Below are 72,089 nucleotides of genomic sequence, written 5' to 3' on the forward strand. Positions count from 1 at the left end.
CTTGATTATACATCTCTTATACGGCTAATCCACAACTTCGTTGGGGACTTCTCGAGACACCAGTTCAGCCGAGATATGGGGAGATTAAGGTCTTTATGGTAGAGGCTAGAACCAAGGCGCAGCATCATGGTGCACGAAATTGCAATTACACTTTTGCAATCCGCACAACTAACCAGCAAGTGCACTGGGTCGTCCAAGTAATACCTTACGTGAATAACGGTCGATCCCACGGAGATTCTTAGTATGAAGCAAGCTATGGTTATCTTATTAATCTTAGTCAGGATGCCAATAAGGTTCTTTGAATTTAATTGTAAAAAGTGAAAGTGTTTGGAATAAGTAATTGTTACTCAATAATGGAGAACATGTTGGAGTTTTGGAGATGCTTTGTCTTCTGAATTCTTGTAACATAATGCTTCGTCACTTTCAAACATGCAAGGCTCCTTCCATGGCAAGCTGTATGTAGGGCGTCACTGTTGTCAATGGCTACCTCCCATCCTCTTAGTGAAAATGGTCCAAATGCTCTAACACAGCACGGCTAATCATCTGTTGGTTCTCGATCATGTCAGAACAGGATCCATTGATCCTTTTGCATCTGTCACTACACCCAACACTCGCGAGTTTGAAGCTCATCACAGTCATCCAATCCCAGAATCCTACTCGGAATACCACAGACAAGGTTTAGACTTTCCAAATTCTCAAGGATGCTGCCATCAATTCTAGCTTATACCACGAAGATTCTGATTAAGGAATCTAAGAGATACTCATTAAATCTAATATAGAACGAAGGTGGTTGTCAGGCACACGTTCATGGATTGAGGAAGGTGATGAGTGTCACGGATTATCACCTTCTTCATAGTGAAGCGCGAATGAACATCTTAGATAGGAACAAGCGTGTTTGAATGGAAAACAGAAATAATTGCATTAATTCATCGAGACGCTGCAGAGCTCCTCACCCCCAACAATGGAGTTTAGAGATTCATGCCGTCACAAGGTATATAATTCAGATCTAAAATGTCATGAGATACAAAATAAGTCTCTAAAAGTTGTTTTTATATTAAACTAGTAGCCTAGGTTTACAGAAAATGAGTAAACTAAGATGGATAGTGCAGAAATCCATTTCTGGAGCCCACTTGGTATGTGCTGGGGCTGAGACTTAAGCTTCTCACGTGCCTGGGCTGTTTCTGGAGTTGAACGCCAGGTTGTAACATGTTTCTGGCGTTGAACTCTAACTTGCAACCTGTTTCTGGCGCTGGACGCCAAACTGCAACATGGAACTGGCATTAAACGCCAGTTTACATCGTCTATCTTCGTGCAAAGTATGGACTATTATATATTGCTGGAAAGCCCTGGATGTCTACTTTCTAACCCAATTGAGAGCGCGCCAATTGAACTCCTGTAGCTCCAAAAAATCTATTCCGAGTGCAGGGAGGTTAGAATCCAACAGCATTAGCAGTCCTTTTTTAGCCTAAATCAGATTTTTGCTCAGCTCCATCAATTTCAGCCAGAAAATATCTAAAATCATAGAAAAACACAAAAACTCATAGTAAAGTCCAGAAATATGAATTTTGCTTAAAAACTAATAAAAATATACTGAAAACTAACTACAACACACGAAAATCTACATGAAATTATCCCCAAAAAGCATATAAAATATACACTCATCACATCATCTGATCTGGAAGATTCGACCTTGTCTATGGAATTTTGAGTAGAATCACCAAAGAGAATGAACTGCAGGAGCTTCACCCTCAATTAGAATGAATCCGCACTAACCTTGGGGTTCTGATCTAGAGGAGTATTAGCGGCTGCTCAAATTAGCGTCAATCATATACAGCCTACCATAGAAGAAATCATTCACAATTGAAGAAGACAGTAATATCAGAGTTAAGCCAAAAGCAGTCCTAGAACTTCACACCGATACAGATATTCAAGCTTAAATCAAAAATAATAACTTAAACCAAACAACATAAAAATGGTTATCTAAACTTAGTGAATTTCTAACTAATATCAAATCACACCCCTATATCCCACAACCTTCACCAACCTAACCTCCATGCGATCCCATCGCCACCACCTACCGAGCCTCCTCAATCCCAAAAGAAAACACAAGTAATGCAGACAAGTTAAGTACAAGTAAAGTACATGTACAACAATTAGATCAATTAGCAAGTAAACATGTGTTTCATTTAGACATAACAGAAATTAAGCACAGCAAACAAACAAGTAGAAGATGCATATGATGAATTCATATCCTATTGGCTCGTGATATCACTTGTCGGTCTATAAATGCCAACCTGACACATCCTTTCGGATGTAGTCTTCCTGCCACGCCCAGAGATATAGGCTCTGCACACTCATGCAGCAGAGAAATCTACCATGCCAGGGATATAGGCTCCGCACACTCATGTAGCAAGGAGTCTGCTACGCTAGAGATATAGGCTTTGCGCACTCATGTAACAAAAAAGGAATCAACAACAACTGTCTCATCATAAATCATTCCAAAGATATAGTGTTGGGCACACTCTTACAGTAGAAAAATTGCAACGCCAGAGATATAGGCTCTGCACACTCTTACAGCAGAAAAACTGTCACGCCAGAGATATAGGCTCTACACACTCCCATATAATATAATAATTTCATCATTCCTTTCCAAGTTCTCAACTCATCATAACCATCACCGGTTTTCAACTTCTCAAATTCATCATAAGCATTCCCATTTCTCAAAAAGCTCTTCAACCATATACTTCACAACTCAGCATTTACCAATTCATGCTAGGATTTACACCAACCTTCCAAAAACCTATGTCACCAGCTCTAAACTTATAACTAAAAAAACAATACCCTTTTTATTCCTTTATTATTTTCTACCTTGATTCAAGACCCTAAAACTGGATAAAAACTTTTAAACAAGTGTTACGGAAGTTTGTAAGCTTGCTGGGAAAGTAAAGCGGTTCAAATAAGGTTTTTATTGAAAAATAGGGCAGTGTGCGTATGCATAGAGTTGTGCGTACGCAATCCCAGAAGAGTTTTTCACAGCTTGTGCATACGCATGATGTTGTGCGTACGCACAACTTACAAATTTTATAGAATGTGTTTGTGCACCAGAGTGTGTGAACGCTTTGAACAGTAGGCATAACCCTGTGTGTGCGTGCGCACCAGAGTATGCGTACGCACGTTTTCTTAAAAATTACAGGGTGTGCGTGTGCACACTTGTGCACACACACAAGTAAAAATGTGGCCCCTTTTCAGAGCACGTGCACAGCAGTGCGCGTGCGAACACAAACCAAAACTCGCAATTTCTGCAACATCACAGAAATTAGATTTTTGACACCAACTTCCAACGATAATATCTTTGTCTAAAAAATTCATATTTCTACAAAATCTATACCGTTTTAAAGCTTTTTGAATTATCTTTGATTTGATACAAAATTCAATCAATTTCAAAAACTGTAGCTCAAGATATGATCCGCCATAGTTGGCCTAAAATCCATTTTTACAAAAACACTAAAAACTCAACTTTACCAAAACTCTTAATTTAAAACCAAACTACTCACAACAGAAACAATACCAAAACAACACAAAAGTTTATACCGTTCATTCCTCAAACTCAACCATCAATAACCTCCCAATTATACTATTCCACACCATCAAAATCATTATTCATCAACATTTAAATTCAACCTAAATCACATCAAAGCTCCTAAATTCCATCATTATTCCACTATACAACATCCAAACCTTAATATCCCAATTTATCAACTCCTTTAACACTTATCAATCCAAGCATCCATTTATCATCATCAAAATTCCTAATCCACATCATTTATCAACAAAATCAACTCTCCTCATTAACAACAACAAATTCTCAACACTCATCATTAACCACAATAATCAATAACAATCAATAATTAACATTAGTTCAATCCTATCCTAAGGTCTACTAGTCTAAGTTTCCAAAAACATTACATATTATATAAAGAAAATCGAAACCATACTTTGGCCGATTCTCATTCAACTCAAAACACCAAGCAAAGCCATCAAGCTCAAAACTATCAAGCATCACTCCAACAAACTCCAAAACTCAATTTAACATCATACAACATGTCACATCAAACCTAGGGTTTACAAAAATAACTAAACACAAAGGTTTAGTGAAACCTTATCTTACCCAATGGCATTAAGGGCAAAACCTAACAATATCCCAATACTAAGTCACCCATAAACAAACAAAATCACAAAACTTACTTAAAAACCAAATCCAAAAATGTAGAATTGGTAGGGCTGGAAACTGGAGTTTAAGTTTCGATTTTTTACCAAAAAATCTTAGATATCAATGAAGAGCTCGATAAGAGCTTCGCGTGGCCACAAATCGCTCATCAATCGGAGATTCATAGCTCAAGTTATGGCTCCCGAAAGGTGACAATGAATAGTGACACCCCTTTTCTTCTCTCTTCTCTCTCAATCCGCGTTTCTCTCTCTCTCTCTCTCTCTCTCTCTCTCTCTCTCTCTCTCTCTCTCTCTCTCTCTCTCTCTCTGGTGGTAAAAATAAGCTGAAAGCTCATTTAATGAGTTTATATATGTTGGACCTTGGGTCCAGTTTGAGCCCAATCCAATCTGTTAGTGTTTTTGGTCTGTTTGGCCCACTTTAGGCCAAAACTTTTAAGATTAGCTCCCGATTTTAAATTCTAAATTATTTTTGTCCTCTAAAAATAATAAATCAAATTTCCAAAATCTTATTTTCCAAAAATACGCGGTACTGGACAGACTAGAGTCGGTACTGCCGGCTTAAGCATCGATACGTATTTTTACAAAAATCTTTCGCAAAAGATACATTTTCCAACTTAGAAAAATTCATTGAATTCAAATTTCACCTTTATATTTTAAAAAGAATATTTTTATATTTTTGAACCTATTTCAGGCAATTAAAATTATTATTTGATTAAAACAATTTTACATGAAAAACTTCGGTTCTTACACTTGGCGGCAGCCTCCTTCAGTCGCGACGGAAACCACTGTGGGAGCATCTCTATCATTGCCATCTCACGATCTTCATCCCATAGAGTCATGACAGAGCTTGGAGAATGTGGTTGCAGCAGTAGCGACATAGGGAGGAGAGCATCTCGGTAGTGGCCTCCTTCAGCCGCGACGAAAACCACTTCGGGAGTGATAAACTCCATTTGTAGGGTTTATCTTGTGTTGATTATAGGAGATTTTAATACCTTTTACCCACATTTATTTAATGAAATAGCATGGTTTTGTGATTCTCTCTTAATTTGTGCTTAAGTGTGAAAACATGCTTCTTAGGCCTTTAACTTGATGATTTTAATCTCCCTTTGATTCCACTAGATGCCTTGATATTTTTGTTAGTGATTTCAGATTGAAAAGGCTAGGAATGGATCAAAGGAGTGAAGAGGAAAGCATGTAAGGTGGAGAAGATCATGAAAAGCCAAAGAGTTGAAATCGCCAATGGACGCACGCGCACCTGGTGCCTACGCGCACCTTGCGAATTACTCCATGGACACGTACGCGTGCTGTGCACATACGTGTCGGTGCTGGAATATGATTTTTTAATAAAAACGTGGCCAGCGAATTCAGAAGGGTTGTGGGGTCCAATCCCAACCAACTTTGGCACCAAAGATGCTATTTAAAGCCAAGGATTGAAGAGAAAATGGGACTTTTTTTGGCTTTTGATCATTCACACTCATTAGGATTAGTTTAGAGATAGTTTTAAAGAGAGAAGCTCTCACTTCTCTCTAGGATTAGGATTAGGATTAGGTTTAGTTCTTAGATCTAGGTTTTCATTCATGCTTTCTTCTACTTCTACCTTTTAATTCTTTGTTGTTGCAATCTTTCATTCTTTTTCCATTCTTTTGTTGTAATCTCTTTTATGTTTTTTTTGTATTTTGTTGTAGATCTACTATTGTTCCTTCCATTTTCTTTCAATTCAATTAGAGGTAATTCATAATAATTGTGTTCTTTTTTATTGCTGTTGTTAATTCCTTTCAATAATTGTTGTTAGATCTCATTCTTGTTGTTGATTTACTATGCTTTCCTTTTGTGCCTTCCAAGTGTTTGATAAAATGCTTGGTTGGATTTTAGAGTAGAATTTTATGCTCTTGGCTTGGAAAGGTAACTTAGGAACTCTTGAGTTACTAATGTCCAAGTAATTGATGATTGGAAGCCATTGACTCTAGTTCTCACTAATTGAATTAGTGGAGAGTTAGGACTTATGGACTAGGATTGATATAGCTCATTTGACTTTTCTTTACTAGTTAGAGGATGACTTAATGAGATTAATCCTTGCCAATTCTCATATTGTGGTTAGCAATTAGGATAGAGATTCTTGACCACCAACCCTTGCCAAGGCCTTTTTAGCCATTAGTTTACTTTCTTGCCATTTATCTTTCATGTTTCTTATCAAAACCCCAAAACTAACTCACAACCAATAACAAGACACTTCATTACAATTCCTAGGGAGAATGACCCGAGGTTCCAATACTTCGGTTTATAAATTTAGGGGTTTGTTACTTGTGACAAACAATCTTTTGTATGAAAGGATTATTGCTTGGTTTAGAAACTATACTTTACAACGAGATTTCATTAGTGAAATTCTAAACCATAAAAAATCTAATCATCAAAATGGCGCCGTTGTCGGAGAATTGCAATGGTGTTGTGTTATTGGTTATTGTATATATGTGAATATTGTGAATATGTTTGCTTTTTGCTTCTTTGTTAGTTTTTAGTTTGTTCTCTTTATTTGTTACTAACTTTTTTGTTTTTGCCTTCTCTTGCTATCATGAATTCTCACTTTGGCTATGAGTGTAGTTACAACTATGTATTAGGTAATGGGAACTTTAATGAGAATGTGTATCAATGATGAGACGATCAAAGGTAGGAGGAGCCATATGCATATGACCAATCCTCATGGCAACAACCTCCACCAATGCACTATGAAGAAGAGCTATTCTATGATGCATACTAATCAAATGGCTATGGTGAATCTCCTTGTGATTTTCAAGAACCACCACCATATGCCTATGAGCCATATCCTCAACTTGAACCTCAACCACATTCACAAGCCTACTTTCACCAAACACCTCCATATGACCATAATCCATATCCTTTATACCAACCACCTTTTGAGCCATATGAGCCACATATTGAACCACTACCATTCCAACCTCAATACTTCCAAGAGCCACCTTCTCCATATTATGACCAAGATAAACCACCTCCAATGTGTGAAAACTTTCAACCACAAGATGAATTCTACATTCCACCATAACCCTCCTCAAGCAACCGTCTATGAAAAGTTAGATGCATGGGACTCATACCATATGTCCAATGATGATTGTGAAGAAGCAACCGAAGAGAGAAACATGAAAGGGATTGTAGAATCTCAACTTGAGAACAATAGATTGGCGTGTGTTGAGCAACAAATGGAACAAATGGAGTACATAGAACCACCACATCATTACTATGATGAACCACCTTCCTATTATGAACCCTTCTCCCAAAATGATGAACCCTCCCATCCACCCCAACCTCCAATGAATGACATCCTTGATGTTCTTGTGCAAGGATAAGAGGAGATGACAAGGGATGTTGATGAGCGGATAATTTATACGCTTTTTGGCATTGTTTTTAGTATGTTTTTAGTATATTTTAGTTAGTTTTTAGTATACTTTTATTAGTTTTTAGTTAAAATTCACTTTTCTGGACTTTACTATGAGTTTGTGTGTTTTTCTATGATTTCAGGTATTTTCTGGCTGAAATTGAGGGTCTTGAGCAAAAATCTGATTCAGAGGCTGAAAAGGACTGCAGATGCTGTTGGATTCTGACCTCCCTGCACTCAAAGTGGATTTTCTGGAGCTACAGAAACCCAATTGGCGCGCTCTCAATGGCGTTGGAAAGTAGACATCCTGGGCTTTACAGCAATGTATAATAGTCCATACTTTGCCTGAGATTTGATGGCTCAAACCGGCGTTGCAAATCAGCTTCAGAATTCCCAGCGTTTAACGCTGGAACTGGCATAAAAATTGGAGTTAAACGCCCAAACTGGCATAAAAGCTGGCGTTTAACTCCAGAAAAAGTCTCTACACATGAAAGCTTCAATGCTCAGCCCAAGCACACACTAAGTGGACCCAGAAGTGGATTTTTACGTCATTTACTCATTTCTGTATACCCTAGGTTACTAGTTCACTATTAATAGGATCTTTTGACATTGTATCTGTACCTCATGACACTTTACACGTTTCTCATTGTATCTTCTACGGCATGAGTCTCTAAACCCCATGGTTGGGGGTGAGGAGCTCTGCTGTGTCTTGATGGATTAATGCAATTACTACTGTTTTTCATTCAAGCATGCTTGCTTCCATTCTAAGATATCACTTGTTCCTAAACCTGATGAATGTGATGATCCATGACACTCATCATCATTCTCAACTATGAACGCGTGCCTGACAACCACCTCCGTTCTACCTTAGATTGAGTAGATATCTCTTGGATTCTTTAATCAGAATCTTCGTGGTATAAGCTAGAATTGATGGTGGCATTCAAGAGAATCCGGAAGGTCTAAACCTTGTCTGTGGTATTCTGAGTAGGATTCAAGGATTGAATGACTGTGACGAGCTTCAAACTCCTGAGGGCTGGGCGTTAGTGACAGACGCAAAAGAATCACTGGATTCTATTCCAACCCGATTGAGAACCGACAGATGATTAGCCGTGCTGTGACAGAGCACGTCGAACATTTTCACTGAGAGGATGGGAGGTAGCCATTGACAACGGTGACACCCTACATACAGCTTGCCATGGAAGGAGCCTTGCGTGCTTGAAGAAGAAGACAGTAGGAAAGCAGAGATTCAGAAGATAGAGCATCTCCAAAACCTCAACCTGTTCTCCATTACTGCAAAACAAGTATTTATTTCATGTTCTTTTACTTTTCACGATCAACCCTGATAATTATTGATATCCTGACTAAGAGTTACAAGATAACCATAGCTTGCTTCACGCCGACAATCTCCGTGGGATCGACCCTTACTCACGTAAGGTATTACTTGGACGACCCAGTGCACTTGCTAGTTAGTTGTGCGGAATTGCAAAAGTGTGATTGCAATTTCGTGCACCAGATGTGCAACAATTTATGACCGCCTTGGATGAGGTGGTACACCGGCTAACATCCCAACTTTTGGACACTTAAGGAACTCCCATGGCTACATGTGGAGAATCAAAAGAAGAGCATAGCATGAAGGAGAGATTGGAAACTCCGGTGGAAAAGGAGGAATGCCATTTTGTGTTAGAACAATTGGAGGAACCTATGACTATTGAAGAAAAGGAGGAAGTGGTTGAAGACTTAGGAGATGCGAAACCTCCATGGGAACCTAGAGTTATAGAAAACTCCTCCAAGAAGATTGAAGTTGATGTTGAGGAGGGATGTGCACAACCTCCAAGACATATTCCATATGAAGACTTGGAAGGAGTAGAGCAATAATTGAATTCCCTTGGTGATGAAGATCAAGTATTAAATCCTAATGGTGGTGAATCCTTTGAAATTAAAGAACCTTCTCCCGATGAAGAAGAAAGCGATGTGGAGGTAGATTTCTCTCAACCTCCTATTTATGATTTAAGTGATGGAGAAGAGTTAGATGAAATTGACGAACAAAGGATTGGATTTGAAAAATCTTGTGAAGAGGTGGAAGTCCTTAGAAAAAGAAGAACGGAAGTTGAGTGCGCTTTGTCAAGATCTCTGGAAGCTTATTTGCCTAGGTTGTCATCTATTCCTTCACTTGAGTGGGTAAAACTCATTTCTATTAACTTTATTGTCCCACTTGAGTATGGTTTACTTGAAACAGATGGTCAACTTAGTATGATTTGTGGGATAAAGCTTAAGAGAAGAATGTTTAGTGGATGGTGTTGCAAATCAAGGCTCATTTTAGTTGATACTTCAAGGCTTAGATGCAAGGGTTGAGCAAGTGCTCAATTGAATGGGTCTAAAAGGAGAGTTTGGTATCATATTGAGAATTCATCATGCCTATCACCCGGATGGACTAATAATGATGATCAACTTCAAGACGGGTGTGAAAATAAAGTGTGGGATCCCGGATTACAAGAAGAGGATCGACAATGGGAGCCCCAAGCTTGTGAAGAACTCCATCAACATTTGGCTCAATCCATAAGAAATCTTGGGGCACAATGGAGAACCAAGCATTGGTGGGAGTTCCAAGATGAATACAAGCACAAGCCACCTTGAGAGGAGCTCCCCATAAGTCCAACTTAAGGACAATAAACAAAAGTACTAGGTGGGAGACACCCCAACATGGTAAACTCTTTTCATTTTCTCTTTTGTAAATAGTGTAGAATTTAGTTGATTTCATGTTTTGTTTAGTTAGTTGAGTATATTTGATAGTTTAGTGTGTTAAATAAGGTTTTAAGGTGTTTTGGTAGATGTTTGGAGGTTTGGAATGCTTCGATTGGCGCAAAAACATAGAAAAATTTGAAAAACAGAGCACCATCCGCGTACGCGTACATGGCGCGTACGCGCACTTTCAGCATTTTTGACCATCCACGCGCATGCGTCCATGGCGTGCACGCGTGGATGCAGAAGTTCCATCACCAGCCAAAAAAATCCGAGAGTTAGGCCTGCACTGTGCGAAAATTGGGCCTAAGGCACAAACCAATTTGTGCATACACACACCTGGCGCGTACGCGTCCTTTTGGCAACTTGCAGATTGACGCGCAAGCGCAACATGCACGCGCGCGCCGATAGTGCCACTTGCCCTCCTGGTACATTTTCCAGAGAGTTATGCCCACGCTGCGCCAACGTTGTGCCTTTGGCACAAACCCGCTCGCGCGTACGCGCACATGCCGTGTACGCGCCACTCTCGAAATAATCCATCGATGCGGACGCACCCTGTACGCGTCCGTGCCACATCCAGTACACCACCCTCCGCACGTGCGCCATGCGTGCGTATGCACGGATGCCCTTATTTCAAACATTTTTTTTCTTTTCCTCCTTCCATTTCTTTCCTTCTCCTTTCTCCTTCCCTCCTTCTGCCCCTCATCCAACACTCCCGAACACCATTAATAACCATTTATTTTAGTTAACTAATTAGTTAGTTAGTTAGTTGATTAGTTAGTTTTAGTTAGCTTTCACTTCTTTTTCTCTTTTTCATTGTAAGTGTTGGGTTGTTATTCTTGTTACCATTAATTGCTGCTGAGTATTAAAAAGGGATGTTATCTTAACATCATTATGTTTACAATCCTTGTTGGATTCTATTGTTGAGGTTATATTTTGCTATTTGGTCTTGAGTTTTTCATGCTTACCTTTTGAAAAATGCCAAGTGATGAGAATTGCCTTCAAACTTGTAACTCTTCTTGAATTACATGATTTGGCCACCATGTGATTTGAGCCTTATTCTGTGATTAGGCAACCTCTTGATGGATGATGTTGTACATTTACCTTAATGCCTTGTGTTATGATTATATGCATCCATATGTGTTTGACTTGAATGCTTTCATGCTCCTTTAATGCTTGTCTTACCTTACAAGTTTACTTAAAGCATTTCAAGCACACTAGAATGAGTTGAGAGCTTGCTTCTATTGTGACTTAGCCTTTCATGTTAGTGTGTACTCTAACCCACGCACAACTTAGAATGCACACTTACTTTTATGAATGTCACACCAATTCACTCACTCAATTCTAGTGATTTACCTCATTCCAACAATGTATGCTTCCTTGCTTTTACATATTCTCATCTTATGGTGTTATATTTTTGTTTTTCATGAATGATGCACCGCAAGCAAAAATGGAAGCGGAAGAAAGAACACGCAGCAATCCGGAGATTCGCCGTACCCCCTTGCTCATCTTTAAATGCACCGAGGACGGTGCAAACTTTTAAGTGTGGGGAGGTCGTCCAACCGTTCGGCGATTTTGGGTGACAAATTTCTAATCCCAACACTTTTGCATTTCATTCTAGGATTTTAGGATTTTTACTTGCATTTTCTTATTTTTGCATATGTATACACAATAAGCTTAGTCAAAATAATGAGATTTTTCAAGATTTCTATCTATAGGGCATCTCAATTGACTTGATTGAAAAATTTTCATAGAACTTGCTTGAATTATATATCTTTTGGATCATGTTTTTGAGCTAAGAACACAAGCAAGTGAGATTTGAGCCTAATGGTGTGGTTACATCTCATAACCACTTTATTTTTCCTTCTTGTGTGCATTATTATCTTTCTATGATTGTAATATTTGATTTGTTTTATTCTTTATGTCCATTGTTTTGTGTATTCATGCATTTATATGATTGAGGCCATCATTTTATTAGCTCACTTACCCAAATAGCTTACCTCTTAACAATCATTGTTAGCCAACTTTGAGCCTACGCTTAACCCACTTGTTCTTAATTTAGCACATTACAAGCCTTGAAGCGAAAAACAATAAATGTCCTTATTTGGATCTTTGAGTAGCTTAGGCTAGAGTGTGTGTATCATTCAAGTGTGGGAATCTTGAGACATTGGGTGAATAAAAAAGTAGTTTTATATTGTTATTGAAAATATTGGGAATTGGGTACATGTTCATGTATTGATCAAATGTAAAACCTTATGCATTGATGCTCTTGTATATAGAAAGAAAACAAATGAGAAAAACAAAGAAAAAGAAAAGAAAAAAATATATAAATGTGAAAAAGAAAAAGAAAAGAAAAAATAGAAAAAGAAAGAAACAAAGAAAAAGAAAGAAATAAAAAGGGGATAAAATATCCCAAAGCAAATCTCAATAAGGATCAATGCAAAAGTGTTGTGAAATGAAAAGAAAATGCAAGAGTATGTTAAAAAGGTGAAAAATGGGTAGTTAGGTTAGAACTTAATTGTATAGGATGTCATAGGTTAGGTGGGAAGTTTAAGTTTATCAAAGATTCAAATTTCAAGCTCAATTAACCAAATAAGCATCCTACCTTGACCCTAGCCCCATTACAACCTAAAGAAAAGATCTCATGATACTTGTATGCATGCATGAAATACATGTTGATTGTTAGAAGAAAAACAAATCTTGGAAAGCATGATTAGGGGAGGATTGAGTGAATTGACCCTAAACACTTGAGCGAATAGAGTGCAAATACATCCGGTGAGGGTTCGGTGCTCAATTACATGTTTTCCACCTACAATCATCACTTTTCATGCAGTTTGTAAAAATATTTAATAACTCAATCAATTGTGGATTAGACTTGCTAATCTCTAGCCCTTGTGCATATATGCTTCTTGGGAATTGATTTATTTTGACCAAGCAATTGCATTCATTTAGATAGTTGCATATAGGTAGATTGCATTTAGTTAGTCTCCATTGAATAAATGCCATACCCTTACTTCATTCTTAGTTTAAGCATGAGGACATGCTTGGTTTAAGTGTGGGGAGGTTGATAAACCTCATTTGTAGGGTTTATCTTGTGTTGATTATAGGAGATTTTAATACCTTTTACCCACATTTATTCAATGAAATAGCATGGTTTTGTGATTCTCCTTTAATTTGTGCTTAAGTGTGAAAACATGCTTTTTAGGCCTTTAACTTGATGATTTTAATCTCCCTTTGATTCCACTAGATGCCTTAATGTGTTTGTTAGTGATTTCAGATTGAAAAGGCTAGGAATGGATCAAAGGAGTGAAGAGGAAAGTATGCAAAGTGGAGAAGATCATGAAAAGCCAAAGAGTTGAAATTGCCCATGGACGCGTGCGCGCACCTGGCGCCTACGCGCACCTTGCGAATTACTCCATGGATGCGTACGCATGCTGTGCGCGTACGCGTCGGTGCTGGAATATGATTTTTTAATGAAAACGTGGCCAGCGAATTCAGAAGGATTGTGGGGCCCAATCCCAACCAACTTTGGCGCCAAAGGTGCTATTTAAAGCCAATGATTGAAGAGCAAAGGGGACTTTTTTTTTGGCTTTTCATCATTCACACTCATTAGAATTAGTTTAGAGTTAGTTTTAGAGAGAGAATCTCTTACTTCTTTCTAGGATTAGGATTAGGATTACGTTTAGTTCTTAGATCTAGGTTTTCATTCATACTTTCTTCTACTTCTACCTTTCAATTCTTTGTTGTTGCAATCATTCATTCTTCTTCCATTCTTTTGTTGTAATCTCTTTTATGTTGTTTTTGTATTTTGTTGTAGATCTACTATTGTTCCTTCCATTTTCTTTCAATTCAATTAGAGGTAATTCATAATAATTGTGTTCTTTTTTATTGTTTTTGTTAATTCCTTTCAATAATTGTTGTTAGATCTCATTCTTCCTGTTGATTTACTATGCTTTCCTTTTGTGCCTTCCAAGTGTTTGATAAAATACTTGGTTGGATTTTTAGAGTAGAATTTTATGCTCTTGGCTTGGAAAGGTAATTTAGGAACTCTTGAGTTACTAATATCTAAGTAATTGATGATTGGAAGCCATTGACTCTAGTTCTCACTAATTGAATTAGTGGAGAGTTAGGACTTATGGACTAGGATTGATATAGTTCATTTGACTTTTCTTTACTAGTTAGAGGATGACTTAATAAGATTAATCCTTGCCAATTCTCATATTGTGGTTAGCAATTAGGATAGAGATTCTTGACCACCAACCCTTGCCAAGGCCTTTTTAGCCATTAGTTTACTTTCTTGCCATTTATCTTTCATGTTTCTTATCAAAACCCCAAAAATAACTCACAGCCAATAACAAGACACTTCATTACAATTCCTAGGGAGAACGACCCGAGGTTCCAATACTTCGGTTTATAAATTTAGGGGTTTGTTACTTGTGACAAACAATGTTTTGTATGAAAGGATTATTACTTGGTTTAGAAACTATACTTTACAATGAGATTTCATTAGTGAAATTCTAAACCATCAAAAATCTAATCATCAGGGAGCACCTCTGTCATTGCCATCTCCTCGCGATCTTCAGCCCCCCCCCCCCTCTCTCTCTCTCTCTCTCTCTCTCTCTCTCTCTCTCTCTCTCTCTTCTCGGATTCAACACCTTTGCCTCAATTTCTCGTCAACCCGCTACGACGACAATGGCGGCAGTGGTTTTTCACACCTTCACCTTTTCCTTTTTCTCTCCTCTTTTGATTTTTCTCCTTTCTCGAAGTGAATGATTGGAAAACAAATTGGAGTAAAAGGTTTTAGTTTTGAGTGAATTGTGACACAGGAAGAGAGTTATAGATGAAGAATTGAAGAAGTTGAGACTCATCCAGGATAGTTTAAAAATTTTATTTAATTATTTAGAATTTAGGTAATTTTAGTTGCAAAAACCAATCTTTTATAATACAAATGGAATTTCTATATTTTCTGAATAGTATTTTCAAGTTTCATGAATAAAAAAGATAATTTACTCAAATTTTAATTTCCAATACAAACTCAAATTCTAAAATTGTATATTCTGAGCTTAATAGTGTCAATGTGGCACATTAGACATTTACTTAATAGTGTCACACGTATATAGATATTGACTAAATAAAATTGCATGGACCTTAAATGTCGAAAAAGCTTAATTTCCAATAAAAACTCAAATTCTTTTAAAATAATGTATTCCGAACTTTGACTCTCACACTTAATGCTCACAAAGCATTAGAATAGAAGGTTGTTATATATATATATATATATATATATATATATATATATATATATATACTGTTTTTTATCACATGTGAAAAAAAAATTTTAGATGACCATCATTTCTATTTTTTAAATTTTTTAGCTCATTTTATAAAATTTTCAAACACTAAAATAATCATTTATTTTTTTATCTTTTTATTTATTTTTATTTTCTAGTATATTTTCTAACCCAATAAAATAAAAATTAATTCATTGTAGATTGATAGTCCATTTAAAAATCTACAACTAACAATAAATGACTACGTGTGTTTTGAATTTCAATTTGCAAACAAAAGTTTGCATAAAGTGATTTTGCAAAATTGATTTTGATGAAAAGTAAGTTTGGGTTAACGTGACTTTTGTTTGACAATTTTTATATCAAAATTGATTGTAGTAAAATAAATGTTGTTTGAATTATACTACTCAAAATCACTTTTAGATGAAAAATTACTAAAAGAGACATCAATTTAAATAATTTTTTATATATGCAAAATCAAAATACTAACAAAAATAATATAAAAATATTTATCATATAAATAAAATAAATATAATAAAAAAATAAAAATATAAAAGAGAGTACTATAAATTTTATAATGTCAAACAAAAAATATATTCTATAATTTTTTTAGTACTGTTAGTACTCTTTAATTTAGTATTATTTTTTATTATAAATTTTCATTATTTATGATTTGTTGTTACTTATAATTAATTCTTATTTATTTTGTCCTTTTTTATAGGATCATAATTTATATTATACAAAATTTTGATAATAGACGTAATATATAATAATTACAATTACAAATTTTACAAAGTCAGAATAAAAAATAAAAAAAATTAATACAAAACAAAAATAGAATACTTCAAAGAATAAAAAAAATCATACACATAAGAAACAATAAAAATTTCATAAAATCAACAACATATATCATATGAACAAAAAAATATAATAAAAAGTAAATAAAATTCGTATGAATAAAACTAAAAGAAAATAAAAAATTTCATACGCAACATAAATATAATGCAGTAAAGGATAGAAAAAAAATTCATATAAAAAAAATAAAAATATCCTAAAAAAAAGTCAATAACATTTGTCATATGAATAAAAGAAATACAATAAAATAAATAAAAAAGTCAAACAAAAATAAAAAAAATTTCATAAAAAAATATACATATAAAGAATAGTATAATAAATGATTAAAAAAACTCATAAAAACATAACATGAGAAATCAGAACACTACACAAATAATATAAAAATATTTATCATATAAATAAAAAATATAATAAAAAATATAAGTAAAAAATACAATAAAAAACATAAAATTAAAATATAAAAATGAGTATTAAAAATAATAAAAAATTGAAATATTCAATTTGCTAGTGATTAAAACAAATTTGAACTATTTTAATAAAAAAAAATTTAGAACAAATAACTATGAAGAAGTAAGAAGAACTACAAAAAATTATTATGAAAGTAATAGTTACTAGTATCTTTTTATAGAAGAAAATGAAGGATAGAATTAGTAAAAAAAAAAAATAAAATTTCACCTAATTTTCCAAAAACAACAAGCAATCATGAAAGTGAAATGCAGAAGCTACAAATTTTAGCTTCTTCTAAACGTGTGTTTCGAAGCAGAATCACTTTTTGCATTCAGGAAGATAAAAATGGTCAAACAAAAAAGTAAAACTTTCGAGAAATTCAAACGTACTTCTCTCTTTCCCAAGGTATTTGCGAAACACACCCGTAAACATGAACAAAATAAATTCAAATTTTCACTACTTGTTTTACAAGTAATATCACCTTGAAAACATAAAAATAAAGCCTATCTAACTACTATCTCATAAAAAAAAGTCGAAATACTAAATAAAAATAAAAAATAAAAAAGAAAAACTAGACAAACCAATTAAAGGGATACGTGCAGAGCACGTTCAAACCAGAGGAGAGTTACTTAGAACTCTCCAAAGCCCAAATCCAAATCCAAATCTAAAGCTGAGGACTGAGATTTCACACTCGCACACTCGTTCCCATACTATGTCCTCTTTATCACTTCTCTTTTTCCTAGGGTTTTAGGGTTAGGGTTTCATTTACCAATCTCTTTCTCTTCTCTTTTTCTCTCTGCCCTTCTTTCCCTTCCCAAATAGCCATGGATAGGTACCAGAAGGTTGAAAAGCCGAAGCCTGAATCCCCCATCAATGAGAATGAGATCCGAATCACCACACAAGGCGCCATCAGGAACTACATCACCTATGCTTCCTCTCTTCTTCAGGTCCCCTGCATTCTCCTCGATTTCATGCATGTTCCGTTCTTCCCTGCATTCTGGCTTCAATTCGATGATTCGACGACTTCTCTAATTCAAAACGCATTTGTGTTATTTTTGCTATTTATTTGTTTATCTGTGTATTTACTTCGTTATTTCTGTGTTGTTTCTGAGTTGTGGTTTCGGAGTGTTCTAAGTCGTTGGGTCGTTCGCCAAGGTGATTGTGAACTTGACTTTCAGTTGACGAGGTTTATGTGGGAGTATCTCTATTCCGTGATTAAGGTCATTCTGCAAAATCTGTTTGGTAGTTTTAACCCTTGATTGCAATGACGTGGATAAAGGTTCCCTTTATTATTGTTTAAGATTTCATCAGACATTAAGTGCAGAGAAAAAGTTTCTGCGTATTTAGTTGATCATAGTATCAAAAACGTGCGCATTATTAACATTGTTTGGATGAGTCAATGGAGGAATGATTAAGTGAAAGAAAATTTCATCTTGAAGTTATTTTGTATTGTTTGATGGATTGGCTATGGAGATCGGGTGGTACATTGTTCAAGGTGTTATTGTGTGATCTGATGTGGTATCATTGAAATATATATTTTGGTTAATGTCTTTATTTTTATATTTTAGAAGATTTTTCATTATTTTAGAATTCCCTATTTTGTTGCTTCTATGCTGTTTTCCTGCATCGTGATTAAAAAAGTGGCAGCTAGTGGAATTCTAGAATCCTGGGGAAATTGCGTGGTGTCTGAATTTTGTATTTTCTTAAAGTAGAAACAGAGTCAGGCTTTGGGAAGCCCACAAAACCCCCACTTGGGATGGGGAAGGGGTGGAGTGCAGAATTGAGGCTTTGAACCACACACTCTCCTTTCATGTCCTACTGATATTGTGGGAGGGGGAAGAAACCACTAGGAGGTCCTGATGCAGAATTCAATTATGGATTAGTTAATGTCTTAGATGTATTTTTGAGAGGATAAAATACTAAATAATTGAACATTATTTGTTAATGGGAGTATTTACTAGAGTTAAGATACAGAGGTCATTTTAAATGATTGTGATTCCCTAGATGTCACATTTCTAATTGAGTTAAAACACAAATGGAAAAGAGTTACACACCTAGATGATCCTTAAACATGGCAGGGAATTATTCGAAGCTTCAAATTAGGAATTTGTCTTATAGAATTAGCTAAAATCAAAAGAATCCAATGTATTAAGAAATATACCAAATGAGAAGTGAAATTGTCATAATTTAGTAAGTCTCCAAATAGTCTGTTTTTGTCCTTTTATGTTGTGATTCTGTAGTTTTTCTTGTATTAGTCAAACATGCACAACTATTTTGTTTATATTTTTAATGCAATTCATAAATGCACACAACTTTTACGTTAAATTCTTTTCTTAAACATAAATACAGCTTCATTTTTCAACTTTTTTTAGGTGGGCTTACCAGTTTGTGTCTGTAAACTTAGCAGACCTGATATTCTTTTCTTTAGTTAACCTACTTATTCTAGTGAATTTTGAACTGACTACAATAATCATATATTATCATGCTTTGTGGGATTGACTATGTCGATAAATGTTGCTCTTGAACTGTATTAAAAGCCACATTTTTAATCCTTCTGTAAAGTTAATTTGATCTTTATTTAACATTTTATTTGGACTGTATTATTTATCCCATTCTTGCGCCGAGGCTTCTATTGGTCTTCTTCTCACCTGGGCATAGTCTCCTTAGACGTATGTTCTTACCAATTGGTGCTAGTTGATGCTTACTATCTCACTGTCTTCTGTTTCTTTAGTAAATGCCATTGCAAGAGTGTAATATTATCAACTGATTCTTCAAGTGACTGTTTGTGGTTGGATTATGACTGACTTCTTTGCTGCAAGTTTTTCAATATGACATGTCACTTTGTATTGTTCTTGTGCTTGTGACTACAAATGATTTGCAATATATATAACTTGTTTTTATCTAATTCTACTAGAAAGTAGTTGTGATTTGTTTTATGACTCCTGTTTTTCTTTGTTTCCATATGTTGTAACTCGTACAGGAAAAACATGCAAGAGAGATTGTCTTGAAGGCTATGGGACAAGCAATCAGCAAGACAGTTGCCATTGCAGAGATTTTAAAGGTCAAATTTCTTTGCAAGATATTTCTTTTTCTCTCGGCGAATGTACCCTTACAATTATGGGAATGAAAATCGAGTATATCTTTCCAATAAAAGAGTTGAAGATATCAAAGTGTTGCAAGTAACTCTATAGTTACTTTTAATTGATGAAAGGACATTCACGAAGCTCCCAGACAAGTATATAAATGGTTGCCACAAGTTACAGAAAAGAGTTAAATTTTTAGAAGTGTAATACTTTGGGGCTACATTTTATTATTACCTAATTGACTTACCTTATTAAACAGAAGAGGATTTCTCAGCTGCACCAAGATACTGCCATCAGCTCGGTCAGCATAACAGATGTGTGGGAACCGATTGAAGAGGGTCTTGTACCGTAAGTTAAAAGTTTTAACCTTTTCTGCAAATGCATCTTTTTATGTATGGGTGGTAGAGTTTCTGAACAACATTCAATGCAGTGTTGAAATGACTCGTCATGTCTCTATGATCTCAATCACCTTATCAACTAGAGAATTAAACAAAAACTCTCCAGGGTAAGTTGTTGAAGAACTAGGAAAATTTTATTTCCAATCTTCTCATAAAGTTGAATTACTCCTGTTATAATGGATTGCAAGGAACAAATTTTAAGCTGAGATATGATTTTGTTTATAGGTATCAAGCTCCACTTAATGTGGAACAACCAAAACCACAATTCAATTATCAACAGCAACTGGTAAAGCATGCACCTGCTCCGTATAATGCTGTAAATGAAGGTAATCCCTTATGTATATAATGAAACACTAATGTATTATCTATGCTATAAATTGAAGTCTTTATTCATCTAGTCTAATTTGTTCTTCTAGACTCTTATGGCCGCGGTCGAGGTCGAGGACGGGGACGGGGGAGAGGCAGAGGAAGGAATTGGGGGAGGGGTGGTTATGGTTATCAAGGTGGTTATGGAAATTATCAAGGTGGATATGGTTATTACCAGGGTGGGTATTATCAAGGTATGAACTTCAACTAGGATATTCTGTGGGTTAATGTTTTGATGCTAAACTCTCATTTTAATTATTTCCCCTCCCCCTTCTTTTTGATTGTGTTCATATCTTTTCAGATAATGGTGGGTATTCAAATCGAGGCCGAGGAGGTGGGCGAGGCAGAGGTTGGGGGTATCGTAGTAAGTTTACACGATTTGTTTTTTAGATCATTGCTTGTGCTGGTGATTAATTTAATGATGAGGACTTGTTCATTTTGGATTATTTGAAGGACTGATTTGCTCTGAGTTTTATTCTTGTGCTTGTTATGGGACTAAGTCTCTTTTGTTGTTAATAGTTTCTCATTGTGGCTCTTCTCTTTTCTTCTTTTTGATGTATGCTACTTAGTTTTATATTCTTTTTAGTTTATGCTATTGCTTGGGATCAATATCATTGTTTACTGATCGGTTTCAACATTTGCAATATATAGCAGGTTATGATGGTGGTAGAGGTGGAGGCGCAGGTTATGAAGGGGGAAGAGGTGGTGGTGCAGGGTATGAGGGTGGAAGAGGCGGAGGTGCAGGTTATGATGGAGTCAGAGCTGGTGGTTATGAAAGGGGCAGAGGTGGAAATAGGGGTTATGGCCGTGGTAGGGGACGTATTGGAGGACGTACAAGGGGTGGTGGTGGCGGCAACCAGGTGTGATAGCAATGGATAATTTATGTCGTTCTTGCTAAATGCTTGCCTTGACCATTGAGGAGAATTATTAAGCAGTATTTTATGTTTTTATATCATGAAACTGGAATGGGCAAGGTTTTGTTCATCTTTTTACATTTAGCCGGAAAGCATTTTGGTTTTATATGATTGCTGTAATTCATTTCAACTTTTTACGGTTGCTAACACCATATTTTTATCTGTATCTAGTTTCCATGTGCTTTTAAATTGATCAAGGTAGTTTTTTGTTATAGCCTTGCAAATATATCTGAGCAGATACATACCTCATTTAAAGAAAAATTAATTGTTCAGCAACTGATCAGTGTGCTGACTGCTACAAGTTAAGGGAACACCAACTTTATTTTACTATATATTTCTTACGGGAAATATAATTAACGTTATTTCGTATTTGTTAGACTAGAACGGATGGGTTGTGCACTCATTTAATAGTACTTTGCGCTGGATGTTTGGTTCTAAATAAAAAAACAAATATATATTTAGAGTGAAACTCAAATGTTACTATTTGTAACTTATAATTTGGAAGAAAGACAGACTGGGAATAGAGATGTTTTGGTAATGTGTTTGGTGTAAGAAATATAAGATTAAATTATGTCTCAATAGTATATCTGATTTAAGATAAAAATAAAAATTTAAATAAGTAAAATTACTAAAATATTCATACTAAAAAAATCAAAATAAAATCCTAACCTATTTAGCCATTTCCCTAACCCCGTCCCTTTCCCCCTTCCCCTTCTCTCTGTTTTCTCGTTCTCTCTCTCATCTTTGTACTCCTTTCGATGGCAAACCAGTGGCAACGGTGGCTTCTTTTCACGGCAACGATTGTCCTTCATCGAACCATCCTCGATGGCTTAAACCAGAGCAGCGATTCTCCATTCTTCCACGATTGCGTCTTTCCCTTCTTGAATTGCTGCTAGGCTGTTCAGCACTACCATAGCCTTCTTCGCTGTGTCGAACCCTTGTTCTGCCCCAAGCTCTACTAGTGCCCTCATTGCGCCTACGTTCATTGCTCGCTCCCTTCCATTCCTTGTTTGGCCTTTCTCTCTTATACTGCCCTCTGTTCTGTCTTTTGTAGCTTGTTCTTCTCTTTTATTTTTTGATTCTGAAATCTTTTCGTTTATGAGATTATTGAATCTGATTTTGAAATGTTTATGAAATTGTTATTGTTTTTTGGTATTATTGTTGTTGGTGGCGGATTGGTGATAGCAGATGTATGGTGCTGTTTTACTGTTTAGGATTGACAAATGTGAAGTGTTGGCAATGGGAAAATTTAAAGAGTAAACACCTAATCCAGTCTTTGTCTATTTTCACGAAGGACAAAGCGATTCCTGTAAAAAAAAAAGGGGACACTTCGACCTTCAGCCTTTTTATTTTGGGATAATTCGATCTCTATGTTAAAAAAATTATTTAAATAATAATAAAAATTGATTTTGTGGGAGTTTTATTTGTATTTTGTGGGGGTTTTAAACCTCCACAAACTATTAATAAGTTTGTTTTTGAAAAATTCCTTCACCAATGGTAGTTAAGTAAAGAAAAACTATTAATGAAAATGATGCCACAAAAAATAGTAATTGTAGTACAAATACTTTTTAAAAGAAAAAAATAACATCGAATAAGAAATGAAAAAAGAGAACTTTAATGTTGATAATATTGGTATTAGTGATGATGACGGTAGAGGAGATAATGATTATGATAAATCAATAAGAATAACAGAAGTAGGAGCCATCATAATGAGGATGAAGAAGGTAATGGTAGTAGTGATTGTAATTAGCTATATTATTGAAAATAATTTTGTGAAGGTTTAAAACCCCCTACAAAATACAAATAAACCCCCCCCCCCACAAAATCAATTTTTATTATTATTTAAATAATTTTTTTAACCGAAGAATCGTATTGTCCCAAAATAAAAAAGTTGAGGGTCGAAGTGTCCCCTTTTTTTGGATAAGGACCGGATTGGGTGTTTACTCAAATTTAAAGGATAAACTTAAAATATAAAATTTTAAAAGAAGGTATTTTAGAAAAAAAATATTAATAAATTTCAGTATGTGTCATTTAAAATTTTTGAATTTTTTTAAATAAATAATTTAATTATTTTAATTATTGAAATATATAATTTGTAGCGCGTTTATTAATTTACGTTACATTGATTTATCTTTTTTAGGGCGGTAAACGAGATATGTGTATTTATAAATATAAAAATATAATTTTTAAAAGGTTTAATTACTCTGCAGGTCCCTATGATTTCACCAAATTTTCAATTAGGTTCCTATACTTTTTTTTTTCAATTGGGTCCCTAGATGTTATTTTTTTTTTCAATTTAGTCCCTGCTGTGATAAAATCGTTTGAAATAACAGAATATTCTGTTAAAAAATAGAATATTTTCATAATTAATTTAGAATAACTAATTAAACACCTCTTTATTTTTTTAAAATACCAAAACAGCCCTTGGTCCCCAAAATGAAAGATCCTTTGTCATCCCTAACTTTCTCTGTCTTTGTTGGAGTTGTGCACAAAGATGTTGTGAACCGCCGACGTCTCCGTCACCATGATTGTGAACCTGTTACCCACCAAGCCAAATACGCACTCCATCTTCTTTCTTTCTTTGTTCTTCTTTTTTCCTTTTTCTTCCTCACTTCACGAATTTCTTTATCTTCTTTTCCCCTCTCACGGCGAATTAGGCAACAGTAAGTTCTTGGCGTTTATCCTCCGTTCGTTGGGTTCATCATCCATCTGCGTCGTCGTCCGTGACAGTGTGAGCGTACGTCGGTTGGTGGTCTGCCGTCGCTTTTGATATGCTATGTACTGTTCGTCCATCTGTTCTGCTCTGCTCCACGTTGTTCGTCCGTGGGTTTTGTGGCGTTCGCTCGCTGTGCCTCGCCGGGCCGCGCCTCGCTACCTGAAGTCAATATGCCAAAACAGGTAACGAGTTAAATTTTTTGTTTGTTTTTCAAAGTTGATGAAACAGATTTAAGCATATGATAATTTTTTTGAGATAATGGTTTTTGAGTTAATTACGAAAAATATAGCAGTGGTTGAATACTTATTTTTTGAATTAATTTTTGAATTTTTTTATGTAATGGTTTAAGGTAGAGGAAACCCTATTTGGATTTGGTTGGTAATGCGAAAACAGTTGTAGAGACTCTGAATAAGGAGATTAAGGATGATCTTTTTGTTTGACCAGGAATCACCCTTGAGGAAAGCTATATAGAAGAATTCTAAGGATAATGCGCCAAAGATGGAGGTTCAGATTGCTAAGGATGTTGTGCCATTCAATTTCTTAACACCAACGAGGATCATAAGAGATGCAATTCTTGGAGCTGGAAGCCCGGCTCCGGTTGTGGTGTCCAATGGTGCAAACACCATGGATGTAGGTAGGGCTGTGTTGGTTCAGACAGAACCCAGGACTAGGTTGAATGCAAGAACTTGGGGGACCATAGGAGTTGGCCTCGGTTATTGCATTTCTGCTGCAGTGGCTTGTCTCAATTGACTTATTGTTGCAGTTGAAGGAGATTTTGGATTCAGATTTAGTAAGTTGAGGTATATACTGCTGAACCCATACTTATTGATGCCCTTATCTTTAGTTATATTTTCATCTGTCATATAGTGGAATGGTTCTTATTTTAGTCTCAACATTGTTAAGTAACAACCAGTATGGAAAGTATACGAAATTGAGAATATGATGATTGATTCTATTGATTCAAGCATGTCTCAAATACATGTTTATAGAAACAACTTAAGGTCTAACAACAAATCATAAAACGCTAGTAGAAATTTTTACTGCAATTGTTTTGAAATAGGATCTTTCATGAACTCTTTTATGTTTCTATCCATAGCTAGTAGTTCTGTGATAGATAGGATTACATAAGCTGGTGTAATTACTATGTGACAACCCAAAATTCCAAGTTCTAGGAAATTTTTTTTACTAGTTACTAGTGAGTACTGAGTACTGAGCAGTGCTTAAGGTAAATTATGATTGTTTGCAAGAGTCCTTTTTTTGGAAACTAAATTATAAAAGAGTCGGTGACTATTGATGCTATTTGTAATGGTTTAATCCAGGGATGTGGAGTGAAAATTCTGAACTGTTGCCTTATATGTCTTATCTTTTTTCGATACTTGAGAAAATATGTATTGCCTTATATGTTATCTTATTTTCAATCTAGTAAAGTGGTGAGTTTGATTCGTAGTTCAGTAAGGGAGTTTCACACTATTTTTGCTATGCATCAATCTCTGTCTCCTCCTTCACTTTGTTTGCATTGGGTTCCACCTCCAGTTCATTCTGTTAAATTGAATTGTGATGCTAGTTGGTTTGCTCCTTCTGGCTATGCTGGTTTTGGTTGTATTATTCGCAATCCTGATGGATGTTGGTTGAAAGGTTGCACTGGAAAAGTCGAAGTGTGCAGTGTTCTTTTTGCTGAATTGTATGCAATTTGGAGAGGTTTACTTCTTGCTTGGGAGAGTGGATTTCGTGAGGTTATTTGTGAAACAGACTGTTTAGAAGCTCTTTTCTTGGTAAACCAAAGAATGCTTAGTAAGGATATTCCGGAATGGGATTTGGCAAAGCATATTCAGGAGGTTATGAATTGGAATTGGAGAGTCTCTATTCTTTTAATTCAGAGGACTGCAAATAGTGTTGCAGATTGTATGGCTAAAGCAGCTACTTCTGTCGCGGACATTCACTCGAATTGGAGCCAACCATGGAGTGAGCTTCAACATCTAATAGATTTAGATATGACCCTAGCCAATTAATTTGGTTTTGTCTCTTTTTTCTTTCTTTTCTATTTAGTCACCAAAAAAAAAAAGATCCTTGTTACCTATGGTAGTGATTATTTTCAACCATGGAGGTGGATATGGTGGTGACCGGAGAACCCCCCGAAGAGTTGAATAGACCTCACAAAAATGATCCCGACTTCCTTTATTTCAAAAGCAGGCTACAGGCTACCATGCTTTGATTGAAGCTTTTGGTGGACTATCTTGTTGGGACATTTGATGAACTCAAGTATGCTTTAATTGAAGCTTTTGGTGGACTATCTTGTTGGGACACTTGATGAACTCAAGTCTGCTCTTTATTGTTGATCCTATGCTGGTTCAGAGAGTGGGAGTGGGAGTTGCAACACAAGAACTGATTTATAGATTATCTGTATTACACTGAAATTATGTTTTCTATGGTTTTCATTTTTAGATTTCAAATTTTAATAACATAAATTACAAAACCTTTTGGTTTTCTATGGTGTACCATGATATGATAAAGACACAAACTATATTTCATGAATCCACACAAATGTAACATATTATATGATCATAATAAATACTTGAATAATGAAAATTGAATTTTATATATACTTATTACTACTATTTCTGTTTCATTTTATCCATTCTTTTTTTTCTATATGTTCTTTAAAAATAAGGCATTTTGAAAGTAAAAAAAAAAAAAGAAAAACTATTTTTGGTACAATTTATTCATAAATAAGCAAAAGAATGATAATGACAAAATAAAAAGGATTATATAATTTTCAATTAGGTCCTTATACTTTTTTTCTTTTCAATTGAGTCTCTAAGGGTATATAAGTAATTTTACAATTCACTAACATTTTTTTGACGTTTAACGTTAACAGGGACTAAATTGAAAAAAAATAATGTATAGGACCCAATTGAAAAGAAAAAAAGTATAGGAACCTAATTAAAACTTCGATAAAATTATAGGGACCTGCAGAATAATTAAACCTTTTTAAAAATAATGTTTCAAATAATAGAAAAGATAGGCGGTTTCAAATAATAGAAAAAATGAGGGGTTTTAAAATAACAGGAGATATAGGTGGTTTTATCTAACTAATTAATGGCCGACGGGACATATGACGTAATTTAAAATTGTTCCTTTAAAATAAACACATTATTTTCTTAAAAACCAACCTATTTAAACTAATAGTAAAAAAGTTTAGTATTAATTTACTTCGCTTTTAAGTATATTTTATTAAAAAAATATTCGTTAAAATTTAGCTCCTAAATTAATTAGGAAATATTTGTATATATTTATACATATAATAAATAAATTGTCATAATAGAATAAAAGAAATTGTAATAAATAAATAATCTAAATTGTTTACAATAATATAATAAATTTTTTATGAAATATTAAATATATATTTTTCTATAGAATGAGTAGTATTTGGTTTTATTATTGGCATTATAACGTATTATTATGAAATTGATTTTGCTTTATTATGGAAAAAAAAATAAGCATGAGGAAGGTGTTGCGTTAAAAGACGGAGGTGTGGTGAAGTGGTTGAGTTAAATCAAATTTACAAACTTATAATAAAATAGTAAAGAAACTTTAGAAATTTGGATATATGGCCTAAAAATTTGATCTTTTTTATGTATTTTTTTTAGGAAAAGTCTAGAGGGAAGTAATTTTATTAAATTTTGTCCAGCATGTAACTAGTAGAGAAAAATGAGTCATTGGATGAAATTTCACACCAATCTCACACCATCAAATCATCATTGATGGCTAGTTGATGGCTAACAATCACAAAAATTGCTGACCCATAGCATTGCACTTTTTTTTATTAGTTTAAATGGGTTGGTTTTTAAGAGAATAATGTATCAATTTTAAATGGATAATTTTAAACTATGTGATACTTCAATTGGCCATTAATTAGTTAGTTAAAACTATCTATCTCTGCTATTATTTTGAAATCGTCTATCTTTTTATTATTTAAAATTGTCTGTTTTTCTTATTTTTTGAAACATTCTATTTTTAAGAGTTTAGTCTAATTTAAATTATTAATATTTTTTATTATTTTTAAAATTATATTTCATATTTACAAATACACATATCTCGTTTACATTATAAACGAGATAATTATGAATGTATTTCGTTTACTCTATAAACGATATATGTGTATTTTTTAAATTTTATATATCACGTTTACTGTATAAACAAGATACATTCATAATTATCGAGATAAATCAATGACATGTAAATTGGTAAATACGCTAAAGTTATATATTTCGGTAATTAAAATAATTAAATTATTTATTTAAAAAAATTCCCTAAAAATTTTCTCTTCTGTGTTTTTATTTTTTGAAAGTATTAGAGAGACTAAAATTTTGTATCTCTAAAATAATATTTTAGTTTCAGTCTCTAACTATCAAATATAATACTAAACTCAATCTTAGTACCAAAAAAAAAAAACTTAGGAAGTTAACCTTTGATATCTACATAACGGGTGTACAAAAAAAAATTATAATTTTTTTCATTTTGAACAATTTAATTTAATTTTTTTTTCACATATTTAATATGCCATCTGCAAGTACTTCCCCTAGAAACTTTGTTTCTGTGAAGTCAATGCAATACTAGTCTCCAGATTATTAGAATTTTTGCTGGTCATTTGAAAAATATAATCAAACTAATACATCCTAAAAAATAATTTTGTAAAAAATATAGACATATAAAAGAAAATATTAACTAATCTAAGTAAATGAAAAAAAGTTAGTAAAATTTCATATGACATGTTTTTTGGATCATTACTGAAATTTTAGGTAAAATATTACAAATTCAATATTATATTATGAAATAAATTTTTCATTTTATTAGGTAACAAGCAAGCAAACATAAAATAAACATGACGTATCACATTGCCTCCACAAGAAGGAATTAAGGATAAAAGAAACTAAAATAGTAATAATATTACACTATCACAAAAAATCTGATTGGATGTTATATGCAATTAGATTAGGAATTCAATCTTGAGCCAAAACAAACTGCATAAAGAACAAATCAAGTTTCGTAGAAAAGATTATTTTCTTTTAAAAGAGAAGAAATGACAAAGATTTTGCCAAACCATGCCATTATTCTCTCATAAGTAACAAATGCTCACAGAAATCAAACAACATGAAGGACTAAAATTGAAAAATATCGGGCCCAAGCATACATAATTAATTTTCTAATATACTTAACCGAAGCATGCTCACATCGTTTGTAACTACTATTACCAAGTTCAGGACACTTCATATTGTTAAGAAAATGGGGACATTGTTTCTCTTGTTCTTGAACTATCATTTGCACGACCTTGTCATTGCTCTTCAACTGAAGAAGACTATTCCATACACCCACAATTTTCTTGATAACTTTTACTGCATTAGGTAAAACCCTGACAATGATCAAGTAAGTGTTTCAAGTGGTTCCAAGTTTGCAGAGCTGGTTGCTCTTCTATCAAAAAGTTTTTCCCTAAAAAGAGGCTAGATAATAAAATATTAGTATAAATAACTTGAGAAGTAATAGGAAGATTGCGAACAATAGTAGGAATCATAGGGTTTATCCATTCTAGAGGATTAGTACCATTAACAATAGGGGAGACAGCTATTGTTGGATAAGCTTCACTAATAGGGATTTTCATGAACCCATATCACAGGATCATAAGCATAAACAACATAATTAATGATGCAATTAGCACTCCTTCATACAATGTCTTCATTTTGATGATGTTATGAATGAAGCAACAACAATGAACCATCACATAATTAGTCATAAGTAAACCAAACAACTATTGACTTAATGATTGTCCTTTGCATAATTTCTTGTCTTAATAGTGAAGCCATCAAGGATTGAAGATAATTGATGCAAACACTGCAAGATCTGCCTTTTGGTTTCAGTCTACTACCTAACTAATATCAAGTACCAACCAACAAGCCTAGGATTGGAAGTATGTTCTAAAAGCTGACATATCAACCATGTAATTTACTTGGATAAGTGTAAGATTAAGCTAGCATGCTGATTCTGCATTCAGAATAACAAGTAAACTAAACTCTGCCTTTACATATGGAAAGTTTCTTGTTTCCTTCGGTGGCTCATAAAGAGAAAGATTACAAACTTCTTGAAAGAAACAATATAAAAACAAAAATTTCTCTAGGAATTTAACTTGTGTGTTCAATTCTTGTAGATGAAATGAAAGATTGAGCAATAGAAATCAATATTATTACTTTTAGAGAAACATCATTAATATGAGTAGAAAATTAGTACACCAAAATCAGTATTATTACTTACTAAAGGAAGTTCCCTTCTTTTTATTTTTATCATTTTCATTTATTATTATTTTTTTATTTTTAGTTTAGTAAATTAAAATCTAGAATATGTAAAGTAGACAATGATCGACTAATTGTAACCATATAAGTATGTCATCAACCATCTTATTTCATGTTCAAACCAACTTCAACTTCATTTCATAAACAAATGGTACATGAGTTACTTATACTAGTGAAAAAAAAAGTCTTCATGACTCGAAAAATATGGGACTAATACATAACATAAAGTTCACTATTCTAAACAATATAGGACTTGTATTTCCTTATTACAATTAACTAATATAATTAATCTACTAACTTTATTTGCTCCCGTGTTACTAGATCTTGTGACATGCAACAAAATTGTCATTATCACCTATAGTTAGTTATTTCCATTGTCATGCATGTTTGGGAACATCTATTAATATAGAGAAATTAGATAGTTTGGCCATTGAGGCTATCCAAGTGTCAATGATGACTGAAAATTCACTATATCATTATAATGAACCCATCTTCGGTAAGTATACCAAATTATCGTCAAGTAATAACTCACAATGAGTGAGGTCGAATCCCACCAAGATTGATTGATTGAACAACTTTAGTTACTGGGTGATTTAGTCAAGCTAATCAAGAAGAATTGTTGAGTGCAGCATTCTAAATAGTAGAATTGTAAATGACTTAAAGATAAAGGAAAGCAATAAAGTGCAGAAATGTAAAGAGCATGAAAGTAAATTGCAGAAACATAAATGACTGAATTGTAAATAGGGAATGGGTTGATAGCAGAAATTAAAGAAAGCTATAAAGAATAGGAAAGATAAGAATGCGGAAGATTCATTGGAGTTGGGAGATATTGCACTTTTTGGATTAAATTCAGATCATCTCATCTTCAATCATGCAACTCATTGACCTCTTGGCAATCATAATTGATTGAACCCCAATTCCTTGGAGATTCAATCTCTCAAATCTTAATAACCAGCTAATTCCTTGGTCTAGTTGCTCATGAAGAGAGATAAGCTTGGTCCCTAATTTTACCACACATCCTCATAGATCCAAGTAATTGGGTAGATTTTATGTCACCATATCTAATCCCAAAACCCAGATTTACTCAATGTGAGAAGGAATTTCAAGCAAGGTCTCATGTTTCCTTTTTCAAGACTCCCATGAAACCCATTTTGTATTCAACCTCTTTTCTAAGATGATTGAACACTAAGCATGAAGAACGAAATTCTTTCTAGTAAATCAAAGAGAGATGAAGAGAAGAAGAAATTCACTATCAATTAATCCATCAAGTACAACAGAGCTCCCTCCCCTAATGAGAGGGAGTTTAGCTACTCATAGCTTAGAGAAAAGTAAAAGAGATGGAAGAAGATGAAGTGAAGTAAGTGTAAAAATAAAAGTCCCAAGCTAACAATCAACCCCTTTTTCAGTCCCCTCAAGGGGTATTTATACTACTCCTATTACTAGAAATGAAAATTACACAAGAAAAAGAAAATTACAATTGAAAATTAAAGGGAAAAAAACCATTAAATTGAGGCATGTGAGTGGCGTGTGCGCGCCGTGTGACTGGCGTGCCACGCCCAGCTCAATGGCTTGGCTTGACGTGCCACGCTTAGCTCCCAAGTGGCATGCCCCCTTTGTGGAGCTGGCTTGGCGTGCCACGCCCATAACTCAAGTGGCACGCCCACAGTGATGTCTTCATTCTTCTTCTCTGGTAAATTGAACTAGCGTGGCACGCCCAGAACTGGCGTGTCACGCCTTCAGCAAAGTCCTTATTCTCCTTTTCTGGTCTGTTGAACTGGCGTGCCACGCCCTGCAGTGTCATGCCACGCCTTGCAGTGTCGTGCCACGTCCTTGTTAAGCTCATCAATCTTCCTCTCTGGTCACTTGTACTGGCGTGCCACGCCCAGGTCTGGCATGCCATGCCCTCATTAAGGTCTTCAATCTCTTCTCTGGAATGTTGGACTAGCGTGCCATGCCCAGGTCTGGTGTGCCACGCCTCTTATGGTGCATGATAAGTCCCCTCTGGTCTAGTAAGCTGGCGTGCCACTCCAAGGACTCAAGTGGCATGCCCATGATGCGAACAAGCTTGGCGTGCCACACCCCAAACACCAAGTGGCACGCCCATTGACACTTTGACTTGGCGTGCCACGCCCAAAGTCTCAAGTGGCACGCCTTCGATGAAGCCTTGTCCCTTCTTCTCTGGAAGTTTGTATTGGCATGGCACGCCTTTGAACTGGCATGCCACGCCCATATTAGAGCTTCATGCACCCTTTCTGGTTGGGTGAGCTGGCGTGCCACACCTTGGGCTCAAGGGGCACGCCCATGTTGATGGTTGAACTCACAAGCTTGGTGTGCCACGCCCTAAGTACCAAGTGGCACGCCTTCGATGTTGCTTCTTCCTTATCATCTAATCAGTTGAACTGGCGTGCCACGCCTATTGTGGAGGATAAGACTAGCGTGCCACGCCTAGCTTGGCGTGCCACGCCTAGCTTGGCGTGCCACGCCTAGCTTGGCGTGCCACGTCCCTTGAAATTCTTTAAAGGTCCCTCTTGCTAGAATGCCTAGCATGCCACGCCCAGCAGTGGCGTGCCACGCCATAGTAAAGCATTGGAGTTCCTTTTCTGTAAAAGATAACTAGCGTGCCATGCCTGGTCTTGGCGTTCCACACCCATTGTAGTTCCTCATTGCTTCTTTTCTGGAAGTTATAACTGGCGTGTCATGCCAGGCCTTGGCGTGCCATGCCCTTTGAAACTCTTCAAGGACTCCACCCTGGTTCATGTACCTAGCGTGCCATGCCCAGCAATGGCGTGCCACACTCACAGTAATCCTGTATGGGTTCTCTCTGGAGATGATAACTAGCATGCCACGCCTTACCTTGGCGTGCCACGCCCATAGAAACTCCTCCAATTTGCTTCCTGGAATTAATAGTTGACGTGCCAGGCCCAGTCAAAATAGTGGCGTTTGCACCAAGTGGCACGTCCAGCACACATGCCCAACTCATTTTTCTTGCTTTCTCATCTTTGGTTGTCTTTTTCACCTGAAATTCAAGCAAGACTCATTTTAAAGCCATGTCCCATAAATTTATCATATAGTTCATGAAATTGCATCAATTGAATGAGATTTTACTAATTCTATGGTCCTTTTAGATAAGAGAATGAGGTAGATGATGTAAGTCATCAGTCAACTAAACCATTTTGGTTCCACTATTCATGTCATGTATGTTTACTAACTTTTTGTGCTAAACCTCATCGGTCTAACATGTGTATACGTTGTTGGATGCCCATTACATATCAGCCATTAGTCTACTTGAACTTTTGGCAAATAGGTATGCAGTAAAATGAAAGAGAGATAATTATAAGGTATAAACCCATTGGAATGGCAAGAAACTCTTCTCATTTAAGCTCATCCTTAGAACCTATTTTTGCTATAACCTATGCAGTGGTTTCAAAAACTTTTGAATTGGTGGATAATTCAAAATAATGACGCCTCTTACAAATAAGATAAATTTTCCCTCGGCTCCTAAAGTGCAGGCTTCTATATATATATATATATATAGAGTGGTCTTCATGCTTTTGTATGTGTATTGATTTCTTGAAATAAAAGGTGGAATTTGCACAATATGGCGGAAATGTGTGACTCGCTTGAAACTCTCTCAACCAAGAGATCTGATTGGGTCATCAAGGTATGGGTAGTCAGAATTTGGGGAGGCCAGGTCGAGTGAACAATAATGATAGTAGAGCTATAGAGTTTGTCATGCACGATTCGAAGGTTAGTTAGCATCAGGTTGATTGATTTTCTATACTTATATTTTACATATTTGTTCTTTGTGGTCAATTGTTAAGTAGTTATATTAATCATGTTTAAATAGGGCAATAGGATGCATTATACGGTTCGTAAATCTATGGTGAGGGTCTTCAGGCTTGTTTTGCCAGAAGGACAACAATATAGTATGTCTAATTTCATAGTGATTAAGAAAAAATTGTGGATGAAGGGTAGCTTGATGGAGTATAGGATCATTTTATTACAAAGAAGTTGAGTTGTGCGTATAGCTCAACCGATGTTCCCATATCAGTACTTTATCATCAGGCATATTTAATCCATTTTTCATATAGAAAAGCTCAACGATCATGTTTTGTTTGGTAAGTAAATTTAATAAGGTTATAAAATATTCTAAATAGTTAATAAAATAGGTCTTCATGTTCTATTTGGATTTTTTTTTTTTTTATTTTTAGATGTCCTTGCTCAGGTTATTGGGAAGGAAGATCCCAAAGATTTAGTTACTAAACAGGGGAAGGAGATCGAGCAGTTGGTGGTTTAAATTAAAGATATTGAGTAGGTTTGATTTGAGATTTTTTACAAGTAGAACTCGATCAACTATACCTTATCTGGTGATTTGTTTGATGTTATATAACCCTTTCTTGATGCTGATACATGGGAACCTCTTTTAGTTATTATTTCAACTTTTTAGAGCGAAGGAGTGAAATGGTACATGGATGGTAATGTGGTTTATGTGTCTGTTTGGTGTATATTCATGAACTAGTTTTTCACTGAATTATTTAACATGGACCTAATAAACAGGGAAACTTAACATGCAAAGTAGTTTTGACACCTCCAATTCCTCATATTAAGGAGTGGATTCTTTTAGGAACAAGTATGTATGGAAAATTATTTTAGCACTAATAAAAGAGAGAACAGAGCAGGATTAATGTTAAACTATGAATTTTACGTTCTTTGGCAACATACAAGATGATAGCAACTTTCATCACAAAGGATAAGTCATATCTCAACTCATTCATATAGGTTTGGCACATAGGAACTTTGAGGAGGATTGTGCTCTATAGACACAATTGAGGATGTTTTGAATACAAGTGAGGTATGTGTACCAGAAGTCTCTGGTATGGGTTGTGAGATGGATCGGAAATTTGTGAGTTGAAGCAGTCGTCAAATTTTTTGACAAGAGCAATGGGGGCTAGTACATGCAAAAATATTCTGATGGCTAAGTCAGAATGGATCTGAGAGGTATAAGGTGTGAGAAATGAGTGACGTACTTGAGTGGAGCCTCTGGCTCTCCTTTATATAGTTGGTGGTAGTTATCTCATCTTATCTTGTTTGGCTAAGATAAGGGAGGTATTTGAATTCGAATGTCAGTTAGAGACTGTAGGGCCAATTTAGGTAGTCCGAAGGGGCCATCCTCGAGTAACCAGGTCGGAGGCCGTCTTGGTGTGGGACTTGGGAGTCGGGTTCGTAGCAGTTGCCCCGAGCAACAGAGAGAGTGTGCTCAGCCTCATCGCTGGGAGAACCTTTACTCGCCGTTGCGGCTTGGTAGGGCGCTTGTTTGTTTGAGTTACTTGGTTGAGGTCGGCGAATCGGAGAGTTCCTGGTTGTTTCATGATCAGGCAAGGAACGCGCTGTACAGTGTGGGAGATCGTTTAAACCTTGGTTAGTTTGAGCGTCTTATCACACGCTCGTTGTTTTTCCCGAAGGAAAGTTTGTCAGTTGCATTTTTCAAAGCATCATAATGGCATTTAATGTGAGGGGACGTTTTGGTCTTTCCCTCAATTTTTGGCTTTTGCATTTTTATATTTAAAAAACACTTGGTAACCGCTTCTACTTCTTCTCTTTATTTTCTTCGCTTTCACTTTTTTCCCTTTTTCTTTCTCTCTGCTTCACATCCTCCTTTCTACCATTTCGCACTCTTTTCTCTGCTGCTTTAAATTTTCTGGTCCGTTCGTGCATTCCATGTGTCCGTCCAGTGCTTTGAGTTGCTCCTTGATCTTTGTGATGACAAGTCATCATATACCCATTTTTCAAGCTAATTTCACTTGTTTTATTAGTCTTTATGCACTTTCTTGCATCTCAAGTAAGTGATTTGGAATGAAAATGCATAACTTCTTTGAATCAAACAACCACCATTAAATTGATGCTAACTCATGAGGTTTAAGCAAAATTTAATTGATTTTTAATTGATTTATAAGCCTTGTGAATTTAGTGATACTTTGATTGGTTGTTTTGATTATTTGAAGGTGAAGAAAAGGAGGAAAAAGGAAGCGTGGCTTAAGAAAGCGTGACTCAAGAGATAAGAAACGTGGCACATGGAAGGGAGGAAGCAAACATTGCCCTCCACAAGGGCACACTGCCCTCCAGGAGGGCAACATAATGAAACAAGCTTTGAGAAGCAACACTGCCCTGCCCACAACAAGGGCGGAGCACAATTTGATGCCAAGGATCAAGGAGAGCAAAAACTCTGCCTTGCCCTCCTCAAGAGCAATATCGGGCTCCAATCAAGAATAATTCAAAGGAAATTGCTTCCTAGTGCTTCCTATGGGTTTCGAACCCAAGGACAAGGAGGGAAAGAGTAGCATTCAAACAAAAAGAAAACAAGCTTGCTTTCATTTTCCATGAATCGAACACGGCACCATGAGGAAGTAAGGAACTAGGCGTGACTTTGGTGCCAAGAAAACCAAGGAAAAGAAGCAGCGTGCGCCTCCACCAAGTTTCGAACTTGGAACTTCACTTTTGGAAACATTGCCCTGCCCTCCGCGAGGGCAGGGCAGCATTTTGTGGTGCACAGCCAGCGCACCAGATTGGCACGCACCAAGGACTCTCGGCAGCAACGGCACGCACGGGCAGCAAAATCTGGCGCACCAAAAAACTCTGCCCTGCCCTCCACAAGGGCAGGGCAGCATCCTGCAGCACCATACGCACCAACACGCACGCACAAGGGCCGCACGCACACTTTCCTGCCCTGCCCTCCACAAGGGCAGGGCAGCCTCCTGGAAGCAAATTTTTCATGGGCTGAAAATTGGATTAAAAATCCAATTTAATTCATTTCTTCACCAAATCAAAAGCCCATCCAAATCCCAAGATCCAAGAATAGAAAGTGTATAAATAGGAGATAGTTTGATGTAATTAGGACTTTTCTTTTTGAGCTTTGAATCTTTTCTTTTATTTTTGACTTTTGAACCTTCTCTTGGAGACTTCATTGAGAGCTAGGCACTGAGATTTCAGAGAATTGGGGAGGAGAATTGATCTCTCTTCTTTCTCGTTCTTGCTTGAGCATTTTTACTTTTCTTGTTTGAGTCTTGGGTGTGAAGAATTGAGGAATTTCTGTCTCAATCTCCATTCAAGATCTCTTTAATTTTTCTTCTGCATAATTGAGTTTAGTCACATTTCCTTTACTGCTTCTTCTTTAATCTCTTGTTAATTGCTTTGTGAACTTGGATCTGGGAAGGCAATTGAGATCTAGACTTTGCTATCTAGTCTCTGGAACCCTGAGATCTCATTTTCCTTTTGGTTCTTCTGTGAACCCCTGCTGCAATTTAATTTTCATTTCTGTTTGAGATCTAGTCTATTTCAATTCATCTCTTGTTTAGTTAATTGTTGCAATTTAATTTCCCTCGTTTGAATTCTGAAATCCCAATCCTCAAATCCCTTTTTCATTCAAGCAATTTATATTTCTTGTACTTTAAGTTACTGTAATTTACATTTCTTGCACTTTAAGTTTCAGTCATTTAATTTCTTGTTCTTTAAGATTCAGCATCTTTTACTTTCCTGCTCTTTAATTTACTGCAATTCTCCCCTCTCCCTTTACATTCCAAGCAATTTAGTTTCTGTTAATGATAAACCACTCAACCAATACTTGATTCGCTTGACTAAATCAACCACTAAACTAAAATTGCTCAATCCTTCAATCCCTGTGGGATCGACCTCACTCCCGTGAGTTTTATTACTTGATGCGACCCGGTACACTTGCCGGTGAGTTTTGTGTTGGATCGTTTTCCACACATCAAGTTTTTGGCACCGTTGCCGGGGATTGAAATAGATTGACAATGATTAAGTGAAGTGGAGGTCTAGATCAAGCTCTTTTTCTTTTCTGTTTCTTTAATTTTTTTGAATAACACACTAACTGTTTGAATTTTTGCTTAAACTAACTAAAACTTCATTCTAGCAATAGATTGAAGTTTCACTGGTTTTCTGGATTTGTGTGTTTATTGTTGTGTGTTTGTATGTCAGGTACAGGAAGATCTTCCCCTATTCTCTCTGAAATTGACCAAAGAACTCTTCGAAGAATAAGAAGAGCTGAAAGAGGGAAGAACGTTATTGGAGAGGAAGAATCTGAGGAGGAATTCCAAGAGATGGAAGGAGATCCATCAAATCCCAATCAACCAGAAGGAGGAGCCAACAATAATCCACAACAAAGAAGAGTATTAGCTTCCTACACATTTGCAAATGCTAGACACTGTGGGAGTAGCATTCTTACTCCTAATGTCAATGCAAACAACTTTGAATTAAAGCCACAACTCATCACTTTAGTCCAAAACAACTGCTCTTTTGGAGGAGGACCATTGGAGGACCCGAACCAACATCTATCCACTTTCCTGAGGATTTGTGACACTGTCAAAACCAATGGTGTGCCTCCTGACAGCTACAAGTTACTGCTCTTTCTATTCTCTCTCAGGGACAAAGCCACTCAATGGCTAGAAACATTTCCAAAGGAAAGCATCAACACTTGGGATGATTTAGTGAGCAAGTTTCTTGCCAAATTTTATCCGCCTCAAAGGATCATAAGATTGAAGACTGAGGTGCAGACATTCACTCAAATGGATGCTGAAATTTATATGAAGCATGGTAAAGATATAAGGCACTGCTGAGGAAATGTCCACCAGAGATGTTCACTGAGTGGGATAAGCTGCAGAACTTCTATGAGGGACTTACTCTGAAGGCTCAAAAAGCACTTGATCATTCAGCCGGAGGCTCATTACAACTCATGAAAACTACAGAGGAAGCTCAAAATCTCATTGATATGGTGGCTAACAACCAATATTTCTTTGCTCACCAAAGGCAACGCCAACCATCACAAAGGAGAGGAGTAATGGAGTTGGAAGGAGTGGATTCAATCCTAGCTCAAAACAAAATGATGCAGCAGCAGATTCAGCAACAATTTGAGCAAATGGCCAAGAGAATTGACAGCCTTCAAGTTGCATCAGTGAGTGCCACAAGCCAACCATCAACTACTTGGGGGGCAAAATGAAGAAATTCAAGAGGAGCAACAGCAAGAGCAAGTCCAATACATGCACAACCAAAATCCTGGAACAAATGAAGTCTATGGTGATACTTACAATCCCTCTTGGAAAAACCATCCCAACCTCAGATGGGGAGACAACCATAATCAAACTCAGCAGCCATGGCAAAGGAACTCAACTCAAAACAATTGGAAAAACACAAACCACAACAACCAGCCAAACACTAACCAAAACACATACAGAAAACCACAAAACACTTATCCCAACTCTAACCATTATCCACCCAATAACCACCCAACTAACCAAATCACCTACCATCATCCATCAACACCCCAAAACCAACCAATCTCACAAGACTCTCAGAGGATTACTAATCTGGAGATGCTCATGGAAAAGATGATGAAGAACCAAGAATTGACAACGAAGAACCAAGAAGCCTCCATGAAGAACCTAGAGAGGCAGATTGGGCAAATCTCCAAGCAGATTTCTGTTGAAAAACCATCAAGCTCACTACCAAGTGACACCATTCCTAATCCAAAAGAGGAGTGCAAGGCGATACAGTTAAGGAGTAGAAAAATTCTGCTGAGAGATGAAGAAGCCACCAAGAAGCCCAAGGAAAGTGACAAGAAACAAGTTGAAAAAGAGGCAGCCAATGATGAAGATGCAACAGCAAGCAATCACCCTCAGAATCAACCTCAAGAAAAAGAAGATAGACAACAAAATCTGAAGAAGGGAAAGCAGATCATGGAAGAACCAAATCCAAGACAACATCAAGTGGAGAAAAACTTGACACCTCCACTGCCTTATCCCCAAAGATTCCACAAAGAGACAAAGGATTAACATTTCCACAAATTCCTTGAGACTTTCAAGAAGCTGGAAATCAACATACCCTTGGCTGAGGCATTGGAGCAAATGCCTCTGTATGCCAAGTTCTTAAAGGAGCTCATCAACAAGAAAAGGAGTTGGAATGAGAAGGAGACGGTAATGCTCAGTGAGGAATGTAGCGCTGTGTTACAAAAAGGAATTCCACCAAAGCTTAAAGATCCAGGGAGTTTTGTAGTATCATGCACCATAGGCAAATTAATCTTGGACAAAGCTCTCTGTGATCTTGGAGCTAGTATCAACTTAATGCCCCTGTCCATGATGAGGAAGCTTGCTATAGAAGAACTCAAACCCACCAGGATGTCACTAGTCATGGCCAACAGATCAATCAAGACACCTAATGGAATTGTGGAAAATCTGTTAGTGAAGGTTGGAGAGTTTATCTTCCCTGCGGATTTTGTGATCTTGGACACCGACGAGGAAGGAAACAATTCAATCATCTTGGGAAGACCATTTCTAGCAACTGCAAGAGCCATTATAGATGTGGAAAAAGGAGAAATGATCTTCAGAGTACACAATGAGCAAATGATCATAAATGTTTTCAAGTCAATGCAACACCCTCCCGAGCAAGAAGATTACCTGAGAGTGGATATGATAGAGAGCCTGGTGGAAGAAATGTTAGATACTAATCAGCATGAGCAAGAAGAAGAAATTAATCAAGAAACAGTAAAGGAACACGCAGCTGAGATCTCTATTGACAAGAAGGTGGAATCAAGCAAGAAGGAAGAAGTACAAAAACAAGAACTGAAGCCATTACCTACTGATGAGCGGATAATTTGTACGCTTTTTGGCATTGTTTTTAGTATGTTTTTAGTATGATTTAGTTAGTTTTTAGTATATTTTTATTAGTTTTTAGTTAAAATTCACTTTTCTGGACTTTACTATGAGTTTGTGTGTTTTTCTGTGATTTCAGGTATTTTCTGGCTGAAATTGAGGGACCTGAGCAAAAATCTGATTCAGAGACTGAAAAGGACTGCAGATGCTGTTGGATTCTGACCTCCCTGCACTCGAAGTGGATTTTCTGGAGTTACAGAAGCCCAATTGGCGCGCTCTCAACGGCGTTGGAAAGTAGACATCCTGGGCTTTCCAGCAATATATGATAGTCTATACTTTGCCCAAGATTTGATGGCCCAAACCGGCGTTCAAAGTCACCTTCAAGATTTCCAGCGTTAAACGCCGGAACTGGCACCCAAATGGGAGTTAAACGCCCAAACTGGCACTAAAGCTGGCGTTTAACTCCAAGAGGAGTCTCTACACGAAAATGCTTCATTGCTCAGCCCAAACACACACCAAGTGGGCCCGGAAGTGGATTTTTATGTCTTTTACTCATCTCTGTACACCTTAGGCTACTAGTTCTCTATAAGTAGGACCCTTTACTATTGTATTTGCAGACTTTGGTAGCTATCTTCACTTTTATGCTATCTTAGATCTTTGGGAGGCTGGCCATTCGGCCATGCCTAGACCTTGTTCTTATGTATTTTCAACGGTGGAGCTTCTACACACCATAGATTAAGGTGTGGAGCTCTGCTGTACCTCGAGTATTAATGCAATTACTATTGTTCTTCCATTCAATTCCGCTTGTTCTTGTTCTAAGATATCACTTGTTCTTCAACTTGATGAATGTGATGATCCGTGACACTCATCATCATTCTCACCTATGAACGTGTGACTGACAACCACCTCCGTTCTACCTTCGATTGGGTGAATATCTCTTGGATTCCTGATTGCACGATGCATGGTTGATCGCCTGACAACCAAGTGCTCGCCTGACAAACGAGCCAACCATTCCGTGAGATCAGAGTCTTCATGGTATAGGCTAGAACTGATGGCGGCATTCAAGAGAATCCGGAAGGTCTAACCTTGTCTGTGGTATTCTGAGTAGGATTCGATGATTGAATGACTGTGACGTGCTTCAAACTCCTAGCAGGCGGGGCGTTAGTGACAGACGCAAAAGAATTGATGGATTTTATTCCGGCCTGACCGAGAACCGACAGATGATTATCCATGCTGTGACAGAGCATAGGCGACGTAATCACTGAGAGGATGGGAGGTAGCCATTGACAATGGTGAAACCCTACATAAGCTTGCCATGGAAAGGATAAGAAGGATTGGATGAAGACAGTAGGAAAGCAGAGAGACGGAAGGGAAGGCATCTTCATGCGCTTATCTGAAGTTCCTACCAATGAATTACATAAGTACCTCTATCTTTATCTTTATGTTTATTTTGTTCATCACCATATCCATTTGAGTTTGCCTGACTAAGATTTACAAGATGACCATAGCTTGCTTCATACTAACAATCTCCGTGGGATCGACCCTTACTCGCGTAAGGTTTATTACTTGGACGACCCAGTGCACTTGGTGGTTAGTTGTGCGAAGTTGTGTAATGCCATGGTATTGAGCCACCAAGTTTTTGGGGTTCATGTCCGGGGATTATGAGAGTTGTGAAAAGTATTGTTCACAATTTCGCGCACCAAGTTTTTGGCGCCGTTGCCGGGGATTGTTCAAGTTTTGAGCAAGCTTTTGGTCCGGTAACATCAGTGCCAAATTTCTGATCCGGCAACAGCACCAAGTTTTTGGCGCCGTTGCCGGGGATTGTTCAGTTTGGACAACTGAAGGTTCATCTTGTTGCTTAGATTAGGTATTTTTTTTTCGAAATTCTTGAAGATGAATTCTAGAGTTTCATGATGATTTGTTGAAATCTGGCTGGCTGAGAAGCCATGTCTAATCTCATTGGACCGAGGTTTCAACTTATCATCACAAGAGCTTGTTGATTTTTATCAATCTTGCTTTTGGAGCAGTGATCTGCTAAGGCTTGGCTGGCCTCTGGCCATGTCTAGTGTTTTGGACCGAAGTTTTCTTTGAAAGCTTGGCTGGCTGTGAAGCCATGTCTAATTCCTGGACCGGAGTCTTAGACTAGCATTGCACTGATTCCTGGAATTCTCATTAAGAATTTTGATATCTTTTTTCCACTTAATTTTCGAAAAACACAAAAAAAAAAAATTACAAAATCATAAAATCCAAAAAAATATTTCTTGTTTGAGTCTAGTGTCTCATCTTAAGTTTAGTGTCAATTGCATGCATTCATGTGTATTAAGGATTTGCAAGTAATCCTTGATAATTTTCGTGCTCTGATCTTTGAATTCTATTGACTTGAGTGTTTTGTGTGTCTCATATGCATTTTCATTTTGTTAGTGTCAGTGGTATACAAACTGCTAAGTTTGGTGTCTTGCATGCATTGTTATTTGATTCTGGTTGCATTTTGATTTGTTCTTATTATTAAAAATCCAAAAATATTTTTAATTTGTGTCTTCTCAAGTCAATAATACAGAGAATTGAAGATTCAGAACATACAGCAGAGGAATTACACAGAAAAAGCTGGGCGTTCAAAACGCCCAGTGAAGAAGGACAGACTGGCGTTTAAACGCCAGCCAGGGTACCTGGTTGGGCGTTTAACGCCCAAAAGGGTATAGTTTTGGGCGTTAAACGCCAGAATGTGCACCATTCTGGGCGTTTAACGCCAGGATGGCTAAAGGGGGAAGATTTTGTTTTCAAATCAGATTTTTTTTCAATTTTTCAAAGTTTTTCAAAATCAAATCTTTTTCAAATCAATTTCTTCAATCAAATCTTTTTCAAAATCAATTTCTTTCCATTTTCAAAGATACTTACTATCAATTAATGATTTGATTCAACATTTCAAGTATGTTGCCTTTTCTGTTGAGAAAGGTTTAATGTTTGAATCATATCTTTTCTTGTTAGTCAAGTTTTTAATTTTCAAAATCAAATCTTTTTAAAATGTTTTTCAAATCATATCTTCTCAATCACATCTTTTTAAAACCAATCATATCTTCTTAACCACATCTTTTTCAAAATAGTTTTCAATCAAATCTTTTTGATTTCTAATTTCAAAATCTTTTTCAAAAATCACTTGATTTCTTTTCCATTTTCTTTTTCGAAAATTAAGTAATGTTTTTCAAAAATATTTTCAAAATTTCTCACTTAATTTTCGAAAATCACTTCCCTCCTTCTCACATCCTTCTATTTATGGACTAACACTATCCCTTAATGCAAAATTCGAACTCCATCTTCTTTGATAAGTTCGAATTTTCTACTTCTGTCTTCTACTTTTCTTTTCCTCTGACACCTAAGGGAATCTCTATACTGTGACATAGAGGATTCCACATTTTCCTGTTCTCTTCTCTTTCATATGAGCAGGAGCAAAGACAAAGGCATTCTTGTTGAGGCTGACCCTGAACCTGAAAGGACCTTGAAGCGAAAGCTAAGAGAAGCTAAAGCACAACTCTATATAGAGGACCTAACCGAATTCTTCAAGGAGGAAGAACTCATGGCAGCCGAAAACAACAACAATGCCAACAATGCAAGGAAAGTGCTGGGTGACTTTACTGCACCTACTCTCGACTTCTATGGGAGAAGCATCTCTATCCCTGCCATTAGAGCAAACAACTTTGAGCTTAAGCCTCAATTAGTTTCTCTAATGCAACAGAATTGCAAGTTCCATGGACTTCCACTGGAAGATCCTCATCAGTTCTTAGCTGAGTTCTTGCAAATCTGTGACACTGTCAAGACTAATGGGGTTGACCCTGAGGTCTACAGACTTATGCTATTCCCTTTTGCTGTAAGAGACAGAGCTAGGACATGGTTGGACTCACAACCTAAAGAAAGCCTGGACTCTTGGGAAAAGCTAGTCAATGCCTTCTTGGCAAAGTTCTTTCCACCTCAAAAATTGAGTAAGCTTAGAGTGGAAGTCCAAACCTTCAGACAGAAGGAAGGAGAATCCCTCTATGAAGCTTGGGAAAGATACAAACAATTAATCAGAAAGTGTCCTTCTGATATGCTTTCTGAATGGAGCATCATAGGTATTTTCTATGATGGTCTCTCTGAACTATCCAAGATGTCTTTGGATAGCTCTTCTGGAGGATCTCTTCATCTGAATAAGACGCCTACTGAAGCTCAAGAACTAATTGAAATGGTTGCAAATAACCAATTCATGTACACTTCTGAAAGAAATCCTATGAACAATGGGACTAGTCAGAAGAAAGGAGTTCTTGAGATTGACACTCTGAATGCCATTTTGGCTCAGAATAAAATATTGACCCAACAAGTCAATATGATTTCTCAAAGTCTGTCTGGAATGCAAAATGCACCAAGCAGTACTAAGGAAGCTTCATCTAAGGAAGAAGCTTATGATCCTGAGAACCCTTCAATGGAAGAGGTGAATTACATGGGAGAATCCTATGGAAACACCTATAATCCTTCATGGAGAAATCATCCAAATTTTTCATGGAAGGATCAACAGAGACCTCAACAAGGTTTCAATAACAATAATGGTGGAAGAAACAGGTTTAGCAATAGCAAGCCTTTTCCATCATCTTCTCAGCAACAGACAGAGAGTTCTAAGCAGAATAACTCTGACTTAGTAACCATGGTCTCTGATCTAATCAAAACCACTCAAAGTTTCATGACTAAAATTAGGTCTTCCATTAGAAACTTGGAAGGACAAGTGGGTCAGCTGAGCAAGAAAATTACTGAACTCCCTCCTAGTACTCTCCCAAGCAATACAGAAGAAAATCCAAAAGGAGAGTGCAAGGCCATCAACATGGCCGAACTTTGGGAGGGAGAAGAGGCAGTAAACGCCACTGAGGAAGACCTCAATGGACGTCCACTGGCCTCAATTGAGTTCCCCAATGAGGAACCATGGGAATCTGAGGCTCAAACTGAGACTATAGAGATTCCATTGGACTTACTTCTGCCATTCATGAGCTCTGATGAGTATTCTTCCTCTGAAGAGGATGAGTATGTCACTGAGGAGCAAGTTGCTAAATACCTTGGAGCAATCATGAAGCTGAATGACAAGTTGTTTGGAAATGAGACTTGGGAGGATGAACCTCCTTTGCTCACCAAGGAACTGGATAACTTGTCTAGGCAAAAACTGCCTCAAAAGAGACAGGACCCTGGGAAGTTTTCAATACCTTGTACCATAGGCACCATGACCTTCAAGAAGGCCTTGTGTGACTTAGGGTCAAGTGTAAACCTCATGCCTCTCTCTGTAATGGAGAAGTTAGGGATCTCTGAGGTGCAAGCTGCAAAAATCTCACTAGAGATGGCAGACAACTCAAGAAAACAAGCCCATGGACTTGTAGAGGATGTTCTGGTTAAAGTTGAAGATCATTACATCCCTACTGATTTCATAGTCCTAGAGACTGGAAAGTGCATGGATGAATCCATCATCCTTGGCAGACCCTTCCTAGCCACAGCAAAGGCTGTGATTGATGTTGATAGAGGAGAGTTGATCATTCAAGTGAATGAAGAATCCTTGGTGTTTAAGGCTCAAGGATATCCCTCTGTCATCATGGAGAGGAAGCATGAAGAGCTTCTCTCAAAGCAGAGCCAAACAGATCCCCCACAGTCAAACTCTAAGTTTGGTGTTGGGAGGCCACAACCAAACTCCAAGTTTGGTGTTGAACCCCCACACTCAAACTCTAAGTTTGGTGTTGGGAGGTCCCAACATAGCTCTGGACATTTCTGAGGCTCCATGAGAGTCCTCTGTCAAGCTAATGACATTAAAGAAGTGCTTGTTGGGAGGCAACCCAATGTTTTATAATTAACTATTTTCTTTTGCTATTTTATGTCTTTTGTAGGTTGATGATCATGAGAAGTCACAAAATCAATGAAAAAAGCAAGAACAGAATGAAAAACAGGAAGAAAAACAGCACACCCTGGAGGACACACCTACTGGCGTTTAAACGCCAGTGAGGTTAGCTGTTGGGCGTTTAACGCCCAGTCTGGCACCATTCTGGGCGTTTAACGCCAGAAAGGGGCACCAGACTGGCGTTAAACGCCAGAAATGGGCAAGAAGCTGGCGTTAAACGCCAGAAATGGGCACCAGCCCGGCGTTTAATGCCAGAAAAGGCACAAAACGTGTTTTTTCTTGCTATTTGGTGCAGGGATGACTTTTCCTTGACACCTCAGGATCTGTGGACCCCACAGGATCCCCACATACCCTACCACTCTCTCTCTCTTCTTCACCCATTCACCAATCACCTCAACACCTCTTCCCCAAAAACCCTTCACCTATCAAATCCCATCTTTCTCTTCACCACTCACATCCATCCTTCATAAAACCCCACCTTCCTCACCATTCAAATTCAAACCACTTTCCCTCCCAAACCCACCCTCAAATGGCCGAACCCTCCTCCCCACTCTCCTATATAAACCCTCCTTCACTCCTTCTTTTTCACACAACATACACACCACTTCTCCCCTTCTTGGCCGAAAATTAAAGCCATTCCCTTTCCCCTCATTTCTTCTTCTTCTACTCTCTTCTTTCTTCTTTTGCTCGAGGACGAGCAAACATTTTAAGTTTGGTGTGGTAAAAGCATTGCTTTTTGTTTTTCCATAACCATTTATGGCATCCAAGGCCGGAGAAACCTCTAGAAAGAGGAAAGGGAAGGCAAAAGCTTCCACTTCCGAGTCATGGGAGATGGAGAGATTCATCTCAAGGGTGCATCAAGACCACTTCTATGAAGTTGTGGCCTTGAAAAAGGTGATCCCCGAGGTCCCTTTTTCACTCAAAAAGGGTGAATATCCGGAGATCCGACATGAGATCCGAAGAAGAGGTTGGGAAGTTCTTACCAACCCCATTCAACAAGTCGGAATCTTGATGGTTCAAGAGTTCTATGCCAATGCATGGATCACTAAGAACCATGATCAAAGTGTGAACCCGAATCCAAAGAATTATCTTACTATGGTTCGGGGGAAATACTTGGATTTTAGTCTGGAAAGTGTGAGGGTGGCGTTCAACTTGCCTATGATGTAAGGAGATGAACATCCTTACACTAGAAGGGTCAACTTTGATCAAAGGTTGGACCAAGTCCTCACAGTCATATGTGAAGAGGGCGCCCAATGGAAAAGAGATTCAAGAGGAAAGCCAGTTCAATTGAGAAGGCATGACCTCAAGCCCGTGGCTAGAGGATGGTTAGAGTTTATACAACGCTCAATCATTCCCACTAGCAACCGGTCCGAAGTTACCATAGACCGGGCTATCATGATTCATAGCATCATGATTGGAGAAGAAATAGAAGTTCATGAGGTTATAGCCCAAGAACTCTATAAGGTGGCAGACAAGTCCTCTACCTTGGCAAGGTTAGCCTTCCCCCATCTCATTTGTCATCTCTGTTATTCAGTTGGAGTTGACATAGAGGGAGACACCCCTATTGATGAGGACAAGCCCATCACTAAGAAGAGGATGGAGCACACAAGAGACCCCACTCACCATGAGATCCCTGAGATTCCTCAAGGGATGCACTTTCCTCCACAAAACTATTGGGAGCAATTAAACACCTCCCTAGGAGAATTGAGTTCCAACATGGGACAACTAAGGGTGGAGCATCAAGAACACTCCATCATCCTCCATGAAATTAGAGAAGATCAAAGAATCATGAGAGAGGAGCAACAAAGACAAGGAAGAGACATTGAGGAGCTCAAGCACTCCATAGGATCTTCAAGAGGAAGAAAGAGCCGCCATCACTAAGGTGGACCCGTTCCTTGATTTCCTTGTTCTTTATTCTTCTGTTTTTCGAATTTTAGTGCTTATGTTTATATATGTTTGTGTCTTGTGATCATTAGTGTCTTAGTGTCTATGCCTTAAAGTTATGAATGTCCTATGAATCCATCACCTTTCTTGAATAAAAACGTGCTTAAATTGAAAAGGAAAGAATTGCAAGAATTTTGAATTTTATAACAGTTTAATTATTTTGATGTGGTGGCAATATTTTTGTTTTCTGAATGTATGCTTAAACAGTGCATATGTATCTTGAATTTGTGGTTCATGAATATTGGCTCTTGAAAGAATGATGAAAAAGGAGACATGTTACTGAGGATCTGAAAAAATCATAAAAATGGTTCTTGAAGCAAGAAAAAGCTATGAAAAAAAAAACGAAAAAAAAAGAGAAAAAGAAAAGAAAACGAAAAAAGAAAGAAAAGAAAGAAAAATAAAGTTGTGATCCAAGGCAATAAGAGTGTGCTTAAGAACCCTGGACACCTCTAATTGGGGACTCTAGCAAAGCTGAGTCACAATCTGAAAAGGTTCACCCAATTATGTGTCTGTGGCATGTATGTATCCGGTGGTAATACTGGAAGACAGAGTGCTTTGGGCCACAGCCAAGACTCAATAAGTAGCTATGTTCAAGAATCATCATACTTTACTAGGAGAATCAATAACACTATCTGGATTCTGAGTTCCTAAAGAAGCCAATCATTCTGAATTTCAAAGGATAGAGTGAGATGCCAAAACTATTCAGAGGCAAAAAGCTAAAAGCCCCGCTCATCTAATTAATACTGATCTTCATAGATGTTTTTGGAATTCATTGCATATTCTCTTCTTTTTATCTTATTTGATTTTCAGTTGCTTGAGGACAAGCAACAATTTAAGTTTGGTGTTGTGATGAGCGGATAATTTGTACGCTTTTTGGCATTGTTTTTAGTATGTTTTTAGTATGATTTAGTTAGTTTTTAGTATATTTTTATTAGTTTTTAGTTAAAATTCACTTTTCTGGACTTTACTATGAGTTTGTGTGTTTTTCTGTGATTTTAGGTATTTTCTGGCTGAAATTGAGGGACCTGAGCAAAAATCTGATTCAGAGACTGAAAAGGACTGCAGATGCTGTTGGATTCTGACCTCCATGCACTCGAAGTCGATTTTCTGGAGCTACAGAAGACCAATTGGCGCGCTCTCAACGGCGTTGGAAAGTAGACATCCTGGGCTTTCCAGCAATATATGATAGTCCATACTTTGCCCAAGATTTGATGGCCCAAACTGGCATTCAAGGTCACCTTCAAGATTTCCAGCGTTAAACGCCGGAACTGGCACCCAAATGGGAGTTAAACGCCCAAACTGGCACTAAAGCTGGCGTTTAACTCCAAGAGGAGTCTCTACACGAAAATGCTTCGTTGCTCAGCCCAAACACACACCAAGTGGGCCCGGAAGTGGATTTTTATGTCTTTTACTCATCTCTGTACACCTTAGGCTACTAGTTCTCTATAAGTAGGACCCTTTACTATTGTATTTGCAGACTTTGGTAGCTATCTTCACTTTTATGCTATCTTAGATCTTTGGGAGGCTGGCCATTCGGCCATGCCTAGACCTTGTTCTTATGTATTTTCAACGGTGGAGCTTCTACACACCATAGATTAAGGTGTGGAGCTCTGCTGTACCTCGAGTATTAATGCAATTACTATTGTTCTTCCATTCAATTCCGCTTGTTCTTGTTCTAAGATATCACTTGTTCTTCAACTTGATGAATGTGATGATCCGTGACACTCATCATCATTCTCACCTATGAACGTGTGACTGACAACCACCTCCGTTCTACCTTCGATTGGTTGAATATCTCTTGGATTCCTGATTGCACGATGCATGGTTGATCGCCTGACAACCGAGTGCTCGCCTGACAAACGAGCCAACCATTCCGTGAGATCAGAGTCTTCGTGGTATAGGCTAGAACTGATGGCGGCATTCAAGAGAATCCGGAAGGTCTAACCTTGTCTGTGGTATTCTGAGTAGGATTCGATGATTGAATGACTGTGACGTGCTTCAAACTCCTAGCAGGCGGGGCGTTAGTGACAGACGCAAAAGAATCGATGGATTTTATTCCGGCCTGACCAAGAACCGACAGATGATTATCCATGCTGTGACAGAGCATAGGCGACGTAATCACTGAGAGGATGGGAGGTAGCCATTGACAACGGTGAAACCCTACATAAGCTTGCCATGGAAAGGAGTAAGAAGGATTGGATGAAGACAGTAGGAAAGCAGAGAGACGGAAGGGAAGGCATCTTCATGCGCTTATCTGAAGTTCCTACCAATGAATTACATAAGTACCTCTATCTTTATCTTTATGTTTATTTTGTTCATCACCATATCCATTTGAGTTTGCCTGACTAAGATTTACAAGATGACCATAGCTTGCTTCATACTAACAATCTCCGTGGGATCGACCCTTACTCGCGTAAGGTTTATTACTTGGACGACTCAGTGCACTTGCTGGTTAGTTGTGCGAAGTTGTGTAATGCCATGGTATTGAGCCACCAAGTTTTTGGGGTTTATGTCCGGGGATTATGAGAGTTGTGAAAAGTATTGTTCACAATTTCGCGCACCACCTACCCATCTCAAATATGCTTTCCTTGGCACATCAGAGAGCTTCCCAGTGATTATCAATTCATCCCTGACAAAGAAGGAAGAAGGAGAGCTTCTTGATGTACTCAAAGCTCACAAGGATGCTTTAGGATGGACTATTGATGATCTGAAAGGCATTAGCCCTGCAGTGTGTATGCATAAAATCCTCTTGGAGGACAATTTCAAGGCAGTAGTTCAACCTCAGAGAAGGTTAAATCTTGCAATGAAGGAAGTTTTCCAGAAGGAAGTAATGAAATTGTGGAATGCAGGGATAATATATCCTATCTCTGATAGCTCATGGATAAGCCCAGTCCAAGTGGTACCAAAGAAGGGTGGAATGACAGTCATTGTCATTGAAAAGAATGAACTCATTCCCACAAGAACTGTGACAGGATGGAGGATGTGTATTGATTATAGGAGGCTGAATGATGCCACACGCAAAGATCATTTCCCACTTCCTTTCATTGATCAGATGCTTGAAAGATTGGCCAGCCATGCTTACTATTGCTTCCTGGATGGCTATTCTGGGTATAATCAGATAGTGGTAGATCCAAAGGACTAAGAAAAGACTTCATTCACATGTCCATTTGGAGTTTTCGCTTATAGAAGAATGCCATTTGGACTATACAATGCCCTAGCCACTTTTCAAAGGCGTATGCTCTCCATTTTTTTAGATATGGTCGAAAAGTTTTTAGAGGTTTTCATGGACGACTTTTCTGTTTTTGGTGACAATTTCCATACTTGCCTGAAACATCTAACTCTTGTTTTGAAACGATGCCAAGAAACTAATTTGGTTTTGAACTGGGAAAAATGCCATTTCATGGTGCTTGAGGGGATTGTTCTTGGTCACAAAGTTTCAAGAAAAGGGATAGAAGTTGACAAGGCAAAGGTGGAAATTATAGAGAAGCTTCCCCCACCAACTAATGTGAAATCTGTTAGAAGTTTCTTGGGACATGCAGGATTTTATAGAAGGTTTATCAAGAATTTTTCTAAAATAGCCAAACCTTTGAGTAATCTGTTAATGATTGATAATCCTTTTGTCTTTGATGAAAACTGCCAGCACGCCTTTGAAACTTTAAACCACAAACTCACAACAGCACCAATTATCACACCTCCAGATTGGGAATTACCTTTTGAACTTATGTGTGATGCAAGTGATATTGCAATTGGTGCTGTACTTGGACAAAAAAAGGGGAATTCGCATCATGTCATATATTATGCAAGTAAGGTGTTGAATGAGGCTAAAAAAAAAATTACACCACAACAGAGAAGGAATTGTTAGCTGTAGTTTATGCGTTTGATAAGTTTAGATCATATTTGATAGGATCCAAAATTGTGGTTTATAATGACCATGCTGCCCTCAAGTATTTGATGTCAAAGCAGGATGCTAAACCAAGACTTATCAGGTGGATACTACTTCTACAGGAGTTTGACATTGAAGTAAGGGACAGAAGAGGCACTGAAAACCGAGTTGCTGACCATTTGTCAAGGTTACCACTAGAAACAATTCAAGAAGCCTTACAACCTGTGAATGAAAGCTTCCCAGATGAACACCTTCTGCTGGTTCAACAAACACCGTGAAGATGCTAATCAATGAAGCGAGAAAGTTCTTGTGGGATGAACCTTATCTGTTCAAAAGATGTTCTGATGGAATAATTAGGAGATGTGTTCCTGAGAGTGAAATAAGAGATATATTGTGGCATTGCCATGGCTCAGCTTATGGTGGACATTTTGGTCCAGAAAGAACAGCTGCAAAGATATTGCAAAGTGGTTTCTATTGGCCAACTATCTTCAAAGATGCCAGAGAGTTTGTCCACCAATGTAATGAATGCCAGAGAGCAGGAGGATTGATAAGAAGGAATGAGATGCCGCAGAATTTCATTTTGGGATTAGAATTATTTGATCTATGGGGCATTGATTTCATGGGACCCTTTCCCCCCTCCTATTCTTTCAGATACATCTTGGTAGCAGTGGAGTATGTTTCAAAGTGGGTGGAAGCCATAGCCACAACTACCTGTGATGCACAAATTGTCCTTCAATTTCTCAGGAAGCACATTTTCACTAGATATGGAGTACCCAAGGGTCTTATTAGTGATGGTGGTGGTCATTTTTGTAACAAACAAATGGAGAAACTTCTTCATAAATATGGAGTTATTCATAAAGTAGCCACACCATATCACCCTCAGACTAATGGGCAGGCTGAATTAGCAAACAAAGAATTGAAGAAAATCCTAGAGAAAACAGTAGGAAGCACAAGAAAGGATTGGGCTAGGAAATTGGAAGATGCACTCTGGGCGTACAGGACAGCTTTCAAAACTCCCATTGGGAAGTCCCCCTTTCAGCTATTATATGGCAAATCTTGTTATCTCCCTGTAGAGCTTGAACACAAAGCCTTTTGGGCTACTAAACTTCTAAACCTTGACTCTGAAGCAGCAGGGGAGAAAAGGTTGTTGCAGCTAAATGAACTGGATGAATTTAGGCTAGAAGCCTATGAAAATACCAAGATATACAAGGAGAAAGCCAAGAGGTGGCATGACAGGAAGATCTTGAAGAAAGAATTCAAACCTGGGCAACAAGTACTCTTGTACAACTCACGACTTAAGATATTCCCTGGCAAGCTTAAATCTAAGTGGACTGGTCCATATTTGGTAACTAAGGTCTTTCCTTATGGGAGTATTGAATTGCTAGACGAAGCAACAAAGAGTCGATTCACAGCCAATGGTCACAGAGCAAAGCTATACCTAGGAGGACAATGGGACAAGAAAAAAGAGGTTCAGAATCTAAACCCTTCTTGAAGTAAAAACAGAAGATGTCAAGCTAGTGACAATAAAGAAGCGCTTGTTGGGAGGCAACCCAACCTGAGGTAGTTTTCTTTTCATAGCTTTTTCAATAAAAATGTTGAATAATTGGTATGCATTGCAAGGAGCTAAGTTTGGTGTTGCACACCAAAACAATTTAAGGGAGAATGGAGGAATCTAAGTTTGGTGTTCCACCAAAATCTCATTTAAACGAACATTCTCACCTCTTGCATGATGCGAGCTCTAAGCAATCAAACAAATTATCCAACTATTTAACTACTTTCTAGCTTTAATTTCATTAACCTTTAGCAAGGACACAAGGTTTCACATATGGTTAACTTGTTGCATCAAAGGTAGTGGCAAACAATTAAGTTTGGTGTTCCCACACCAAAATAAATCCAAGAGCCACACTCAATTTATTCATATTAACCATGCAATTAAGGGCTTGAGAAGCAAGCAACTTTGAGAATTATGCAAGACATGAGTCAACAATTAAAGATATTGTGCATCTTAACTCAAAGAAAACACAACAGAAGGAAGAATCAAAAGGCTGCAACTTCAAAGGTTGTATCTAAACTTAATCCTTGTTGCTGTGAAGTGTTTTGAATCTGGAAACCATTGTATGTCCTGTTAAAGTGTTTATCTAGTTGCAAGTGGAATTGTTTGTTAAGAATGCTTATTTGCATAAGTGCTTGTCATCCATAACCGAGCTGAATTTTGTTCTGTTTCTCATATGCTTGAATAAAAGAGAATTGTTTGAATTAGAAAGTAAATATCCAATGTTGCATAAGTTAGAATGGAAGTTAATGGTGGTGTATGTGTTTGATTAAATGCATAACTCATGAAATAATTGCTGCATAGTATCATTTTCATTGAAGTGTGAGCTAGCTTGCTGTTATAAAGGTTCTTATCAATAAAGAAAAAAACCCTTGAGAACAAAAGAAAATAAAACAGAAAGAAAAGGAAGAAGAAAAAGCCAATGTGGCAAGAAAAACAAGGAATAAAGGTTGGACACCAATAGCTTGGACCCTAGGACACATGCCTGTGGTGTTCTTGTACTAGGATATGCTTGGATAAGTAAATTCTGAGGGGTATTTTAAAACCCGGACACTTAGATCAACTGATTTGGGATGGCCAATTGAAAGTCCACAATAAAGAGCAACTTAGATACAGAACATTTAGTTATCCAAAGAGATGCTGGGCATCAATGATCCTAGGAAGAAATAGTGAACCATGTGTCTATGGTGGAAAGATGTTGAGTAAAAAAAATAAAGCCAAAGGCTACTACTGCAACATTAGACACCAAGCCTCCAAAAGAATAATAAGCTTGTTAAGTAACATGAGAAAAGAAAAGTTAGCAAGGGAGCAAAGAAAGAATAAACTTTATAACAGCAAGTTTTGTAAGCCTTTGAGGAAAGATGTATATTATGTAACAGCAACAATAATTGAGTTATCATTGTCTGCATAAAAACTCCATAAACCAAGTTCTGCTATATGCCTAATAAGGATATGTTTTCTCTTCTTGTTCATTTCATTTTCTCTTAGTTTTGATGCTTGCTTGGGGACAAGCAAGATTTAAGTTTGGTGTTGTGATGACAAGTCATCATATACCCATTTTTCAAGCTAATTTCACTTGTTTTATTAGTCTTTATGCACTTTCTTGCATCTCAAGTAAGTGATTTGGAATGAAAATGCATAACTTCTTTGAATCAAACAACCACCATTAAATTGATGCTAACTCATGAGGTTTAAGCAAAATTTAATTGATTTTTAATTGATTTATAAGCCTTGTGAATTTAGTGATACTTTGATTGGTTGTTTTGATTATTTGAAGGTGAAGAAAAGGAGGAAAAAGGAAGCGTGGCTTAAGAAAGCGTGACTCAAGAGATAAGAAACGTGGCACATGGAAGGGAGGAAGCAAACATTGCCCTCCACAAGGGTACACTGCCCTCCAGGAGGGCAACATAATGAAACAAGCTTTGAGAAGCAACACTGCCCTGCCCACAACAAGGGCGGAGCACAATTTGATGCCAAGGATCAAGGAGAGCAAAAACTCTGCCTTGCCCTCCTCAAGAGCAATATCGGGCTCCAATCAAGAATAATTCAAAGGAAATTGCTTCCTAGTGCTTCCTATGGGTTTCGAACCCAAGGACAAGGAGGGAAAGAGTAGCATTCAAACAAAAAGAAAACAAGCTTGCTTTCATTTTCCATGAATCGAACACGGCACCATGAGGAAGTAAGGAACTAGGCGTGACTTTGGTGCCAAGAAAACCAAGGAAAAGAAGCAGCGTGCGCCTCCACCAAGTTTTGAACTTGGAACTTCACTTTTGGAAACATTGCCCTGCCCTCCGCGAGGGCAGGGCAGCATTTTGTGGTGCACAGCCAGCGCACCAGATTGGCACGCACCAAGGACTCTCGGCAGCAACGGCACGCACGGGCAGCAAAATCTGGCGCACCAAAAAACTCTGCCCTGCTCTCCACAAGGGCAGGGCAGCATCCTGCAGCACCACACGCACCAACACGCACGCACACTTTCCTACCCTGCCCTCCACAAGGGCAGGGCAGCCTCCTGGAAGCAAATTTTTCATGGGCTGAAAATTGGATTAAAAATCCAATTTAATTCATTTCTTCACCAAATCAAAAGCCCATCCAAATCCCAAGATCCAAGAATAGAAAGTGTATAAATAGGAGATAGTTTGATGTAATTAGGACTTTTCTTTTTGAGCTTTGAATCTTTTCTTTTATTTTTGACTTTGAACCTTCTCTTGGAGACTTCACTGAGAGCTAGGCACTGAGATTTCAGAGAATTGGGGAGGAGAATTGATCTCTCTTCTTCCTCGTTCTTGCTTGAGCATTTTTACTTTTCTTGTTTGAGTCTTGGGTGTGAAGAATTGAGGAATTTCTGTCTCAATCTCCATTCAAGATCTCTTTAATTTTTCTTCTGCATAATTGAGTTCAGTTACATTTCCTTTACTGCTTCTTCTTTAATCTCTTGTTAATTGCTTTGTGAACTTGGATCTGGGAAGGCAATTGAGATCTAGACTTTGCTATCTAGTCTCTGGAACCCTGAGATCTCATTTTCCTTTTGGTTCTTCTGTGAACCCCTGCTGCAATTTAATTTTCATTTCTGTTTGAGATCTAGTCTATTTCAATTCATCTCTTGTTTAGTTAATTGTTGCAATTTAATTTCCCTCGTTTGAATTCTGAAATCCCAATCCTCAAATCCCTTTTTCATTCAAGAAATTTATATTTCTTGTACTTTAAGTTACTGTAATTTACATTTCTTGCACTTTAAGTTTCAGTCATTTAATTTCTTGTTCTTTAAGATTCAGCATCTTTTACTTTCCTGCTCTTTAATTTACTGCAATTCTCCCCTCTCCCTTTACATTCCAAGCAATTTAGTTTCTGTTAATGATAAACCACTCAACCAATACTTGATTCGCTTGACTAAATCAACCACTAAACTAAAATTGCTCAATCCTTCAATCCCTGTGGGATCGACCTCACTCCCGTGAGTTTTATTACTTGATGCGACCCGGTACACTTGCCGGTGAGTTTTGTGTTGGATCGTTTTCCACACATCACCTTGTTTTACTTCAGTCTTTCATCAAGTTGGTATTTTTCTCCTTATTTTGGTGCATGTTTTGATTGTTTGTTTTTGTGTTTTTCCTTTTGTCTAGTCTATGTTCTGCATTTTGTCATGTTGCGGTTGTTTTCTGGGTAGGATTAGTGAGTTATTAGAGGGAGTGAGCACCACTATTTTGGGCCTAGTTTTAGTTTGTGCTAGATAGATTTGGTGTTTGTGTGATTTTCTTCTGTCTGATTTTGGTGGGTTGATGGTGGTGCCCCTCTCCTTTTTTAGGTATGGTCAGGCGGAGGAGTGAAGGCATTGAAGCTCCCATGGTCCCGACCGGTGGTGTTCCTCGAACGTATTACTAGGCGACCTCTGATATCTAAGGAATGCCATCTCGGGTGATGGAGGAAGATCTCCAGTGGCTCCGGAATCACGGGGTGATTTGTGGAGGCGGCGATACAGAGCGTCAATATGAGCTCGTGCTCCCAGGGGCCGACGAGAGGGTTTTCTACATAAACCCGACTCGCCCTAATTGCTGACTGGATGTGGGTATATGAGTCGATCTTTATGCGGTTGGGGGTGCATCTCCCATTTTCAGAGTTTGTCCAGGTGCCACTAAATCGTTACTTTGTGGCACCATCTCAGCTGCATCCTAACAGCAGGGCTGCCATTCGGACCTTCAAGTTAGTTTTCGGTGCGGATTGATGTATTTTTCTTTTATTTTTTGTGTACCTTACCGACCAAGGACGGAAAGCACAAAAAGGGGTACGTGTCGTTTAGAGTCCTGCCTAACTGACGTATATTTGCCTTGTTTGAAGATTCCTTTCACGGGTTCAAGAGGGAGTATTTCAAGGTGCGCCCTGTTCGGGGGCACCATCCATTTCGGTTGACTACGAAGGGAAGTGTTGGTTCGTAATGTATTGGAATTTTGGGGCCGGGGCGTTGTATTTGACGTGGGTTACCTATGAGGAATTGTATCTGCAAAACAAGGACATCGCTGATGTCCTTTGGTCGATCTTCGACGAACGTCTGTTGAACCCCAGGATGTTATGGGAGATCTGGCAGTGTGCCAAACTTATATTGGTGTGTGACTTTCCTCGTGTTTCTATACTTTTTTCGAGTTTGTAACTTATGCTTTTTCCTTCTTTCCATTTTTCCAATTCAAATGGACGGCAGTTTGACTAATCTGGCGAGGTAGAAGGCTGCTATCGGGGTGAGGGTTCCCCGTCGACGCTCAGTCCCGGCTTCATGTGGACTCCCAGATAGTTTCGCAGGGATGGGCGGTGTCCCTGTGGCCGAGGATGAGGTCGTGGTGGTGTCACCCAAGGTGGCTAGGAAGTGCAGAAGGATGGCAGAGGGGAGTAGTGGCGAGAACGGGGACGAAAACAGGGCGGTGCCTTGTGTAATAGACTAGAGTTTTGATATTTTGGCCTACATTGATCAACATCTCCTCCCCGATACAGAAGAGTTTTTCCACGATTGTGACATTGCTAGTTAGGTGAAGTCAGTGTATCGGGCCCTCCTCCGTTCCTCCGTGATAGTCTGGAAGGTGGAGCTAGTGCTGGCCTAGGCAAGAATAGTTTGCTAGAAGTGGAAGGAAGCATGCAAAATGGGAGATTTCATGAAGAAAACAAAGAAGAAGTATACAGTTAAGTGTGCGTACGCACAACCTTTTGTGTGTAAGCACAAGTGGAAAAATCAGCAAGTGTGTATACGCACACATCTGTGCGTATGCACAAGTCCCAGCGTGTGACTTCATTAAAATGTCACGTGGCTCGTGAATTTGGGACTCTCTTAGCCCAATTTTTGGAGTTGCTGAAGGCATTTGGAGTGCTATATCAAGGGGTGAACATCACATTTTCTTGAAAAGACTTTGTTTTTGACTATTTAGCTTTTTCGGTAAGCATGTAAACCCTTGTAATCCCCATATGATGTCCGATAACTAGTTTTTAAGCTTTGAAAAGAGTGTGGTTAAATCCAATGAATTGAGTTGATTAATTTCCATGTAAACACTTAGTTAACCGGAGGAAATTATTGTTGCAACGGAAATTTATCCTACCTGCGGTGAGGACGGTGGTGTTTTCTCGCTCACGAAGTAAAGAATTGGTTAATTGACAAAGAGATTGGTTAATATGAAATAAACAACAATTTAATCCTTGAATCAAAAGAAATAGCAAAAGAAAAAAAACTATAAAAGCAAGGTTCAAGGCTCTGAATATCAATGACTAGGGAGGTCAGATATGATTAAAAGCTCAAAGAGTTGTTTCCCTAGTTATATGCTTGTGGTGTGATTGTGTCAAGTAATCCTTGAGACAGAACATTAAGATTCGAGATCAAATGCATTTAACAGAGTATGCCAAAGGCTTTGAGCACCACTGTCTGGGAGTAACTGAAAGAAAAAAATTAGAACTTAAAGAGAGTTCCCCAGTTAAGTGCTTGTGGTGTTTCTGTGTCAAGTAACCCTTGAGACAAAACATTTAAAGTCACGGCTAGGCTCAAGGTGAAAAGCACCAAAGAGAAGAGAATTAAAGTAAATTTTGCTGTGTTCAAGGATTAAACTGGAGTATAAAGTTCAGAGAATCCATAATATTATCCGGATTCTAATTCTGAATGACAATGACATCCTTCTGATTCAAAGGAGAGTGAGATGCCAAAACTATTCAGGATTGCAGTTGTAAACCCCACTATAAGAAGAGACATGAGCTTAATCGAACTCTCATTCTCATCCAAATTCACATCCTAAGCCTATAGTAGTTTGCTTGCTTGAGGACAAGCAACAATTCAAGTTTGGTGTTGTGATGCGAGAGCATTTTTCCTATCTTTTCCTAGTGAATTTGCATTTAAATTGTTGAGTTTAATCAAGAACTAATTATCTTTTAGCCACTATAGATGCTACTTTGAGTCTTGCGTAATTCTGTTTATTTTAGGTAGCAATTGGCTGGATTTGGAGCACAAGAATTAAAGGAGATGACCAGCGAGGAGCGACGCGTGCGCACACCTGTCGCGTGCGCGTGATTTGGAGATTTGCACAGCGACACGCGTGTGTACCTGATGCGTACTTGTGACACGCGAAGAAGACCATCAACACGTACGCGTGACTGACGCGTACGTGTGACATGCGCCACGTGCAGAAAATGCAGAAAACGCTGGGGTGATTTCTGGGCCCCATTTTGGCACTCAAGTAAGGCGCAACTCTTTGCCAAGTTAAGCGTGGATCCAGTGAAGCCAAGTGGTCCCCACGTTACAAGGCGCGGATTATTTAATTAATTTTGATTTAAATTCAAATTTTATTTTAAAAATAGAAAAATATATTATTTTAATTTCAGAAAATAGATTTTAAATTAATTAGGATTAGATATAAAAAGAAGAAACTTTTCTTTTGAGGATTATTCCACCTCAGCCCAATTTACAGTTTACCAGAATCCTAGTTTTCATTCTTTTCCATGAGCAACTAAACCTCCACTGTTAAGCTTAGGAGCTTGAAGAGAGATCTTTTGCGTGTTCTAGAATTTCAAATATATTCCCGTTGCAAGTATAGTTTTTAAACCAACAAAAGTCCTTTCTTACAAACATTTTGGTTGTCACAAGTAACAAACCCCTGATAAAATTGATAACCGAAGTATTTAAACCTCGGGTCGTCTTCTCAAGGAATTGCAGGGAGGTATGTTCTTATTATTGGTTATGAGTCTTGTAAATTGGGGGTTTTGAAAGTAAGGAACAAGTATGTTAAATGATAAGAAAAATAAAATAGTATTAATAAAATAAACTCTTAACAAGGTATTAGAATCGGAATTCCTATCCTAGTTATCCCTATCAGGTGTGATGAGAATTGGGTTTTAATCCCACTTAGTTATCCTTTATTAAACAAGGGAAGGTCAAGTGGACTAATTAGCTTGATTCTCAAGTCCTAGTCAATCCCTGTGGGAAGACTAGCTTTAGAGCGATCTAGATCAATTAGAATTTGCCAATTTCAACTACTGCTGAGTTTGACAACTCAAGTGTTACCAATTACCTAACCAAAGCCAAAAGGGGGAAAAATCTAAATTATTTATATAAATAAAAGAAAACAATCATGAGTCTGAAATACCTCAAATTATACTAAATAGAGAAAATCCTAACATGAATAGTTCATAAGCCAAATAGGCAACATAAGTAATACAAGCATTAAAGTATCTCAAAGTAGAAGAGAAGTCAAAATAAAAGAATATTAAACCTGATAGAAAGATGAGATAAAAATATTCCTAAGTTCTAAAAATCCTAATCCTAATCCTAAGAGAGAGGAGAGAATCTCTCTCTGTAAAAATTATATCTAAATTATGAAAAGTGAATTATGAGTCCCCTCTCTTCATTCCTCCACTTTGCAGCCTTTAATCTGTATTTTCTGGGCTTGAAACTGGGCCGGAAATAGCCCAGGATTCGCTGGAAACGGATTCTGCCACGCTGATTTTCGCAGATGCGACGCATCCGCGTGGAGCACGCGTTCGCGTTGCCTAACTGTATGGCCACTATAGCGAATTATATATCAAATCGAAGCCCCGGACGTTAGCTTTCCAACGCAAGTAGAACCACATCATTTGGACCTCTGTAGTTCAAGTTATGATTGTTTTAGTGCGAGAGGATCAGGCTGACAGCTTTGCAGTTCCTTCAACTTCTTGTATTCCTTCCACTTTTGCATGCTTTCTTTCCATCCTCTATGCCATTCCTGCCCTATAATCTCTGAAATTACTTAACACACATATCAAGACATCTAATGGTAATAAGAGAGGATTAATATTAGCAAATATAAGGCCAAAGAAGCATGTTTTCAATCATAGCACAAAATCAGGAAGGAGAATGTAAAACCATGCAAATCAAATGAATAAGTGGGCAAAGGCTTGATAAAAACCACTCAGTTGAGCACAAGATAAACCATAAAATAGGAGTTTATCAGAGCTCTGTCTATTGTATGGATTGATACTATTATTTTTCTATTTTAATTCATGTTTTGATTTATATTTCAATAATTGTTTTCGTTCTTTATCTTATGAATTTGGGTGGAACGGAAGTATGACCATCTTTCTAATTGAGTTCTTGTATATCTTGAAAAAGCTCTTTACTTGAACAACAGCTTGAAAATAATTTCTCCTAAATTTTAATTATCTGGACTTAACGGGATACGTAACATATAATCCTCTTATATTTGGATAATTAGGATTTTTATGGCATAATAACTAGAATTAAACTTCACCCCCTAATTGGAATTAATTGACCAAGGAATTAGCGATTGATGAAAGTTAGAGGAGACTAGAAAGGTCTAAGAAATTAGGGTCTAGTCACATATAGTTTACCATGAATTAAATCTTGCATGATTAAAGTAGTTAGTAAGAAAAGTCAATCCGAAAAATAGATAACTCTAAAGTCTTAACTGCCTTCTTCATATTGTTTTCACCTCAATTTATTGCTTGCTTTCTGATTCTCTAAATTACTGTTTAATAATTTTGAACTCTCGAACACTATTTTCTGCTTGTCTAACTAAGTAAATTAACCAACCATTGTTGCTTAGTCCCTCAATCCTCGTGGGATCGACCCTCACTCACCTGAGGTATTACTTGGTACGACCCGGTGCTCTTGTCGGTTAGTTTGTGGTTATAAATTCCGCACCAAGTTTTTGGCGCTGTTGCCGGGGATTGATTGTGATTGACAACCTCTAGTTGTTTGATTCCTTAGATTAGATAATTTTTATTTTAATTAGTTTTATTTTAGTATTATTAATTTTTAATTTTTTTATTTTGTTCCTTTAATTCTTCTTCTTTTTCATTAGTACCCCCTCCACTGTTTCTTTCTTTTTCTTTTTTTATTATTTAGTTTTAATTAAAAAAATTTAAAAATTTTAATAAAAATAATTTAATACTAATATTTTTCTTAATTTCTGAAATTAAGTTTGGTGTTTTCTAGTTAGTCTTATTTTAATTTTTCTTATTTAATTTGCTCATAATTTCAAAAATTTTTAGTCTTAATTTTACTAGTAATTTTCAAATTTTAGTGATTGTTGTTTTATTCAATATTTTTTCTCTTTATTCAGGTTACCTCACTGGGAATTCTCTGCACTCTAACGTAGAGAGTTCCATCTTTTCTTGTCTTCTGTTTGTTTATGCACAGGAACAGAGACAAAGAGCATCTCTTAGACTTTGATCCTGAACCTGAAAGGACTTTCAGGTGACGTTTGCAACAAGCAAGACTGTACAAGGCTATAGAATCCACTATGGATCCTAACAATGCTGCTGATGCCAATGTGGCAAACTCAAATGAGAATGAGCAACAAAGGAGAGTACTTAGGTCTTACTCTGCTCCTACTATAGATTTGTATGGAAAAAGCATTGTGGTGCCTCCTATAGCTGTGAACAACTTTGAGTTGAAGCCACAATTAACCACCCTGGTGCAACAAAACTGCCAGTATCATGATCTTCCCCACGAAGACCCAAATCAATTTATTTTCAATTTTCTGCAGATTTGTGATACTGTGAAGATAAATGGAGTGAACCCTGAGGTGTACAAACTCATGCTCTTCCCATTTGCTCTGAGGGATGGAGCGAAGCTATGGCTAGACTCCCAACCTAAGGAGAGTTTGGATACTTGGAACAAGGTTGTTACTGAGTTTCTTACTAAATTTTTCCCACCAAAGAAGCTGATTAAGCTTAGGGTGGAGGTTCAGACCTTCAGATAGAAGGATGGTGAAACTCTTTTTGAAGCTTGGAAGAGATACAAGCTACTGACTAGGCAATGCCCTCCGGACATGTTCTCCAAATGGACCCAACTAGATATCTTTTATGAAGGTTTGAGTGAAATGTCTAAGATATGCTTAGATAATTCTGCTGGTGGTTCACTACACAAGAAGAAGGCACCGGAGGAGGCTATTGAGCTTGTTGAATTAGTTGCTAGCAACCAATATTTATACTCATCTAACAGGAATCCTGTGAACTTTGAGGCTCCTCAGAAGAAGGGTGTTATGGAAGTAGAAGCTCTTAATGCTATTCTTGCTCATAACAAGCTTATGTCTCAGCAAATAAGTCTACTAACTCAACAGATGGGTGGCATGCAAGTCTCAGCTATCAACACCCAAAATCCACCTCAAAAGGTCTCTTATGACATGACAGGTAATTTTGTGCAAAATGATAATTATGATTATGCTCAATCCTCTTCTGAACAGGTCAATTACATGGGGAGTGGTCCTAAAAATCCCAATAATGATCCATATTCTAAGACATATAATCAGAGGTGGAGAAATCACCCAAACTTTGGGTGGAGGGACCAACCTCAGAGACCTCAGAATTTCAACAATAATTTTTAGGGCGGCTTCCAATAGAACAGTCACAATAACTGCCAGTTTCAGTCTCAACAACAACCACTTCCGCAAGCAAATTCTAAACCCCAAGAAGATTCTAATTGGGAGATGATGAGGAGTTTTATGCAAGAAACCAGACCCTCCATTAGAAACTTAGAGGTGCAAATGGGCCAACTGAGCAAGCAAATACCTGAGAGGTCTGCAAGTACATTCCCAGGTGATACAGTGGTGAACCCAAGAGAAGATTGCAAGGTTATTCAATTGAGAAGTAGTAAAGTAGCTGGCTCTGAGACCAAGGTCAATGAGGAGTTAATTGAAAAAAAAACTCCAAAGGAGAAGAAGGAAGAAGTGGAACGCGCCCCTCCTAAGCGTGCAGACAACCCATTCTCTGATTCTCTTGACACTTATCCCACCTTGCCAAAGGCTCCCGAATACAAGCCAAAAATGCCATATCTTCAGAGGCTTCAGAAGGCTTCCAAAGAAAAGCAATTTTCTAAAATTTTAGATGTCTTCAAGAAGCTATAGATCAACATTCCTTTTGTAGAGCATCTTGAGCAAATGTCTCTCTATGCTAAATTTATAAAAGAATTGTTGACCTACAAGAGGAATCGGAAGGAACGAGAAACAGCGGTGTTACCCAAGGAATGCAGTGCCATTATTCAACACAACCTTCTTGAGAAGATGCTAGATCCAGGGAGCTTTGTAATTCCTTGAACCATTGAAGATGTCACCATTCAGAGAGCTTTATGTGATCTTGGAGCTAGCATCAATCTAATGCCACTTTCAGTGATGAAAACGCTTCAAATTGAGGAGGTAAAACCCACTCGTATTTCTCTTCAACTTGTTGATCTTTCTATTAAATTACATGTGGGTGTTGTTGAGGATTTACTTGTTAAAGTAGGACCATTTATTTTTCCTGTTGATTTTGTTACATTAAACATGGAAGAGGAGGTAAAATCCTCTATTATACTTGGTAGACCCTTTTTAGCTACAGGTAGAGCTCTGATTGATATGTAAAAGGGTGAATTAACCCTCCGAGTTAATGAAGAACAGGTGGTCCTTAATGTTTTTGAAGCTCTCAAGCACCCTAATAATTCGGAAGGGTGTGTGAAAATAGACGTTATTGAACCACTTGTTCAAGAGACTGAAAGCTGAGGTACTTGATTGTCTGGATCCTATTTCTAAGTATGAATTAGTGGAAGTTGATGATTCACCACCCCAGAAGGCTGTGGTTCACATGCCTAAAGCAGAGGAGAAACCCCCATGCTTGAGCTCAAACCTTTACCTCCTTCTTTGAAATATGTGTTCTTGGGTGAAAATAATTCATATCCGGTGATTATTAGCTCCTTCTTGAAGCCTGAAGAAGAAGAGGTGCTTGTTTAAGTGCTCAAGATCCATAAAATAGCTCTTGGGTGGACCATTAGTGACTTGAAGGGGATTAGTCCAACCAAGTGTATGCACAAGATTCTCCTAGAAGATGATGCTAAACCAGTTGTACAACTACAAAGGAGACTCAATCCAACCATGAAAGAGGTGGTCCAAAAAGAAATAATAAAATTATGGGAAGTAGGTATTATTTACCCTATTTCTGACAGTCCTTGGGTAAGTCCTGTGCAGGTAGTTCCCAAGAAAGGAGGGATGATAGTGATCAAGAATGAAAAGAATGAGCTTATTCCTACACAGATAGTCACAGGATGGAGAATGTATATAGACTATAGGAGGCTCAACATTGCTACAAGGAAGGATCACTTCCCCCTGCCTTTCATTGTTCAGATGCTTGAGAGGTTAGCTGGTCATGCTTTTTATTGTTTTCTGGATGGATATTCTGGATATAATCAAATTACAGTGGACCCTCAAGATCAAGAGAAGACAGCATTCACATGCCCCTTTGGAGTGTTTGGCTATAGGAGAATGCCATTTGGACTCTGTAATGCTCCAGCAACTTTTCAGAGGTGTATGCTTTCAATTTTTCTGATATGATTGAAAAATTTATTGAGGTATTTATGGATGATTTTTCTATTTTTGGTAATTCTTTTGAATCATGCCTTAAGCATTTATCTCTTGTATTGAAACGGTGTCAAGAATCAAACCTTGTATTAAATTGGGAAAATGTCATTTTATGGTTACAGAAGGTATTGTTCTTGGACACTGGCTTTCAAGTAAGGGGATTGAGGTTGACAGAGCAAAGGTGGAAGTAATTGAAAAATTAACACCACCAGCTAATGTTAAGGTAGTCAGGAGTTTCTTGGGTCATACAGGATTTTATAAGAGATTTATAAAGGACTTTTCAAAAATTGCTAAACCATGGAGCAACCTGTTGGTTATTGATGTTCTTTGTGTGTTTGATGCTAAATGTCTGCATGCTTTTGAAACTCTGAAAGCAACCCTTACCTCTGCCCCCATTATAGCTCCCCCTGACTGGGATTTACCATTTGAGTTGATGTGTGATGCTAGTGACTTTGCTATAGGAGCTGTTTTAGGACAGAGGCATGGTAAGCTTATACATGTCATTTACTATGCTAGCCGTTTGTTAAATGATGCCCAAAAGAATTACACAACTACAGAAAAAGAATTATTAGCTATTGTGTATGCTGTTGATAAGTTTAGGTCCTATTTAATTGGTTCTAAGGTTATTATTTATACTGATCATGCTGCTTTGAAGTACCTTCTAACTAAGCAGGACTCTAAACCAAGATTAATCAGATGGGTGTTGCTCCTTCAGGAGTTTGATATTGAGATAAAAGACAAAAAAGGGTCAGAAAATCAAGTAGCTGACCATCTCTCCAGAATTGAGCTTGAAGCAGGCTCCATGGTTTGCAGACATGCAAATTACAAGGCCATGAATTTTATTCCAAAGGAATACAGTAAGCAACAAGTGAAGAAGCTCTTGACTGATGCAAGGTACTACATTTAGGAAGAACCGTACCTTTTTAAAAGGTGTTCAGATGGTATCATCCGAGGATGTGTCCCAGATGGAGAAACACAGCAGATTCTTTGGCACTGTCATGGTTCTGATTATGGGGGTCACTTTGGTGGTTGGTGCACGAAATCACAATCACACTTTTGTAATTCCGCACAACTAACCAGCAAGTGCACTGGGTCGTCCAAGTAATACCTTACGTGAGTAAGGGTCGATCCCACAGAGATTGTCGGCTTGAAGCAAGCTATGGTTATCTTGTAACTCTTAGTCAGGATATCAATAATTCTCAGATTTAATTGTAAAAAATAAAAGAACATGAAATAAATACTTGTTCTGCAGTAATAGAGAACAGGTTGAGGTTTTGGAGATGCTCTATCTTCTGAATCTCTGCTTTCCTACTGTCTTCTTCTTCATGCACGCAAGACTCCTTCCATGGCAAGCTGTATGTTGGGTTTTACCGTTGTCAATGGCTACCTCCCGTCCTCTCAGTGAAAATGTTCAACGCACGCTGTCACCGCACGACTAATTATCTGTCGGTTCTCGATCATGCTGGAATAGGATCCATTGATCCTTTTGAGTCTGTCACTACGCCCAACACTCACGAGTTTGAAGCTCGTCACAGCCATTCAATCCCTGAATCCTACTCGGAATACCACAGACAAGGTTTAGACTTTCCGGATTCTCAAGAATGGCCGCCACTGGATTCTAGCTTATACCACGAAGATTCTGATTAAGGAATCCAAGAGATACACACTCAATCAAAGGTAGAACAGAGGTGGTTGTCAGGCACATGTTCATAGGTGAGAATGGTGATGAGTGTCACGGATCATCACATTCATCAGGTTGAAGAACAAGTGGTATCTTAGAATAGAAGCAAGCATGATTGAATGAAAAACATTAGTAATTGTATTAATTCATCAAGACACAGCAGAGCTCCTCACCCCCAACCATGGGGTTTAGAGACTCATGCCGTAGAAGATACAATATGAAACGTGTAAAGTGTCATGAGGTCCAGATACAATAGCAAAAAGTCCTATTTATAGTGAACTAGTGACCTAGGGTTTACAAGAATGAGTAAATGACGTAAAAATCCACTTTCGGGGTCCACTTGGTGTGTGCTTGGGCTGAGCATTGAAGCTTTCACGTGTAGAGACTTTTCCTGGAGTTAAACGCCAGCTTTTGTGCCAGTTTGGGCATTTAACTCCAGCTTTTGTGCCAGTTTCGGTGTTAAACGCAGGGAATTCTGAAGCTAATTTGGAACGCCAATTTGGGCCATGAATTCTTGGGCAAAGTATGAACTATTATATATTGCTGGAAATTTCCGGATGTCTACTTTCCAACGCAATTGAGAGCGCGCCAATTGGGCTTCTGTAGCTCTAGAAAATCCACTTCGAGTGCAGGGAGGTCAGAATCCAATAGCATCTGCAGTCCTTTTTCAGCATCTGAATCAGATTTTTGCTCAGGTCCCTCAATTTCAGCCAGAAAATACCTGAAATCAGAGAAAAACACACAAACTCATAGTAAAGAAATATAATTTTTAAGTAAAAACTAATAAAAACATAATAAAAACTAACTAAAACATACTAAAAATATACTAAAAACAATGCCAAAAAGCGTATAAATTATCCGATCATCACAACACCAAACTTAAATTGTTGCTTGTCCCCAAGCAACTGAAAATCAAACAGGATAAAAAGAAGAGAATATACTATAAATTCCAAATTATCAATGAAACTTTGCTCCAATTAGATGAGCGGGACTAGTAGCTTTTTGCCTCTGAACAGTTTTGGCATCTCACTTTATCCTTTGAAGTTTAGAATGACTGGCATCCATAGGAACTCAGAATTCAGATAGTGTTATTGATTCTCCTAGTATAGTATGTTGATTCTTGAACACAGCTACTTTATGAGTCTTGGCCGTGGCCCAAAGCACTCTGTTTTCCAGTATTACCACCGGATACATACATGCCACAAACACATAACTGGGTGAACCTTTTCAGATTGTGACTCATCTTTGCTAGAGTCCCAAATTAGAGGTGTCCAGGGTTCTTAAGCACACTCTTTTTGCTTTGGATCACGACTTTAACCGCTCAGTCTCAAGTTTTCACTTGACACCTTCACGCCACAAGCACATGGTTAGGGACAACTTGGTTTAGCTGCTTAGGCCAGGATATTATTCTTGTAGGCCCTCCTATCCACTGATACTCAAAGCCTTGGATCCTTTTCATTTTTACCCTTGCCTTTTGGTTTAAAGGGCTATTGGCTTTTTCTGCTTGCTTTTTCTTTTTTTTTCTCTTTTTTTCCTTTTTTTTCTTTTTTTTGTATTCACTGCTTTTTCTTGCTTCAAGAATCAATTTGATGATTTTTCAGATCCTTAATAACTTTTTTCCTTTTCCATCATATTTCAAGAGCCAACAATTTTAACATTCTTAAAACAACAAATTCAAAAGACATATGCACTGTTCAAGCATTCATTCAGAAAACAAAAAGTATTGTCACCACATCAAACTAATTCAACTAGTTTCAAAGATGAATTCGAAATCCTGTACTTCTTGTTCTTTTGTGATTAAAAACATTTTTCATCTAAGAAAGGTGATGGATTCATAGGACATTTATAACTTTAAGGCATAGACACTAAGACACTAATGATCATGTAATAAAGACACAAACATAGATAAACATAAAGCATAAAAATTTGAAAAATAGAAAATAAAGAACAAGAAAATTAAAGAACGGGTCCACCTTAGTGATGGCGGCTTGTTCTTCCTCTTGAAGATCTTATGGAGTGCTTTTGAGCTCGTCTATGTTTCTTCCTTGTCTTTGTTGCTCTTCCCTCATAGCTTTTTGATCTTTTCTAATCTCATGGTGGATGATGGAATGCTCTTGGTGCTCCATCCTTAGTTGTCCCATGTTAGAGCTTAATTTTCCTAGGGAGGTGTTGATTTGCTCCCAATAGTTTTGTGTTGGGAAATGCATCCCTTGAGGCATCTCAGGGATTTCATGATAAGGAATTTGCTCAAGCTCTTGTTTGCTCCATCCTTTTCTTAGTGATGAGCTTTTGAGATGAATCTCTCTATCTCTCAGACTCAGAGGTGGAAGCTTTTTCCTTCCCTTTCCTCTTTCTAGAGGTTTCTCTGGCCTTAAGTGTCATACATGGTTATGAAAAAAAAAGCAATGCTTTTACCACACCAAACTTAGAAGGTTTGCTCATCCTGGAGCAAAAGAAGAGAAGAGGGAGTAGAAGAAGAAGAAAATAGATGAGATGGAGAGGTGTGAGTGGTTCGACCAAGGGGAGTTTTAGGTGGTTATGATGTGGGAAAAGGAAGGAGTGATGGTTTGAATTTGAGTGGGTGGGTGTAGGTGGTTTGTGTGATGGTTTTGGAAGGGTACTGGAGGTGATTGGGTGAGGTTATTTTGGGGAAGAGTGTTATGGAAGGGTGTGAAGAGGAGAGAAGAAGAGGCGAGGTAGGTGGGATCCTGTGGGGTCCACAGATCATGAGGTGTCAAGGATTTCTCATCCCTGCTCCATGTGGCGTGCAAAACGCCCCTTGCAGCCATTCCTGGCGTTAAACGCCAGGTTGCTACCCATTTTTGGCGTTTAACGCCAGCTTCTTGCCCTTTTCTGGCGTTAAACGCC

The 72,089-nt window shown here is 37.5% G+C and overlaps 1 protein-coding gene, 1 non-coding gene and 1 pseudogene across 5 annotated transcripts; 2 read left to right on the forward strand and 1 right to left on the reverse strand.

Moving 5' to 3' along the window:
• The first annotated feature begins 17,530 nt into the window (after window positions 1-17,530).
• Window positions 17,531-21,917, forward strand: LOC112796777 (uncharacterized). 4 transcript variants are annotated; one of them, XM_025839395.3, is made up of 8 exons: window positions 17,531-17,891; window positions 19,925-20,005; window positions 20,287-20,375; window positions 20,458-20,532; window positions 20,651-20,751; window positions 20,842-20,985; window positions 21,093-21,155; window positions 21,443-21,917. In XM_025839395.3, the coding sequence occupies exons 1-8, from the start codon at window positions 17,769-17,771 to the stop codon at window positions 21,655-21,657; spliced, it is 891 nt and encodes a 296-aa protein (XP_025695180.1). In that variant the 5' UTR covers window positions 17,531-17,768; the 3' UTR covers window positions 21,658-21,917. The 4 variants fall into 4 exon arrangements, with proteins under 4 accessions (XP_025695180.1, XP_072091669.1, XP_025695178.2 ...); XM_072235568.1 differs by having other exon boundaries at window positions 17,561-17,891; window positions 21,446-21,917; XM_025839393.3 differs by having other exon boundaries at window positions 17,605-18,164.
• A 976-nt stretch (window positions 21,918-22,893) lies between these two features.
• LOC112794884 (2-hydroxyacyl-CoA lyase-like) lies at window positions 22,894-26,927 on the forward strand (annotated as a pseudogene).
• Window positions 26,928-45,396: 18,469 nt separating this feature from the next.
• Window positions 45,397-45,504, reverse strand: LOC112799328 (small nucleolar RNA R71). The gene has a single exon (XR_003200902.1). It is a non-coding gene; the product is annotated as a small nucleolar RNA R71 (small nucleolar RNA).
• Between the last annotated feature and the right edge of the window lie 26,585 nt (window positions 45,505-72,089).

Source organism: Arachis hypogaea, chromosome 4 (assembly GCF_003086295.3).
Source record: "Arachis hypogaea cultivar Tifrunner chromosome 4, arahy.Tifrunner.gnm2.J5K5, whole genome shotgun sequence".
Taxonomy (NCBI): domain Eukaryota; kingdom Viridiplantae; phylum Streptophyta; class Magnoliopsida; order Fabales; family Fabaceae; genus Arachis; species Arachis hypogaea.

Excerpts from the sequence above, each read along its gene's own strand:
- LOC112796777 (XM_025839393.3), top strand. The coding sequence starts at position 17,769 with ATGGATAGGTACCAGAAGGTTGAAAAGCCGAAGCCTGAATCCCCCATC. Across the intron at positions 20,986-21,092 it reads CCAGGGTGGGTATTATCAAG|ATAATGGTGGGTATTCAAAT; the intron begins GTATGAACTTCA and ends ATATCTTTTCAG. Across the intron at positions 21,156-21,442 it reads CAGAGGTTGGGGGTATCGTA|CAGGTTATGATGGTGGTAGA; the intron begins GTAAGTTTACAC and ends TGCAATATATAG.